At 40.4% G+C, this 72,089-nt stretch overlaps 1 protein-coding gene across 1 annotated transcript; it reads right to left on the bottom strand.

Annotated features, from left to right (window-relative positions):
* Positions 1-12,789: 12,789 nt before the first annotated feature.
* CCNB3 (cyclin B3) lies at positions 12,790-67,665 on the bottom strand. Its single transcript, XM_027091274.1, is given in 13 exon segments — positions 12,790-13,027; positions 13,029-13,095; positions 13,317-13,447; positions 16,857-17,006; positions 17,838-17,993; positions 21,313-21,450; positions 38,931-39,023; positions 40,385-40,480; positions 41,406-44,574; positions 48,603-48,700; positions 53,512-53,598; positions 63,798-63,929; positions 67,538-67,665. Coding segments are annotated over 12 exon segments (4,371 nt in total). The 5' UTR covers positions 63,894-63,929; positions 67,538-67,665; the 3' UTR covers positions 12,790-12,937.
* Between the last annotated feature and the right edge of the window lie 4,424 nt (positions 67,666-72,089).

The raw sequence follows: 72,089 nt of genomic DNA, 5'->3' as shown, positions 1-72,089 counted from the left end.
ATTGTTATATCTTCTTCTTGGATTGATCCCTTGATCATAGGTAATGTCCTTCTTCGTCTCTTATAATAGTCTTTGTTTTAAAGTCTATTTTGTCTGATATGAGAATTGATACTCCAGCTTTCCTTTGATTTCCATTTCAATGGAATATCTTTTTCCGTCACCTCACTTTCAGTCTGTATGTGCCCCTAGGTCTGACGTGGGACTCTCATAGACAACATATATACGGATCTTGTTTTTGTATCCATTCAGCCAATATATGTCTTTTGGTTGGAGCATTTAATCCATTTACATTTAAGGTAATTATCGATATGTATGTTCCTATTCCCATTTTCTTAATTGTTTTGGGTTTATTAATGTAGGTCTTTTCTTTCTCTTGTGTTTCCTGCCTAGAGAAGTTCCTTTAGGATTTGTTGTAAAGCTGGTTTGGTTGTGCTGAATTCTCTTACCTTTTGCTTGTCTGTAAAGGTTTTAATTTCTCCATCAAAGCTGAATGAGATCCTTGCTGGGTAGAGTAATCTTGGCTGTAGGTTTTTCTCTTTCCTCACTTTAAATATGTCTTGCCACTCCCTTCTGGCTTGCAGAGTTTATGCTGAAATATCAGCTGTTAACCTTATGGGGATTCCCTTGTGTGTTATTTGTTGTTTTTCCCTAGCTGCTTTTACTATTTTTACTTTGTATTTAATTTTTGATAGATTGATTAACATGTGTTGTGGCCTGTTTCTGCCTGGATTTATCCTGTATCGGACTCTCTGTGCTTCCTGGACCTGGTAAAATATTTCCTTTCCCATATTAAGGAAGTTTTCAACTATAATCTCTTCAAATATTTTCTCAGTCCCTTTCTTTTTCTCTTCTTCTTCTGGGACCCCTATAATTTGAATGTTGGTGCATTTAATATTTTCCCAGACGTCTCTGAGACTGTCCTCAAATCTTTTCATTCTTTTTTCTTTATTCTGCTCTGCAGTAATTATTTCCACTATTTTATCTTCCAAGTCACTTATCTGTTCTTCTGCCTCAATTATTCTGCTATTGATCCCTTCTAGAGAATTTTTAATTTCATTTATTGTGTTGTTCATCACTGTTCGTTGGCTCTTTATTTCCTCTAGGTCCTTTCTATACGTTTCTTGTATTTTCTCCATTCTATTTCCACGATTTTGGATCATCTTTACTATCACTATTGCGAATTCTTTTTCAGGTAGACTACCTATTTCCTCTTCATTTGTTAGGTCTGGTGGGTTTTTGCCTTGCTCCTTCATCTGCTGTGTGTTTCTCTGTCTTCTCATTTTACTTAATTTACTGTGTTTGGGGTCTCCTTTTTGCAGGCTGCAGGTTCGTAATACCCTTTGTTTTTGGCGTCTGTCACCAGTGGCTAAGGTTAGTTCAGTGGCTTGTTTAGGCTTCCTGGTGGAGACGACTAGTGTCTGTGTTCTGGTGGATGAGGCTGGATCTTGTCTTTCCGCTGGGCAGGTCCATGTCTATTGGTGTGTTTTGGGGTGTCTGTGGCCTTATGATTTTAGGCAGCCTCTCTGCTAATGGATGGGGTGTGTTCCTGTCTTGCTAGTTGTTTGGCATAGGGTGTCCAGCACTGTAGCTTGCTGGTCATTGAGTGGAGCTGGGTCTTGATGTTGAGATGGAGATCTCTGGGAGATTTTTGCCGTTTGATATTATGTGGAGCCGGGAGGTCTCTTGTGGACCAGTGTCCTGAACTTGGCTCTCCCACCTCAGTGGCACAGCCTTTATGACTGGCTTGAGCACCAAGAGCCTGTCCTCCACGTGGCTCAGAATAAAAGGGAGAAAGAAAGGAAAGAAGAAGATAAAATTTTAAAATAAAGTAAAATAAAATAGTTATTAATATAAAAAATAATTATTCGGAAAAAAATTTTTAAGTAAAAAAAATGACAGACAGAACCCTAGGCCAAATGGTAAAAGCAAAGCTATACAGACAAAATCACACAGAGAAGGATACACATACACACTCACAGAAAGAGAAAAAGGGAAAAAGAAATATATATCTTTGTTCCCAAATTCCACCTCCTCAATTTGGGATGATTTGTTGTCTATTCAGGTATTCCACAGATGCAGGATACATCAAGTTGATTGTGGAGATTTAATCTGCTGCTCCTGAGGCTGCTGGGAGAGATTTCCCTTTCTCTTCTTTGTTTGCACAGCTCCCGTGGTTCAGCTTTGGATTTGGACCCGCGCCTGCATGTAGGTCGCCTGAGGGCATGTGTTCTTTGCTCATACTGGACGGGGTTAAAGGAGCAGCTGATTCAGGGGTTCTGGCTCACTCAGTCCAGGGGGAGGGAGGGGTACGGATGTGGGGTGGGCCTGAGGCAGCAGAGGCTGGTGTGATGTTGCACCAGCCTGAGGCATGCTGTGTGTTCTCCCGGGGAAGTTGTCCCTGGATCACAGGACCCTGGCAGTGGCAGGCACCACAGGCTCCAGGAGGGGAGGTGTGGGTAGTGACCTGTGCTTGCCCACAGGCTTCTTGATGGCTGCAGCACCAGTCGTAGAGTCTCATGCCCATCTCTGTGGTCTGCGCTGATAGCCGCGGCTCATGCCCGTCTCTGGAGCTCCTTTAATCGGGGCTCTTAATCCCCTCTCCTCACGCACCAGGAAACAAAGAGGCAAGAAAAAGTCTCTTGTCTCTTCGGCAGCTCCAGACTTTTTCCCGGACTCCCTCCCGGCTAGCTGTGGTGCACTAGCCCCCTGCAGGCTGTGTTCACGCAGCCAACCCCAGTCCTCTCCCTGGGATCTGACCTCTGAAGCCTAAGCCTCAGCTCTCAGCCTCCACCCAACCCGGTGGGTGTGCAGACAAGCCTCTCGGGCTGGTGAGTGCTGGTCGGCACCGATCCTTTGTGCGGGAATCTCTCCGTTTTGCCCTCTGCACCCGTGTTGCTGTGCTCTCCTGCATGGCTCTGAAGCTTCCCCCGTCCGCCACCCACAGTCCCCGCCCACAGAGGGGCTTCCTAATGTGTGGAAACCTTTCCTTCTTCACAGTTCCCTCCCACTGGTACAGGTCCCATTCCTATTCTTTCGTCTGTTTATTTTTTCTTTTGCTCTACCCAGGTACACGGGGATTTTCTTGCCTTTTGCAGGTCTGAGGTCTTCTGCCAGCATTCAGTAGGTGTTCTGTAGTAGTTGTTCCACATGTAGATGTATTTCTGATGTATTTGTGGGGAGGAAGTTGATCTCTGCATCTTACTCTTCCACCATCTTTTTTGTTTTTTTGTTTTTGTTTTGTGGTTTTTTTTGCAGTATATGGGCCTCTCACTGTTGTGGCCTCTCCCATTGTGGAATACAGGCTCCAGATGCACAGGCTCCAGATGCGCAGGCTCAGTGGCCATGGCTCACAGGCCCAGCCTCTCTGCAGCATGTTTTATCTTCCCAGACTGGGGCACAAACCCATGTCCCCTGCATCGGCAGGCGGACTCTCAACCACTGCGCCACCAGGGAAGCCCTCTTCCACCATCTTGAAGCTCCTCCTCATTCATTTTTGAATGCTATCTATTTTTTTCCTTTTGCTCTCAACCTATTATATTTGAAGTGAGTTTCTGTAGGTGACATACAGTTGGGTTGTGTTTTTAATCCATTTTAATTTTTGTCTTTTCATTGGCATTTAGACCATTTAATATAATTATTGATGTGACTGGATTTAGGTTTTCCATTTTACTGTTTATATTCTGTTTGGTTCCTCTGAATTATTATTCCTGTTTCCCTTCTCCTGCCTTCTTTAGAATTATTTAAACTTTTTTAGTAACCAATTTTTTTTTTTTAGTAAACAATTTTAATTTATTTATTGTCACTTTGACATCTCTTTGTCTAATTTTTTTAGTAGTTGCTCTAGGGATTACAAAACACACACTTTTCACAGTCTATTTAGAATCAATATTTTACCACTTTATTTGCAATGTAAAACCCTTTCCAGCATTTTGGGCCCTTTACCCTCTCCACTTTATGCTATCATTTCCTTATGTATTACATCTACATACACTGAAAATCCCATCAGAAAATGCTGTAATTCGCTTTCAATCAAGACTCAGGAGAAGAAAAATAGTCTATTATATTTACACAGATTTTTACCATTTTTGTCTTCTTCCATCATTTGTAATGTTCCACTCTCCCTTCTGGTATCATTTCACTTCTGTATGAAGAAATTCCTTTAGCAATTCTTTTTCAGCAGGTCTGCTTGCTGTGAATTTTCTTAGTTTTCCTTTATCTAAAATTGTGTTTTAAATTTTACCTTCATTCCTGAAGGGTATTTTTTGCTGGATTCTCTGGATTGATAAATCTTTCAATATCTGAAAAATTGTTTGTTGCTTCTTTCTGATCTAGAGTTTCTGATAAGAAATCTACAGTCATTCAAATCAATGTTCCCCTATACATAATGCATCATTTCTCTCTGAATGCTTTCAAGATTTTTTTACCTTTATTTTTCAGTGGTTTTCTTATGATGTATCTATCTATGGGTTTCCTTTGGCTTATGCTGGTAGGGATTTACTCATTTTCTTGAATCTGTAGGTTGGTGTCTTTCACCAAACTTGGGAATTTTTCAAGCCATTATTTCTTCAAAGATTTCTTTTTTTCAGCACTGCTTCTTTCTCCTTTCCTTCTGGATCTCCAGTGGCATGACTGATAGACATTTTATCATTGTCCCATGTGTCCCTAAGGCACTGTTTATTTTTTTTCTAATCTTTTTTCCTCTGTTGTTCACATTATATAATTTCTATTTATCTACCTTCAAGTTTATTGACTCTTTACTGACATCTCACTTCTGCTATTAAGCCCATCCAGTGAGGTTTTTTTAAAATTTCAGTTATTGTATTTTTCAATTCTGAGTTTCCACTTGGTTTCTACTTCTTTATATCTTCTATTTATCTAATTAGACTCTGTATTTTAACATTTGTTCCAAGAGTGTTTGTGCCATTCATTTGAGTTTTTAATAGTAGCTGATTTAAAGTCTTTGTCAGATAAGTGCAACATCTGCATCCTCTTGTTAATATCTGTTGATTGCCTTTTGCCATGCAACTTGAGATGATCATGGTTCTTTGTATGCCTGGTAAACCTGGAGTATATCCTGGACATTTTGATATGACATTATAAAACTCTAAGTCTTGCTTAAATTGTATGGAAAACATTTACGTTTTTGCTTTAGCAGTCAATCTGATTAGGTTCAGGTCACACGTTCCCACCAGCCTTCCATGGGCTGATGGTTCAATGTCAGCTCAGTTTTCAAAGCTTTTGCAGTGTTATTCAGATCTGTCTGGTGTGTGTGTTTGTGTGTGACTAAGTGGTCAGTCTGGAATCTAGATGGATGCCTGTTATCTCAGTTCTTTGGTATGCTCATTCGGATCTGATCAACATAGGCACAGGTTAGTGGTGGGTATCTAGGAGGTCATTAACAAAAAACATTATGGGGTCAGTTTCCTCCCACCTCTCCACAGTCTCCCCAGTGCTACTCAATTCCTGGGACTTCCCTTTCAGTCCTCCAGTTGGAAATTGTTCACTTCTGCAGCTGTGCCACATCTGGAAACAAGCAGTGGGAAAAGAGAGATAAAAAAGCAACAGTGTGTGGCTCAGCTCTCTTGCGGCCAGAGCTCCATCAGAGACTAAGGGTTCCCCTCTCCAAGAGTATTGGTTCCTGAAGGCTCTCACTGCTGCCACTGTTGCTGCCACTGCATGATTGCCTGAGGGTTGGGATGTGAGAGAAGAGAAATAAAGGGAAAAATGGAGGATTTCCCCCCTTCTCTCACTTCTCAAGCAAGAACTAGAGGGCTTCTCCTGGAGTTCTCTGCCTGTAGTATAGTACTCACTTCCAGGTTTCCAAATGCATTAAGTTCAGGTCAGGGAATGGGGTGGGGGGAGTGGGAAACTCACCATTTGTTTGTTGGCTTCTCAAATGCTGGTGTCCTTCTTCAATCTTCCTGCAGCTACTTACTTTTCAGAACTCTCAAACAGCTGTGCCATGAATTCTGTCCAGGTTTTATGATTGTGCTCAGTGACAGATAAAGAGTAGCAAGTACTTAACCATCTTACCCAGAACTGTAATCTAGAATCGAATTTTAAATAAATCACTCTGGTGGTTATATGGAGGGTGAAGAAGAAGGGAACAAGACTGAAGATGGGGAGACCAGTTAGGAAAGTACTCTAGTAATCTAGGCAATAGATGAGATCTCAAACCTGGGCAGTGATAATAGAGATTATGATGAAAATGCCAATTCAAGAAATATTTGGGAGGTAAAATTGATGAGACTTAACAAGGTCACCCTCTTACAAGGCCATAATTGAAATATGTAAGAAAGGAACTGACAGTGATCAAGACTGATGGCTCCATTAAAAAAAATATACTTAGGGATAAATATAACAATAGACATATAAAAGTTACACTCTGATAACTATAGAACATTGTTGAAAAGAAATACTTAAATAAATGGAAAGACATACCATGTTGCAGTATAAGTCCTGACATTTGGATTTTCTCTTTTTTGTAATGCAAATGTCTGACTTAAGCTTTGATTGCCCAGACATCACTTCAAAGAGGCACCCACTTCGAAGATGGCTACCTCAAAAAACACATTGCTAGTCACCCCCACTCCAGTTCCTACTCCTTTGTTTTAGCAATCTTGCTTGATTTTGATAACTGACCATTTGGGTTGCTTGTTTTTTCTATTCTCTAGCTTCAAATTCCCCTCTTCTATTTTCAATTCACCAATAATGAGTGAGCCCCAGAATCCCTAGTTTCCCACCTTCAATAAAAGCAGCCAGCTAGGCTTGCTCACTCATTCTCTGTCTCTCTGTATGTCTCTCTGTCTCCCTCTTCCCCTTTCTGTCTCTGTGTGTGTCTCTCTCTCCCCCAACCCTTGACCTTGCTATGTGGCTCCAGGTGTGCTGTGTATTTTCCAGGACCTGTAAGCAAAAAAACTTGTCTCCTCCAAAGTTTTTCTGATGGTTATTGCTGGGGGGATCTTGCAATCATAAGAACCACAGGGCAAGCCAAGCCACAACATTGGTTTTGAACAGGTTGAGACCAGCACAAAAGACATTTTCATAGATTAGAAGACTTAATATGGTTAAGATGGCAGTTCTCCCCAAACTGACCAATAAATTTGATGCAATCTCTATCAAAATCTCAACTTTCTTTTCAGAAATTGACAGGCTGATGCCAAAATTCATATAAAAATGCAAGGGACCCAGAATAGCCAAAACAATCTTAAGAAAAGAGGAATGAAGAAGAACTCACATTTCCCAATTTCAAAACTTACTAAAAAGCTTACTAAAAAGCCAATAATCAAAATGTTATGGTACTGGCATAAGGATGACATATAGGTAAATGGAAGAGAATTGAGAGTCCAGAAATAAGCTTTCACATTTATAGTCAATTAATCTTCAACAAGGGTGCCAAGATAATTAAGTGGAGAAAGAATAGTTTTTTCAACAAATGGTACTGGGGCAACTGGATATGTTACCAAGGCTGTTGCCCCAGAATCATACCCCTGTCCCTTCCTTGAATGTAAACCAAGTGCTCTTACCTAAGTTTCAGGAGGAAGCTGCAAAGAGAAAAACAAGAACTGGTTAGAACCAGCTAGGCCCAATATGGTGGAAGATTTGACTTACAGTAGGCCTTGAGCCTCACGATATGCTCATTGTAATACATTAGTAGGCTAAATGACACACCCACCAGTGCCTTGACAGTTAACAATTGCCATGACAACAATCAGAAAAGTCCATACAAGGACTAAAAAGGAGTGTTGCCTCAGTTCTGGTCCAAACCACACTTCTATTCTCAGATAAATCATGAATATTCCTCCCTCTCTTTCCAATTCCCTCCATTTTACATCAATCCTCCTATATATATGGTGTCTCCACCCAAATTGGGTTGAGAAGCTGATTTGCAAATGAGGTTCCCACTTCCCCATTCTTTGGCTATTGAATAAAGCTTGTGCTCTTCCAGTCTCAGCATCGGTTTCATTACTGGCAAATCGGATCGGAAAAAGAACCTCCCTGGCCAAGACAACAGGACTTGGCCTGGGCTAGGACCCCGGCGTGGGTCCAGGCGACCAATTCAGTAACATGTCCACATTCAAGAAAATGAAGTTGGACCCCTATATCACATCGTATACAAAAATTAATTCAAAATAGATTTAAGACCTAAATATAAGAGCTAAAACTATAAAATTCAGAGAAGAAATATTGGGGATAAATCTTCATGACTTTAAACTAGGTAATGGTTTCTTAGATAAATTAAACTTCATCAAAATTTAAAACTTTTATGCTTCAAATAACACAATCAAGAATGTGAAAAGACAATCCACAAAATCAGAGAAAATGTTTGCAAATCATATATATGATCCAGATTATATAAAGAATTCTTACCACTCAATAATAAAGAAATAAATAACCCAATTAAGACTGGGCAAATAATGTGAACAGACATCTCTCCAAAGAAGATACATATATGGTGAATAAGCACAAGAAAAAAAATGTCCAACATCATTAGCCATCAGGGAAATGTGAATCAAAACCACAGTAAGATACCACTTTATGCCCATTAGAACTGCCATAACAGATAATAAAGAATGTTGGAGAGGATATGGAGAAACTGGAACCCTCATACACTGCTGGTGGTAATGTAAAGTGGTCCAGCAATTTCCCTCTTCAGTATATACCCAAGAGAAATGAAAACACATGTCTACACAAAAACTTGTACATGAATGTTCAAAGCAGAATTATTCATAATAGTCAAAAAGTGGAAAAAATCCACATTTCCATCAACTGATGACTGGATAAACAAAATGTGGTATACCCATACAATGGAACGTTTTTCAGCAATGAAAGGAAATGAAATACTGACACATGCTACAATGTGGATGAACCCTGAAAACATTATGCTAAGTGGAAGAAGCTAAACACAAAAGGCTACACATTGTAAGATTTAATTTATATGCAATGTCCAGAACAGATAAATCTATAGAGACAGAAAGTAAATCAGCAGCTGTCTAGGGTTGGAGGGTGGGGATGGAGACTGACTGCTACTGGGTATGGGGTTTCTTTTTGGGGTGATGTAAATGTTCCAAAATTAGATCATGGTGATAGATGTACAACTCTGTGAATATATGAAAAACTATAGAATTGTACACTTTAAGTGGGTGAATTGTATGATATATGAATTATATCTCAATAAAACTGTTAAAAATCCATAAGGTTACAAAGAAAACCAGTTATACTGAACTAGAAGAATCAAAATATAAACACAAATTCTTGATAAAGAAATAGATGTGCTTCTTTAGAAAGGCATTAAACAACAAGATCCAGATCTAATAGTTACCTTAACTCTGAAGTAGTGATGAGTGTAAAATAAATTTTGAGACATGTGCAATGATTATAACAAAAATGATTGATGGTTCCACTAGCACCTCTAAAGAACAATGGAGTTGGAGAAAAGGAGAGGAAATAAACCAGTTGTTTCCCCGATGAAGCTCCAGAATTAAAACGCAGGTACAAACAAGACACTTCGTTTTAGTGAGGCTGGAGATTTGCAAGACAGCTTCCAGCCTAGTGCTTTTAGCATGTTTACACTTAGTTGGCTGTGCCAGCTAAATCACTGCCAAGCAGCTTGGACCTCTGTGGCTGTACCCTTTAGTCATCCTGCAAAGCAGTGGGATGGGGCAAGAGGGAACCTAATGATATCTGGTCATCAAGGCAAAGCAAGTTGGGAGGGAGAATGGAAAATTGACACAATGGGTAAGAAAGCACTAAGACTATTTGCAAACAGAGCGACCAACAAGGGTTTAATCTCCAAAACATACAAACAGCTCATGCAGCTCTGTATCAAAAAAACAAACAACCTAATCAAAAAATGGACACAAGATCTAAATAGACATTTCTCCAAAGAAGATATACAGATGGCCAACAAACACATGAAACGATGCTCAATATCAATAATTATCAGAGAAATGCAAATCAAAACTACGAGGTATCACCTCACACTGGTCAGAATGGCCATCATCAAAAAGTATACAAACAATAAATGCCGGAGAGGGTGTGGGAAAAAGGGAATCCTCCTACACTGTTGGTAGGAATGTAAACTGGTACAGCCACTATGGAGAACAGTATGGAGGCTCCTTAAAAAACTACAGATAGAACTACCATATGATCTAGCAATCCCACTCCTGGGCATATATCCAGAGAAAACCATACTTCAAAGAGATACATGCATCCCAATGTTCACTGCAGCACTATTTGCAATAGCCAAGACATGGAAGCAACCTAAATGTCCATCGACAGATGAACGGATAAAGAAGATGTGGTACATATACAATGAGCCATAAAAATGAACGAAATAATGCCATTTGTAGCAACGTGGATGGACCTAGAGATTCTCATACTAAGTGAAATACTGAGCCCACGTGCTACAACTACTGAAGCCCGTGGGCCTAGAGCCCGTGCTCTGCAACAGGAGAAGCCACTACGATGAGAAGCCCACACACTGCATCAAAGAGTAGCTCCCACTCACTCTAACTAGAGGAAGCCTGTGCGCAGCAACAAAGACCCAACACAGCCAAAAAATTAAATAAATAAATAAATAAGAAGAATGGGGCTTCCCTGGGGGCACAGTGGTTGAGAGTCCGCCTGCCAATGCAGGGGACACGGGTTCGTGCCCCAGGCCAGGAAGATCCCACATGCCGCAGAGCGGCAGGGCCTGTGAGCCATGGCCGCTGAGCCTGCGCGTCTGGAGCCTGTGCTCCACAACGGGAGAGGCCACAACAGTGAGAGGCCCGCGTATTGCAAAAAAAAAAAAAAAGGGAATGAAATAATGCCATTTACAGCAACATGGATGGGCCGAGAGATTATCATACTAAGAAAGTCATACAGAGAAAGACAGATACCATATGATACCATTTATATGTGGAATCAAAAAAATAATACAAACAAACTTACTTACAAAACAGAAATAGAGGCATAGATGTAGAAAACAAACTTACAGTTACCAGGGGGGAAAGGGAGGGAAGGATAAAATTGGGAGATCGGGATTGACATATACACACTACTGTATATAAAATAGATAACAAATAAGAACCTGCTGTATAGCACAGGGAACTCTAGTCAATACTCTTTAATGACCTATATGGGAAAAGAATCTAAAAAAGAGTGGGGGGCTTCCCTGGTGGCGCAGTGGTTGAGAGTCCGCCTGCCGATGCAGGGGACATGGGTTCATGCCCCGGTCCAGGAAGATCCCACATGCCGCGGAGCGGCTGGGCCCGTGAGCCATGGCCACTGAGCCTGCGCGTCCGGAGCCTGTGCTCCACAACGGGAGAGGCCACAACAGTGAGAGGCCCACGTACTGCAAAAAAAAAATAAAATAAGAATAAAAATAAAAAAGAGTGGGTATATGTATATGTATAACTGATTCACTTTGCTGTACACCTGAAACTAACACAACATTGTAAATCAACTATACTCCAATTAAAAACTAAAACAGACTCACAGATTTTGAAAACAAACTTATGGTTACCAAAAGGGAAACATGGAGGGGGGAAGGATAAATTAGGAGCTTTGGATTAACATACACACACTACTATATACAAAATAACCAATGAGAATCTACTGTATAGCACAGGGAACTCTACTCAATATTCTGTAATAACCTATATGGGTAAAGAATCTGAAAAAGAACATATACATATATGTATATGTATAACTGAATCACTTTACTGAAACTAACACAACATTGTAAATCAACTATACTCCAATAAAAGTTTTTAAAAAATAAAATTTGAGGAAACAAAAAAATAAAACGTTTTTTAAAAATAGAAAGCACTAAGACATCTAAGGTCATGACATGCTCTCCCTCCTGTGTCCAACCCTTCAGAAAAGGAGATATGACCAGACTAGCATAGGGATTCTTGGGTCAGAATTGGGGAGTCTTCAATGACTGCCCCCCCTACCAGATATCCATCTCCAGGACTAATTTTCAAAATATTTGACAAGTGATAACAATCAGCCACAGAGCAATCACAACAGTTGCCAGCCACAGTACTAGAACAGAGTCCTGGAGGTCTCCTGCTATGACAGACATTACTTGATTCAGTTGCTAGATTGTGGGGAGGTCCCAGAGGTCCTAGAGGCAAGATTGAGGCAGTGGCTCTTCATCAACCAGCACAGAAGATGTTCAAGTCCTCTGTTAACAACTGAAGTACCTGTACCAGTACACATTACCCCAAAGATAGGGGAGAGAGAGAGAGAGAGTAGAACCTCCTTAAAGCTTTATGAATGAAGGATTGAGCAACTGGTTGATGCTTACATTCATGGGACATCTTGCTGATTTCACAGGTGGAAATTTCTCCTCTTTACTGAAAGACCAAAAGAGACTTCAGTGCACCACTCAAAGTTTTTTTCAAATTTAGACTCTAGAAAGACACCTTACTACAAAAGTAGGGGTACATTTCAGTGAAAATCCTTATCCCTACCTTTTCATCATCTAGGAAGAAGCAAGGAAAGCTGGCAACCTGAAATGGGGACCAAAGGGTATTGGCCCACGTTTCCAGCTGCCCCAGATCTGAACACTGAGGCCTGTCGGGTAGTGGGGTCTCTTTGGACTACCCCTCCCACCACAAGTCTACAGACTCATTCATCAGTTCACACCTAGATCAATTCCTCTTCCTGTGAAGAGAAAGTCTCCAAACAGAGAGGGAAATTGGATAAGCTAGACCCTGAGGCACAGCCTTTACTAGGCAGGAAAAAAACAGGGCTATGTGTGGGGCTCCTGAGCAATAAGGGGGGAAGTGAGCCATGTTAACAACAACCATTAATTTTTATTAAATTTCTAATCAAATACAACAATAATTTCTTCTCTTTCATAAAAAAACACAAATATTTACAACATTATCAGTTTGGGAATAGACAAACAGTAAAAATGAAGAAAAGTGATGAAAAGACAAATTCAAGGACAGAATAAATACAGCTTATTTACATGCCTGCCTGGCCCCGGTGGCTGCTGCCAGAGTACCAGACCCTCGGCCTCAGAATTAGCAGCAGTTCAAAATCTCCTCCAGTTTCAACACGTCCAAGGGTGGGATTTTGGTGACTTCAAAGAAGACCCTGCAAAAGGAAGAGGGGTCTGCTCAGTGTAAAATAGCCCAAAGCAAGCAGGCTCCATGGAATAAGTGGGACATAGGTCCTTGGTTCCCTATCTTGCTTTAACTCTGGAGCAGAAAGTAAGGTAAAAAGTACCTGAATCTTTCTTTTCCCTTAAATGAGGTTAGTCTGGGCCTCCCCATGACTGAGCACAAACCCAGCCTCAACTGGAGCTTGGTACTTACTGGTGAGAATACTTGGAATGCACAGTCTTGAGCCTATTGCACAAACGCAAAGTCAGCAGGGTGTTCAGCTGCCTGACCAAGGGGTGAAGATCAGAGGTCTTGTAGCCACTGTAATACTCCAGGGTAGGAGCCTGGAAGAAGCAACATGGACAGTGACTTTTACAACAGGAAGCAGATACTTCCTGTCTCCAATACCCAAATCGAAACTTCCTATCCATAGTACAGGCAGGGAAGAAAGTCAAACAATTCAAAGACTCATAGAGCACAGACACCGACCAATAATTATAGGGTACTACCTAGAAGACTATGTTCCAGCTGCAGGCTAGTGATATGGCTATATCCATATGCACCAGCTGGATATTAGCCCTAGCCATAGGTATTTAAACTGAAATCCACCAAAGAATTTAAGGAACAGGACTGACTTTGTTACTTACTCTCAGGTTAAGAGCCAATGGCCAGGCAAACCTCAGAACAAACTTGAGGTCCCAACTAAATAGCCAGCAGGAACTTAAGGCTGTTCCTCCTCTCTGGCTCAAACAGCTATCATTTCATGCATTCATTTTCTCAGTCAACTTTAAGGATGCCTATCATGTGGCAAAAGGAATATAGCAGAGTGTTTAAGAGCAAAGGCTCTGGAGGCAAACTGCCTGGGTTCAAATTCCAGCTCCATTAACAGCATGGCCTTGAGCCAGTTACTTAACCTCTAGGTGCCTCAGTTTCCAAATCTGCCAAATAGGGACGATTACAGTAATTATATAACAGGCTTAAATGAGTTAATAGACATAAAGCACACGGAACAGAGTCTAGCACATACCCAAACAATGCTAGCTAGGATATTACCAAGCCCCATACAGGATGCTGGGAATACAAAGATGACTAAGAGATGACTAAGGCTCCTGCTCTTGAGGAGTCTGTAGTCTAGTTGGGGAGACAGACATGCACACATAGAATTATAAAATGTGTGGGAAGTGCTACAATGGAAGGGAGCATGGGACAGTGGAGGAACAGAGCTGCAGGACCCATGAATTTTGGCTGGGAAAGTCACAAAAAGCTTTGCAGAGGAGGGCACATCTGCAATAGGTACTGAAAGTCTAGTGGGAGTTCCACAGGTAGAGAAAAGAAAATTCATTATTCTGTGAGGCAGTGGTTTTCTTAAAATGTCTTAAATTATTTTCCCTGAACTCATGTTTTCCCAAATATCTTACCTGGAAGCCCAAATATCTTACCTGGAATTGGGGGTGGGAACTAAGAAGCCCACCAATTTGGATCCCTTTACCTTTTACATGGCCCCTGGGCCCCTGAGATACTTCTGCAGGAATCCCAAGGCTCTACTGAATACTCTTTGGAAACCACTGCCACAGGCAAAGGGCAGTCATTGGCATGCTGAGCAGGGGAGTAACACATGGGATAACACATCATATTGGGTGTGTTAATTAAGATTAACAGCCCTACTGTCACTGCCCCAATTGTTCACATTGTTCAATTGTTCACTGCCCCAATGCTTCACATTGATTATTATAAAAGCCCACTCACTGGTGTTGATACGTTCACATACGCTCTCTCATCTAATATACCTTCCATACTGCTATATACTAGTACTGTTTCCAAAACATACAAACAGGAAGATGTCACTCCCCTGCCTTAAAAACTTGCAATGCCTTAGTGTAAAATGGATCTTTCAGCATGGCATCAAAGGCCTCTCACAATCTGACCACACTCTACCATTCTGGTCTCACCTCTCACCATTCCCTACTCATACGTCCTCTGCTCTATCCATAGGAAATGTCTTATTCTGCCCTGAATACATCACACTGTTTTCTTATTGCCTTCACATCTTTTCAATTGTTGTTCCCTCTGCCTAGAATGTCTCTTCTCAAGGTTCCTACTCATCTCTCAAGACCCAACTCAAAAGTCACCTCCTCTGTGAAGACTTTCTCATCTATAGCAGTATATATAGTGTAGAGGACTATGGATCCAGACTACCTGGGTTCAGATCAGGGCTGACACTTAGCTGATACTCACTGGTACAGCCATGCCAAGTGTTAAAACACTGAAATATTTTTATACTGGTTGGCAAGCAGTTTGCTGCCCTGAGCCTCTCAACTGTCCTCCCTCAGGACCTACCAGCCTTCCCCAGGACCCAAGGGTAAAAGCCTGGGTCAGCATGGGGCCTCCAAGATCATGGCTCCAGGGCTACAGCTACATCCATTCTGATTATAGAGTAGGTATATTCTTTGAACAGACTCCTAGTTCCCAAAATCCTAGCTCTGCCTCTCATTAGCCAAACATGGGAAGTTATTTCTTATCTGTACAATAGGAATAATAGTGCTGATCTCATAGGGTTGTTGTGAAGATTGAGTTAATAGACAAAGTGTTTAGTTCACTGTCTAAGAACTCAATAAATGCTAGCCATTATTATTATGTATTCTTTCTCATCGCCATCCCTGCCATTTACTTAATGCTTTCTCTGTCCCAAGAAATATCAGTGCCTTGTCCAAATTCACACAACTGTTTATAGGGTTTTTCCTCAGCACACAGAGGTTTCTCCATCAGTAGTGGTGCTAGAATTTCTAGGCTGCAGGGTCTTAGGAGTGGTTGGGAAGAGTATGCTCATTTGCAAGCATACTTTTTCTATTGGATTGCATGTTACACGTCAGTAAAAATTCATAGTTTTCTAAAGTTACTTTTATTCACAATTTTTTATAAAATTGAGAAAGTATCAAATATGCATTTTATTTGTATTGGGGAAGGAGGCTGTGGGGGCCTTCCTCCTCAGAGAAGAGCACAATAGTATATCTGAGTCCCCTGTTATACACATGGACAGTTGCTTTCACTACTCTGTTCTCTGGGTCAGTGCTTTCCAAATCCTGTTCCAATGAGCTCCCTTGGGGGGCCAACCTTGCTGAGGGGGCTGCAAGGAGCAGGGGTGGAATGGGATAAGGCAAGAAGTGGGTCCACGCCACCCCCTGCTGCAATCAGAATAATTTCACAGTCTGTTTTGTGATACTGGGCTTTCAGGTAAGCTGTCTTTGGACGAAAGGGTACTGTGATGAAGAAAAGTGAAATAAAATACTTTAAAACCATGGCTCTAGAAACCCTTTAGGCAGCCAGGCCCCTAAGATGTCAAGATGTTAAAGGATTCATAATGGCAGGTATGTAGTAGTTTTGTCACAGAGTTTCCCACAGCCCTAGTTTACACCTTCCTCCTGAGCTGACCCTGTGCTTTTAAATCCCTATCCCTGGGACTTTCCTGGTGGTCCACTGGTTAAGAATCTGCCTTCCAATGCAGGGGACGGGGGTTCGATCCCTGGGCAGGGAACTAAGATCCCACATGCCACGGGGCAACTAAGCCCACGTGCCGCAATTACTGAGCCCACACACTCTGGAGCCCATGTGCCACAACTGAAGAGAAGCCCGTGTGCTGCATGAAGAGCCCACATCCTGTAACTAAGACTCGATGCAGCCAAAAATAAAATAAATAAATAAATATGTTTTTTTAAAATCCCTACTCCTTCTTCCCCACCGCACACAAGTGTTTACCAAGTGTCCGAGCTTCTTCATGTAGAGGGCCAGGAGGAAGGAGCCAGCAGCTAGCTTGGAAGCCCTCTCCTGGACATAGTCGTATTCCTGCAGGGTCATTTCACAGATGAAGCGGGACAAGGTCAGTGTCTTCATGCTGGCATGGACACACTAAAGGCAGGAAGAAGACTGGCTCAGCAATCAATTCAGAACACTGGCACCAAGCAGAAAACCCCCTGCACTCACTCACTCCAGTTATCCCACCTTGGGCCTAAATGGCTCTCTGCCTGAACAATGTACCTCTTTTGCCACCATGACTCACACTAAGGACCCTGCCCCCAAAGCACAGAATCTTTAGGAGGGGGGATTACGAAATTGGCAATGGTATTTGCCATTTTCAGGGTTTTAAACCAAATTATCAAGTGTGATTGTGGTACCCTCCACCTCCCCTTTCTGTACATGCCATCCTTTGAAGAGCCGAAGGCCTCCAACTGTTGACTTTTCACTGGGTTCCAGACTAGGAGGTATTTCATGCTCCAAAAGAACTCCTTCCCTTTTCTTGTTTGAATATGTGTGTGCGTGTGTGTGTGTGGGGGGGGGGCGCGCATGTGTGTATACACACACACACACACACAAATCCTACAACAAGACACACTTGTATAATACAAAGTGACTTCCCCTGTAACCAATATTCAGGTGAAGGAAGAGAACTTTGACAGCATCTCCCCTAAACTTCCCAAGTGTCCCTTCCTGATCAAAGAATCTTCTTCCCCTCCCCTACTCTGCCCTCACCTGAAAACTTTATAGGCATACCATGGAAATATGCAATTTTCTTCCCCCCACACTCCATAAAGATTGCCAATCTAGGAGGGTGGACTGAAGAAGAAATTCCCCTGTCCCCAGTTGTCCCTTTCCCTTTTCCTACCACTCAAGCAGCCACTCTGGGAATGGAGGGGACTAACCCAGCAGTGGTAAAATGAAGATGTACCTGCCCTGTCTTACCTTAGCATATCTGCGCAGAAAATGATAAGCGATGGGAATGTTGATATCAAATTTGAGGGTTTTTAGGATGCTGATTTCCATGGCGAGCATCTCATCTCGCTTATAAATATCATCACAGATGTACAGGAAGTCATCCACACAAGGTGGGCTGGGCTCCTATGGGTGGAGAGGAGAGGCAGTCACAACCAGGCTAAGACAGCCCACTCCTCTCTGCTTGGAGATGAAAGGCAGGGGAGGAGAGGGGTGAAGGATAGGAGGTAATAACATTCCCTGGCATGAACCTTCAGGGTAGCTCTGAGAGCCAGCTTCTGGTTTTTGAGTAGTACATCTGAAAAACAAAATCAGAGAGATAGGAGGAGAGAGGATAGGGCCTCTTGTGGTAGATTCTTATAGCACTGGAAGCGGCATAATATGGCACAGGGACTGGAAGCACTGATCTCTCTTCTAATGAGTGAGAGCCAGAAATGGGAAATCTAAGGCCTACTCTTGGGGAAACAGAGGGAAGGAGACGACAGGAAGGGAGCTAGAGATGGAAAATAAGCCCGCACTTTGTTTTCTTGTCTAAGGAATGAATAAAGATGTTTGAGAGGGGGCACTACTGGGGTAATAGGCAGTGAGAGACAGAGAGAAATAGGCACAGAGGGAACCTAAGCAGAGACTGAAGACCAAGGGATGGGAGATGTGCAAGGGGGCTAGACTGGGAAGGTCCAATCCAAGCCAAGGGTGAGAAGAAAACCCCCCTCCACAATCTGGGGCACCTTTCCATGTCCTCCCCTTTGCAGGTTGAACCTTAGTTTGGGGGAAAGGACTAGGAGGCAGGTAGACCCCTGAATCTTTTCTCTAGCTGCACCTCACTGCCCACCCCAGCCTTCTTCTCACACCTTTATTTTCAGATCACAAACTGGACCAACCCTCTGGGTTTGCAGACAGGGAAATTGAGGCCCAGAGAGAGGAAGTGACTTGCTCAAGGTCACACAGCAACCTAGTGACAAGACCAGGACAAGAAACTCTCCCTTCTACTGCTCTACTCACCAGTGGCTCCTTCCTTTCTTCTCTTCTCATATCATCTCCATACCTCCCCTTGCCAAAGTCTTTCTGTACTTCTCAGTCCTGTGAGGGGAAGACACCCCTGCTCCAAAAAACTTAGTGGAGGTCCTTTGTCCTGATAACCAGAAGAGGGGTGCTCCTTGTTCCAAAATTTGCTAACGAGAGCACCTTGCACACTCCTTCTCCCTCCCGCTCTTGGTTGTCCAGGAACCCCCAGCTGCTTTTTTAACCCCCTTAAGGCTGAGACAGGGAGCACTTGCTTAAGCCACAAGGACATCCCTAGGTAGGTGGAGGAAGGAGGAGAAAGGGAGAGACGTGAAAAGAGAAAGGAAGGGGAGCAAGGGAATGAACCAGGAAGCCAGTGAGCAGGGAAGGAAATGAGCTAGAGAGGGAAGCAGGGAACAAGGGAGAGAGTGAGGGAGGAGGAAGAGAAAGAGGAAGAAAGGGAAGGAGGAGGCTAGGGAGCAAGGGCAATCAGGAGGGAGGGAGGATGGGAAGGAGGGAGAGAACCAAGGAGAAAAGGAGCCAGGGAGGGAAAGAGGGTGGAAGGGAACAAGCATGAGTGGGTGGGAGGGAGTGACCACGGAAGTGAGTGAGAGGGAGCTGAGCAGAGAGGGAGCAGGGAGTGAGGGGGAGCAAGGGAACCAGGGAGCAAGACAGTAGGGAAGGAAGTGAGCCAGAGAGGGAAATGGGGAGAACGAGGGAGGGAGGGAGGGAGGAAGGAAGAAGAGAGAGAAGGAGGAAAAAGGAAGGAGACAGGGAAGGAGGGTGTGAGGAAGTTAAGGTGGGGGGAGTCATGGTGCCAGAGTACCATGAAGCAAGGATGGGAGATACGGAGGGAAGGAGCAAGCAGGGAGGGGAGAGAAGGAACCAGCAGAAAAGGAAGGGTGAGGGAGGAGGGGAGGAGGAAGCAAAGGAGGAGGGAGGGGAGCACACACTAGAGAAGCAACAGGGAGGAGAGGGAAGGAGGAGGAAGAGAGAGAGGGAGTGACAGAGGGAAGAACATTAGCTAGGGAAGGAGAGAAGAGAGTGAACAAAGGAAAGGGACAGGAAGGGAGGGAGGGTGGAAGAGAGGAGGGTGGAGTAGGAGGGAAGGCGCGATGGGGTGGGTAGGTGGGTGGGAAGGCATGGAGGAGTGAGGGATAGAACCAGGGTGGAAGGGAGAGGGTCATGGAAGGAGGGATCAAGTGAGGAGGGGAAGGAGTGAGCGAGAGAAGGATAGAGAAAAGGAGAGTTAGAAAGAGTGGGTGGGTGGGATGGAGGGAGGGGCCCAGCATGGAGTGAGCGAGTGTACAAAACAGGGATTGAGGGATCAAGGAAGGGATTGAAAGAAGGCTGGAGGGAAGAAGGGAGCTACCGAGCAAGGGCAGAAGTGGAACAGGGCAGAAGTGGAGCGAGGGTGGAAGTGGAGCAAGGGCAGAAGTGGAGAGAGAGCAGAATTGAAGAGAGGGTGGAAGTGCAGTGAGGGCCGGAAGTGGAGTGAGGGCCGGAAGTGGTGAGAGAGGGAGGCAAGTAAGGAGCAAAGGAGGGGTGGAGTTAGAGAGGGAGGTACTGATCGAGGTAGGAGCTAGTGAGTAAAGGAGAGAATGAAGAAGGGAAGCAGAAAGCTAGTTAGGGACAGATCTGAGTAGGGAACACAAAGACAAATCCACAGTTCTAAAGGTTTTTGTACTCATAAAAGTTGCTACTTCTCTGTTCCTAAACCCTAAGGTTTTATACTATTAGTCTATCTGAAGGAAAAATGAGAGTAGAACAAGATCATTTAGCATATAAGGAAGAGGAAAGACTCAGATAAAGTAGTTAGATGGATATGGTTATGAAGGAAAGGCCAGCTACTTGCTTTTATACTGCTACTTCAAAAATAACTAATTTACTTGGACTCACTACCATCTACACCAGGCCATTTTCTCTTAAATGTCTCCAGCACCTAGATTTGGAAATGCTTCCTTATATAAGCAATTCAAGACTCCACTAGACAGAGGTGGAGTTGCTGGAAGAAGAAAATGGGGTGGGGACAGAAAATTATGGTCCAGAAGGAAGCTTTAAAAAGAACAATCCATTTAACTAGTAATATGTCCACCTACACACATCTTCAAAGAGGAAAAGGGAGAATTTTGTTGACGCCAGGAAACAAATACACCACCATTTGCACCCAACACCAGTTTCCCTGCTTAGGAAGACAAAAAATCGGTAGGAAAACTTATTTGTGTGCATGTATGTAATTGTATACACACACAAATACACATGTGAATGTACACACATGCGTATATATATATGTATATACATGTATATAATATATACATACACATATGCATGCATATATATACATACATATGTAAATGCACATACATACATACATACATATATATCTGGCTTGGATAGAAACCGATTGATTAGTTTTCTCCAGGTCCTATGGACTCAGGCTCACCTCAAATTTTGCTGCAATCAGAAAAGCAGTGGAACCAAGGAGTTGTAGCTTGTCCCTCTTGCATATTACCTCCATAAGGTAGTGATCTACCAGCTTCACTGCCAAGTACAGGGTCTCATGACTCATCTCAAAGGTCATCTGGAGGAACACACAAACAGGGCAGGAATCCACGTATTGTCCAACTCCAAAGGCACATCCAGATAGATGTAACTACCTGGTCTGTGGTATTGAGGACAGTGGTGCTACCAGGCCTGGCCAGCTGAAACTCTGCTATGAATGCAAGAACTCATTCAGTTAGGGGTCTGGCTATATCTCTAGTGCCTTTGAGGACCCTGGCATTATCTATCCCTACACATTTGGGTAAGTGACCAATCTTACATCAGAGGGAGATGCTCTGCCTTCTCTATGAGCACCTTGAGTGAACACACCCTCTCTCTTTCATCTCCAAAACTTAGATTCTTGCTTTCCCCATTTGCTACTTTGTAGTGTAAACCCTGACGGTTGACTTTTTGTAATGCAAGTGCCTGACTTAAGCTCTGATTGCCAAAGCATCCACTTCAAAGAGGCATTCAGATAATAGGGAGACATCTTCAAGATGGCAGAGGAGTAAGACGTGGAGACCACCTTCCTCCCCACAGATACATCAGAAATACATCTACACATGGAACAACTCCTACAGAACAGCTACTGAACGCTGGCAGAAGACCTCAGACTTCCAAAAAGGCAAGAAACTCCCCACGTACCTGGGTAGGGCAAAAGAAAAAACAGAGACAAAAGGATAGGGACGGGACCTGCACCAGTGGGAGGGAGCTGTGAAGGAGGAAAAGTTTCCACACACTAGGAAGCCCCTTCACTGGCGGAGACGGGGTGTGGGTGGGGGGGGACACTTCAGAGCCACAGAGGAGAGCGCAGCAACAGGGGTGCAGAGGACAAACCAGAGTGATCCCCGCACAGAGGATCGGTGCCGACCAGCACTCACCAGCCTGACATGCTTCTCTACTCACCCACCAGGGTGGGTGGGGACTAGGAGCAGAGGCTCTGGTGGGTCAGATCCCAGGGAGAGGACTGGGGTTGGCTGAGGGAACACAGCCTGAATGGGGTTAGTGCGCCACAGCTAGCAGGGAGGGAGTCCGGGAAAAGGTCTGGAACTGCCTAAGAGGCAAGAGACCATTGTTTCAGGGTGTGCGAGGAGAAGAGATTCAGAACACTGCTTAAAAGAGCTTCAGAGATGGGCACAAACCGCCGGCAACCACCACAGACAACAGAGATGGGCATGAACTGCTAACGCTGCTCCTGAAGCCACCAAAACTCCTGTGTGCAAGCACAGATCACTATCCACAGCTCCCCTCCAAGAAGCCTATGCAGCCCACCACTGCCAGCGTCCTGTGATCCAGGGGAAACTTCCCCAGGAGAACACAAAGCACACCTCAAGCTGTTGCAATGTCACTCGGGCCTCTGCCTCCACAGGCTCACCCCGCCTTCTATACACCTCCCTCCCCACGGCCTGAGGAGGCAGAGCCCGCGAATCAGCCACTCCTATTTTTTTTTTAACATCTTTATTGGCGCACAATTGCTTTACAATGGTGTGTTAGTTTCTGCTTGATAACAAAGTGAATCAGTTATACATATACATATGTTCCCATATGTCTTCCCTCTTGCATCTCCCTCCCTCCCACCCTCCCTATCCCACCCATCCAGGTGGTCACAAAGCACTGAGCTGATCTCCCTGTGCCATGAGGCTGCTTCCCACTAGCTACCTATTTTACGTTTGGTAGTGTATATACGCCCATGCCACTCTCTCACTTTGTCACAGCTTACCCTTGCCCCTCCCCATATCCTCAAGTCCATTCTCTAGTAGGTCTGTGTCTTTATTCCCGTCTTACCCCTAGGTTCTTCATGACCTTTTTCTTTTCTTAAATTCCATATATATGTGTTAGCATACATTATTTGTTTTTCTCTTTCTGACTTACTTCACTCTGTATGACAGACTCTATCTAGGTCCATCCACCTCATTACAAATAGCTCAATTTCGTTTCTTTTTATGGCTGAGTAATATTCCATTGTATATATGTGCCACAACTTCTTTATCCATTCATCTGATGATGGACACTTAGGTTGCTTCCATCTCCTGGCTATTGTAAATAGAGCTGCAATGAACATTTTGCTACATGACTCTTTTTGAATTATAGTTTTCTCAGGGTATATGCCCAGTAGTGGGATTGCTGGGTCGTATGGTAGTTCCCCTTTAACCCCCTCCTGTCGACACCAGAGGGCAACCTACATGCAGAGGCAGGGCCAAATCTGAAGCTGAGCTCCAGGAGCTGTGCAAACAAAGAAGAGAAAAGGAATTTTCTCCTTGCAGCCTCAGAAGCAGCGGATTAAACCTCCACAATCAACTTGATGTACCCTGTATCTCTGGAACACCTGAATAGACAACAAATCACCCAAAATTGAGGCGGTGGACTTTGGGAATGAAGAGGAAATAGGCAGTCTACCTGAAAAATAATTCAGAATAATGATAGCAAAGATGAACAATCTTGGAAATAGAATGTTACAAGAGACAAGGAAGGACACTACATAATGATCAAGGGATCAATGCAAGAAAAAGATATAACAATTATAAATATATATGCACCCAACATAGGAGCACCTCAATACATATGGCAATGGCTAACAGCCATAAAAGGAGAAATCGAGAGTAAAATCGACAATCATAGTAGGGGACTTTAACACCCCACTTTCAACAATGGAAACATCATCCAAAAAGAAAATAAATAAGAAACAAAAGCTTTAAATGATACGTTAAACAAGATGGACTTAATTGATATTTATAGGACATTCCATCCAAAAACAACAGAATACACATTCTTCTCAAGTGCTCATGGAACATTCTACAGGATAGATCATATCTTGGGTCACAAATCAAGCCCTGGTAAATTTAAGAAAATTGAAATTGTATCAACTACCTTTTCCGACCACAATGCTATGAGACTAGATATCAATTACAGGAAAAGATCAGTAAAAAATACAAACACATGGAGGCTAAACAATACACTACTTAATAACCAAGCGATCACTGAAGAAATCAAAGAGGAAATCAAAAAATACCTAAAAACAAATGATAATGAAGACACGACGACACAAAACCTATGGGATGCAGCAAAAGCAGTTCTAAGAGGGAAGTTTATAGCAATACAATCCTACCTTAAGAAACAGGAAACATCTCAAATAAACAACCTAACCTTGCACCTAAAGCAATTAGAGAAAGAAGAACAAAAAAAGCCCAAAGGTAGCAGAAGGAAAGAAATCATGAAGATCAGATCAGAAATAAATGAAAAAGAAATGAAGGAAATGAAAGCAAAGATCAATAAAATTAAAAGCTGGTTCTTTGAGAAGATAAACCAAATGGATAAACCATTCGCCAGACTCATCAAGATAAAAAGGGAGAAGACTCAAATCAATAGAATTAGAAATGAAAAAGGAGAAGTAACAACTGACACTGCAGAAATAAAAAGGATCATGAGAGACTACTACAAGCAAATCTATGCCGAAAAAATGGACAACCTGGAAGAAATGGACAAATTCTTAGAAATGCACAACGTGCCGAGACTGAACCAGTAAGAAATAGGAAATATGCACAGACCAATCACAAGCACTGAAATTGAAACTGTGATTAAAAATCTTCCAACAAACAAAAGCCCAGGACCAGATGGCTTCACAGGCGAATTCTATCAAACATTTAGAGAAGAGCTAACACCTATCCTTCTCAAACACTTCCAAAATATAGCAGAGGCAGGAACACTCCCAAACTCATTCTACAAGGCCACCATCACCCTGATACCAAAACCAGACAAAGATGTCAAAGAGAAAGAAAACTAAAGGCCAATGTCACTGATGAACATGGATGCAAAATTCCTCAACAAAATACTAGCAAACAGAATCCAACAACACATTAAAAGGATTATACACCATGATCAAGTGGGGTTTATTCCAGGAATGCAAGGATTCTTCAATATATGGAAATCAATCAATGTGATAAACCATATTAAAAAATTGAAGGAGAAAAACCATATGATAATCTCAACAGATGCAGAGAAAGCTTTTGACAAAATTCAACACCCATTTATGATAAAAACCCTGAAGAAAGTCGGCATAGAGGGAACTTTCCTCAACGTAATAAAGGCCATATATGACAAACCCACAGACAACATCATCCTCAATGGTGAAAAACTGAAACCATTTCCACTATGATCAGGAACAAGACAAGGTTGCCCACTCTCACCACTCTTATTCAACATAGTTTTGGAAGTTTTAGCCACAGCAATCAGAGAAGAAAAAGAAATAAAAGGAATCCAAATTGGAAAAGAAGAAGTAAAGCTGTCACTGTTTGCAGATGACATGATACTATACATAGAGAATCCTAAAGATGCCACCAGAAAACAACCAGAGCTAATCAAGGAATTTGGTTAAGTAGCACAACACAAAATTAATGCACAGAAATCTCTGGCATTCCTATACACTAATGATAAAATATCTGAAAGTGATATTAAGAAAACACACGTATTTACCACTGCAACAAAAAGAATAAAATATCTAGGAATATACCTACCTAAGGAGATAAAAGACCTGTATGCAGAAAATTATAAGACACTGATGAAGAAATTTAAAGGTGATACAATAGATGGAGAGATATACCATATTCTTGGATTGGAAGAATCAACATTGTGAAAATGCATCTACTACCCAAAGCAATCTACAGATTCAATGCAATCCCTATCAAACTACCACTGGCATTTTTCACAGAACTAGAACAAAAAATTTCACAATTTGTATGGAAACACAAAAGACCCTGAATAGCGAAAGCAAACTTGAGAAAGAAAAATGGAGCTGGAGGAATCAGGCTCCCTGATTTCAGACTATACTACAAAGCTACAGTAATCAAGACAGTATGGTACTGGCACAAAAACAGAAATATAGATGAATGGAACAGGATAGAAAGCCCAGAGATAAACCCACGCACATACAGTCACCTTATCTTTGATAAAGGAGGCAAGAATACACAGCAGAGAAAAGACAGCCTCTTCAATAAGTGGTGCTGGGAAAACTGGACAGGTACATGTAAAACTATGAAATTAGAACACTCCCTAACACCATACACAAAAATAAACTCAAAATGGATTAAAGACCTAAATGTAAGGCCAGACACTATCAAACTCTTAGAGGAAAACATAGGAAGAACACTCTATGAAATAAATCAGAGCAAGATCCTTTTGACCCACCTCCTAGAGAAATGAAAATAAAAACAAAAATAAACAAATGGGACCTAATGAAACTTAAAGGCTTTTGCACAGCAAAGGGAACCATAAACAAGACCAAAAGACAACCCTCAGAATGGGAGAAAATATTTGCCAATGAAGCAACTGACAAAGGATTAATCTCCAAAATTTACAAGCAGCTCATGCAGCTCAATATCAAAAAACAAACAATCCAATCCAAAAATGGGTTGAAGACGTAAACAGAGATTTATCCAAAGAAGATTTACAGATTGCCAACAAACACATGAAAGAATGCTCAACATCATTAATCATTAGAGACATGCAAATCAAAACTACAATTAGATAGCATCTTGTATCGGTCAGAATGGCCATCATCAAAAAATCTAGAAACAGTAAATGCTGGAGAGGGTGTGGAGAAAAGGGAACCCTCTTGCACTGTTGGTGGGAATGTAAACTGATACAGCCACTATGGAGAACAATATGGAGGTTCCTTAAAAAACTAAAAATAGAACAACCATATGACCCAGCTATCCCCCTAATGGGCATATACCCTAAGAAAACAATAATTCAAAAAGTGTCATGGACCAAAATGTTCATTGCAGCTCTATTTACAATACCTAGGACACTGAAGCAACCTAAGTGTCCATCAACAGATGAATGGATAAAGATGTGGCACATATATACAATGGAATATTACTCAGGCATAAAAACGATTGAAACTGAGTTATTTGTAGTGAGGTGGATGGACCTAGAGTCTGTCATACAGAGTGAAGTAAGTCAGAAAGAGAAAAACAAATACTGTATGCTAACACATATATATGGAATCTAAGGGAAAAAGAAAAAACGGTCATGAAGAACCAGGGGCAAGATGGGAATAAAGACACAGAACTATTAAAGAATAGACTTCAGGATATGGAGAGGGGTAAGGGTAAGCTCTGACAAAGTGAGAGAGTGGCATGGACATATATACACTAGCAAATGTAAAATAGATAGCTAGTGGGAAGCAGCCACATAGCACAGGGAGATCAGCTCGGTGCTTTGTGACCACCTAGAGGGGTGGCATAGAGAGGGTGGGATGGAGGGAGATGCAACAGGGAAGAGATATGGAAACATATGTATATGTATAACTGATTCACTTTGTTATAAAGCAGAAACTAAAACACCATTGTAAAGCAATTATACTCCAATAAAGATGTTAAAAAAAGAAAAAAAAGAAAATTACAGACCAATACCACTGATGAATATAGATGCAAAAATGCTCAACAAAATACTAGCAAACAGAATCCGACAACACATTAAAAGGATCATACACCACGATCAAGTGAGATTTATCCCAGGGATGCAAGGATTCTTCAATATATGCAAATCAATCAATGTGATACACCATATTAACAACTGAAGACTAAAATCCATATGATCACCTCAATAGATGCAGAAAAAGCTTTTGACAAAATTCAACACCCATTTATGAGAAAAACTCTCCAGAAAGTGGGCATAGAGGGAACCTACCTCAACATAATAAAGGCCACATATGACAAACCCACAGCAAACATCATTCTCAGTGCTGAAAAACTGAAACCATTTCCCCTAAGATCAGGAACGAGACATGGATGTCCATTCTCACCACTATTATTCAACATAGTTTTGGAAGTCCTAGCCACGGCAACCAGAGAAGAAAAAGAAATAAAAGGAATAGAAACTGGAATAGAAAAAGTAAAACTGTCACTGTTTGCAGATGACACGATATTATACATAGAGAATTCTAAAAATGCCACCAGAAAACTACTAGAACTAATCAATGAATTTGGTAAAGTTGCAGGATACAAAATTAATGCACAGAAATCTCTTGCATTCCTATACACTAATGATGAAAAATCTGAAACAGAAATTATGGAAACACTCCCATTTACCATTGCAACAAAAAGAATAAAATACCTAGGAATAAATCTACCTAAGGATACCAAAGACCTGTATGCAGAAAACTGTAAGACACTGATGAAAGAAATTAAAGATGATATCAACAGATGGAGAGATATATCATGTTCTTGGATTGGAAGAATCAATATTGTGAAAATGACTATACTACCCAAAGCAAACTACAGATTCAATGCAATCCCTATCAAATTACCAATGGCATTTTTTACAGAACTAGAACAAATCATCTTAAAATTTGTATGGAGACACAAAAGGCTATGAATAACCAAAGCAGTCTTGAGGGAAAAAAATGGAGCTGGAGGAATCAGACTCCCTTACTTCAGACTATACTACAAAGCTACAGTAACCAAGACAGTATGGTACTGGCACAAAAACAGAAATATAGATCAACGGAATAAGATAGAATGCCCAGAGATTAACCAATGCACCTATGGTCAATTAATCTATGACAAAGGAGGCAAAGATATACAACACAGAAAAGACAGTTTCTTCAATAAGTGTTGCTGGGGAAACTGGACAGCTACATGTAAAAGAATGAAATTAGAACACTCCCTAACACCATGCACAAAAATAAACTCAAAATGGATTCGAGACCTAAATGTAACACCAGACACTATAAAACTCTTAGAGGAAAACACAGGAAGAACTCTCTATGACATAAATCACAGCAAGGTCTTTTTTGATCCACCTACTAGAGAAATGGAAATAAAAACAAAAATAAACAAATGGGACCTAATGAAACTTAAAAGCTTTTGCACAACAAAGGAAACCATAAAGAAGACAAAAAGACAAACCTCAGAATGGGAGAAAATATTTACAAATGAATCAACGGACAAAGGATTAATCTCCAAAATATATAAACAGCTCATGCACCTCAACATTAAAGAAACAATCAACCCAATCCAAAAGTGGGCAGAAGACCTAAATAGACATTTCTCCAAAGAAGACATACAGATGGTCAAGAAGCACATGAAAAGCTGCTCAACATCACTAATTATTAGAGAAATGCAAATCAAAACTACAATGAGGTATCACCTCAGACCAGTTAGAATGGGCATCATCAGGAAATCTACAAACAATAAATGCTGGAGAGGGTATGGAGAAAAGGGAACCCTCTTGCACTGTTGGTGGGAATGTAAATTGATACAGCCACTATGGAGAACAGTATGCAGGTTCCTTAAAAAACTAAAAATAGAATTACCATATGATCCAGCAATCCTGCTACTGGGTATATACCCAGAGAAAACCATAATTCAAAAAGACACATGCACCCCAATGTTCACTGCAGCACGATTTACAATAGCCAGGTCATGGAAGCAACCTAAATGTCCATCGACAGACGAATGGATAAAGAAGTGGTACATATATACAATGGAATATTACTCAGCCATAAAAAGGAACGAAGTTGAGTTATTTGTTGAGACGTGGATGGATCTAGAGACTGTCATACAGAGTGAAGTAAGTCAGAAAGAGAAAAACAAATATCTTATATTAACACATGAATGTGGAACCTAGAAAAATGGTACAGATGAAGCAGTTTGCAGGGCAGAAGTTGAGACACAGATGTAGAGAACAAACGTATGGACACCAAGGGGGGAAAACCGCAGTGGGGTGGGGATGGTGGAGTGCTGAATTGGGCGATTGCGATTGACATGTATACAATGATGTGTATAAAATTGATGTCTAATAAGAACCTGCAGTATAAAAAAATCAAACAAACTAAAAAAACAACTAATACTAAAATTTCTTTGGCTTATTTGTATGGAAATATGTTAATATAAATGTTTCAGACATTACCTGAAATTTCTAAAAATCTTATATGTTCTGTTATAATGTTATAAGTCATAATTCTAGTTATTACTTTAAAATGTATATCTCAGAAATAACTAAATTACCTTGTCAATTGCATTATTATGAACTTTTATCAAATCTTTAACCATGGTCATTTTTAAGTCTTTTGTCATGTACAGACAGTTCTGGGTGTACTCTGATGCTTTTGCAAAAATGTTCCTATAAAAGGGTTTCATCTTCAAGTAATTCATGGAAAAGACTCTGACAAGTACAGGTTTCTGGTAACTGACTATACTGCTGAACTGAATGAATCAGCATTTTCAGAACTCTAATGGAAAACTGATGAATTCATAAAAGTGCTAACAAAAGATGAAGATAAAAAATTAATTTTATGGGACTGAGTGAACTGATGAGGATGATTATAATTTTTGTGACTTTCTGTTTGAATAAAATAAAAATCCCACAAGGACTCAGAGGCAAAAAATATACAAATCAATTTTCACTGCAAAGTAAAGGAGCTGTTACAGCGGAGGATTACTGGACTGAATGTCAATATTATGACATAGTATGAGTGTGTTTCATGTTTGGTAATTGCAATCATTGTTGCTTTTGTTGTGGTCATCCATTTACAATGCTTGGTGTCAGTTTATTTATCTCTTGTAAAAATAAAACACTGTGTGTGTGAAAAATTTAAAAATTAAAAAATAAAAAAGTAAATTAAATAAAAAGGAAATAAGAAAAGTCTGAAGTCAATAATCTAATCTTCCATCTCAAACTACGAAAAGAAGAGCAACTTAAACCCAAAGCAAGAAAAAGGAAACAATAAAAATTAGCATAGATATCAATAAAACTGAAAACAGAAAAACAGAAAACAAATAAAAGCAAAACCTGGTTCTTTGCAAATATCAATAAAAATGATAAACTCCTAGCAAGACTGATAAACAAAAAGAGAGAACACACACATTACCAAATATCAAGAATGAAAGCATCATCAGGAAATGCTATGAACATAAATACAACAACTTAAATGAAAGGACCAATTCTTTGAAAACCACAAAGTTCCAAATTTCATCTGACATGAATAGATAACTTGAATAATCTCATAACTATTAAAGAAATTATATTCTTAGATAAAATTCTTCAGAGAAAAGAAAAAACTTCAGGCCCAGATAGTTTCACATGTGAATTCTACCAAACATTTAAAGAATGAATAATATAAATTCTGCACATCTCTTCTAGAAAAGAGAAGAGAAGGGAATACTTCCCAAATTATATTTTTAACATCTTTATTGGAGTATAATTGCTTTACAATGTTGTGTTACTTTCTGCTGTATAACAAAGTGAATCAGCTATATGTATAGATATATCCCCATATTCCCTCCCTCTTACATCTCCCTCCAACTCTCCCTATCCCACCCATCTAGGTGGTGACAAAGCACCAAGTTGATCTCCCTCTGGAATGCAGCTGCTTCCCACTAGCTATCTATTTTACATTTGGTAGTGTATATAGGTCAATGCTATTCTCTCACTGCATCCCAGCTTACCCTTCCCACTCCCCGTGTCCTCAAGTCCATTCTCTACGTCTGGGTCTTCATTCCTGTCCTGCCCTTAGGTTCTTCAGAACCTTATTTTTTTTGCTTACATTCCATATATATGTTTTAGCATATAGTATTTGTTTTTCTCTTTATGACTTACTTCACTCTGTAAGACAGACTCTAGGTCCATCAAACTCACTACAAACAACTCAATTTCATTTTTTATGGCCGAGTAATATTCCACTGTATATAAGTGCCACAACTGCTTTATCCATTCATCTGTCAATGGACACTTAGGTTGCTTCCATATCCTGGCTACTGTAAACAGAGCTGCAGTGAACATAGTGGTATATGACTCTTTTTGAATTATGGTTTTCTCGGGGTATATGCCCAGTAGTGGGATTGCTGGGTCATATGGAGTTCTAATTTTAGGTTTCTAAGGAACCTGCATACTGTTCTCCATAGTGGCTGTATCAATTTACATACCCACCAACAGTACAAGAGTGTTCCCTTTTCTCCACACCCTCTCCAGCATTTATTGTTTCTAGATTTTTTGATGATGGCCATTCTCACTGGTGTGAGGAGATACCTCATTGTAGTTTTGATTTGTATTTGTCTAATGATTAGTGATGTTGAGCATCCTTTCGTGTTTGTTCGCAATCTATAAATCTCCTTTGGAGAAATGTCTATTTAGGTCTTCTTCCCATTTTTGGATTGGGTTGTTCGTTGTTTTGATATTGAGCTGCATGAGCTGCTTGTATATTTTGGAGATTAATCCTTTGTCAGTTGCTTCATTTGCAAATATTTTCTCCCATTCTGAGGGTCATCTTTTCATCTTCTTTATGATTTCTTTTCCTGTTCAAAAGCTTTTAAGTTTCATTAGGTCCCATTTGTTTGTTTTTATTTCCATTTCTCTAGGGGGTGGGTCAAAAAGGATCTTGCTGTGATTTATGTCATAGAGTGTTCTGCCTATGTTTTCCATTAAGATTTTTATAGTGTCTGGCCTTACATTTAGGTCTTTAATACCTTTTGAGTTTATTTTTGTATACGGTGTTAGGGAGTGTTCTAATTTCATTCTTTTACATGTAGCTGTCCAGTTTTCCCAGCACCATTTGTTGAAGAGGCTGTCTTTCCACCATTGTATAGTTTGGATCTATCCTGGAGAATGTTCCACGAACACCTGAGAAGAAAGAGTATTCTGTTGTTTTTGGATGGAATGTCCTATAAACATCAATTAAGTCCATCTTCTTTAATGTATCATTTAAAGCTTGTGTTTCCTTATTTATTTTCATTTTGGATGATCTGTCCATTGGTGAAACTGGGGCGTTAAAGTCCCCTACTATCATTGTGTTACTGTCAATTTCCCCTTTTATGGCTGTTAGCATTTGCCTTATGTACTGAGGTGTTCCTATTTTGGGTGCATAAATATTTACAATTGTTATATCTTCTTCTTGGATTGATCCTTTGATCATTATGTAGTGTCCTTCTTTGTCTCTTGTAATAGTCTTTGTTTTAAAGTCTATTTTGTCTGATATGAGAATTGCTACTCTAGCTTTCTTTTGATTTCCATTTGCATGGAATATCTTTTTCTATCCCCTCTCTTACAGTCTGTATCTATCCCTAGGTCTGAAGTGGGTCTCTTGTAGACAGCATATATATATGGGTTTTGTTTTTGTATGCATTCAGCCAGTCTATGTCTTTTGGTTGGAGCATTTAATCCATTTACCTTTAAGGTAGTTATCAATATGTATGTTCCTATTACCATTTTCTTAATTGTTTCAGGTTTGTTATTGTAGGTCTTTTCCTTCTCTTGTGTTTCCTGCCTAGAGAAGTTCCTTTAATGTTTGTTGTAAAGCTGGTTTGGTGGTGCTGAATTCTCTTAGCTTTTTCTTGTCCGTAAAGGTTTTAATTTCTCTGTCGAATCTGAATGAAATCCTTGCTGGGTAATCTTTTTTGTAGGTTTTTCCCTTTCATCACTTTAAATATGTCCCGCCACTCCCTTCTGGCTTGCAGAGTTTCTGCTGAAAGATCAGCTGTTAACCTTATGGGGATTCCCTTGTATATTATTTTTTGCTTTTCCCTTGCTGCTTTTAATATTTTTATTTTGTATTTAATTTTTGATAATTTTATTAATATGTGTCTTGGCATGTCTCTGCTTGGATTTATCCTGTATGGTACTCTCTGCACTTCCTAGATGTGACTGACTATTTCTTTTCCCATGTTAGGGAAGTTTTCAACTATAATCTCTTCAAATATTTTCTCAGTCCCTTTCTTTTTTCTCTTCTTCTTCTGGGACCCCTATAATTCAAATGTTGGTATGTTTAATATTGTCCCAGAGATCTCTGAGACTGTCCTCAATTCTTTTCATTCTGTTTTCTTTATTCTGCTCTGCTGTAGTTATTTCCTCTATTTTATCTTCCAGGTCACTTATCCGTTCTTCTGCCTCAGTTATTCTGCTATTGATTCCTTCTAGAGATTTTTAATTTCATTTATTTTGTTGTTCTTCATTGTTTGCTCTTTAGTTCTTCCAGAAAGAACTAAAGAACCAGAAAAATACAGTACACAAATATTTTTAAAAAGAACACTACAGACCAACATATATCATAAACATAGATGCAAAAATCCTCAACAAAATATTAGCATATAAGATTTGCAATACATAAGAATAATACTCCAGAACCAAGTGGAGTTTATCCCAGGAATATGAGCCTGCTTCAATATTTAAAAATCAATATAATCCACCACATCAATAGGCTAAAGCCAAAAACAAAATCAATAGATGCAGGAAAAAAGCGTTTGACAAATTTAACATTGTCATGATAAATATGTATCAGCAAACTAAGAATGGAAAGTAAATTTCTCAACCTGATCAAAGGTAGCAGCAAAAACTCTACAGTTAAGATCATACTAATGGTGAAAGATTAACTGCTTTATTTCGAAGATCAGGGACAAGACAAGGTTGTCCACTCTTACTGATTCTATCAACATCATAATTAAGTCCTGCACAGTGCAATAAAACACAAAAATGAAGTTAAATGTATACAGACTGGAAAGGGATCAAACTGTCTCCATTTGCAAATGACATAATTGTCTATGTAGATAACTTCAAGAAATCTACCAAAAAAAGAACTCCTAAGATTTAATAAGTGAGTTTTAGCAAGATCATAGAAAACAAGGTCAACACACAAATATCAATATTTCATATTGGCACTGTACAAATGGAAACCAAAAAATTTTTTAAATACCATTTACAATAGCTACAAAAAAGAAAATATTTGGGTATAAATCTAACAAAACATGTACAGGATCTGTATGGTTTTTTAAAAAAAATCAAAGAAAATCTAAATACATGAGAGACATACTACATTCATGGTTCATGGGTTGGAAGATTTAACATAGAAAAAAATGTTGATTCTATGCAAATTCATCTATAAATGTGTATTGGGGGTCCCCAAGACCACCTCCAGGTACAATGATTCCTAGGATGACTCACAGGACTCAGCACATAGTCACACTCATGGCTATGATTTATTATAGCAAAAGATGCAAAGCAAAGAGAAAAGGAGCATGGGCAAAAATTGGTGAAAACCAGAAGCAAGCTTCCAAGAATCCTATTCCCGCAGAGTCTCTCAGGATGCAGTTAATTCCTCCAGCAATAAGACGGAACAATACGTGTCAAGTGTTGTGTAACAGGGAAGCTCATTAATGACTCAGTGCCTAACATTTTACTGGGAGCTGGTCACATAAACACTCTACCTAACATGGACCAAAGTTCCAGACTCGCAGAAGGAAAGCAGGTGTTCAGAATAAACCATAGTGTTTGCACAAAGAGTTTAGGCACAGTTATCATTAGGGGAGAATTTTACAGCAGTGTAGGGAACTGCTTACCAATCAAGTTCCCAGATGCCAGCCAAAGGGCAACCTTGCAAACAGGCCTTTCTAAGGCTAGCAGCATCATGCCTGTTATGTTAACTCTTTTCTGCACAAGATGTAATTCAATTCCAATCAAACCCTCAGCGGGATTTTTTAGTAGATATAGACAAACTGATTCTAAAATTTGTCTAGAAAGGCTAAGACACTAGAATAGCTAAAACAATTTTGAAAAAAAAGACAGAATAGGGTTGGAAGAATCATGTTACCTCGTTTTAAGACTTACTGTAATACTATAGAAATAAAGGCTGCAATACTGGCAAAGGGATAGACACAGATCAATGAAACAGAATATTTAAAAAAAGTATAGAAATAGACCCACACAAATAAGGCAAACAGATTTTTGGCAAAGGTGCAAAAGCAATTTACTGGAGAAAGTATATTTTTCCACAAATGGTATTAGAACAATTAGACATCCATATGCAAAACAATGAAACTTGATTTCAAAACCTGCATACCTTATATAAAAATTAACTCAAAATGAATTATAGATTTAATGTTAAAGCTATAAAATTTTTAGATAAAATATGGGAGAAAATATTCATGACCTAGGTTTAAGCAGAGTTCTTAGATATGACACAAAAATTGCAATCCATACAGAAAACATCGAAAAACTGGACTATCAAAATCAGAAATTTTTGCTCTGTGAAAGACACAGATAAAAGAATCAAAAGACTACAGACTGGTAGGATATGTTTGTAAATCACACATCCAACAAAGGATTTGCATCCAGAACATGTAAAGAACTCTCATAACTTGACACAAAGAAAATAAACTACCCAATTTAAAACTGGGCAAAAGACACAGACACTTCATTAAAAAGGATATACAGATGACAAGTATGATGTTCAACATCATTAGCAAATGCAAATTAGAACTACGGTGAGATTCCTCTACACATCTATATGGCTAAAGTTTAAAAAAAAATACCCAGTGCTGACCAGGAATTCAGAGCAGCTAGAACTCTCATACACTGCAGGTGAGAGTGCAAGATGATACAGTCACTCTGTAGCACTTTCTCATTAAGTTAAACATACATTTATCATATGACACAGCAATCCCATTCCTGGGTATTGATGTTAGGAATGAAAACTTATATTCACATAAAACCCTGTAAATTAATGTTTATAGATGTTCTTTTCACAGTCTCAGAAACTGGAAACAACCCAAATGGCCTTCAATGGGTGAAGGGTTAAACTAACCTTGGTACATCCATACCATGGAATACTACTCAGCAATAAAAAGGAATGAACTATTGATACACACAACTTGGACAGACCTCAAGGGAATTATGGTGAGTGATAAAAGTCAATCCCAAAATGTTACAAAGGTCAAAAAGAGAAAAACAAATACCGTATGCTAACACATATATATGGAATCTTAAAAAAAAAATTGGTTCTGAACAACCTAGGGCCAGGACAGGAATAAAGATGCAGACATAGGGCTTCCCTGGTGGTGCAGTGGTTGAGAGTCCGCCTGCTGATGCAGGGGACGCAGGTTCGTGCCCCGGTCAGGGAAGATCCCACGTGCCGTGGAGCGGCTGGGCCCATGAGCCATGGCCACTGAGCCTGCGTGTCCGGAGCCTGTGCTCCGCAACGGGAAGGGCCACAACGGTGAGAGGCCTATGTACCGAAAAAAAAAAAAAAAAAAAGATGCAGACGTAGAGAATGGACTTAAGGACACGGGGAGGGGGAAGGGTAAGCTGAGACGAAGTGAGAGAGTGGCACTGACATATATACACTACCAAATGTAAAACAGATAACTAGTGGGAAGCAGCTGCATCGCACAGGGAGATTAGCTCAATGCTTTGTGACCACCTAGAGGGGTGGGATAGGGAGGGTGGGAGGGAGATGCAAGAGGGAGGGGATATGGGGATATATGTATACATATAGCTGATTCACTCTGTTATACAGCAGCAACTAACACAACAATGTAAAGCAATTATACTCCAATAAAGATGTTAAAAAAAAAGCGGGGGATAATAAACACACACAAATGTTAACACTGTTTGTACGTTGTGGGATCATAAGTAATTATAATTTCTTACTTTGCTATAATAATTATGAATTTTGTGCAATAAAAATAACAAAACTTTTTTATTAAAAGATTCAGTTCATCATTCCAGCTGCTAGAGATATTTTATCTGTTATCCATTTATTTCCTACCCCTACTCCCAGTTTCATGCCATCTGTGAATTTGATGAGATGATCTTCTCTGTTCTCATCTACATCACTTATAAAAATATTGATCAGAACAAAGTCCACTGGCAGTCTACTAGAAATCTCTTTCTTGCTTGGTAATGATCAGCAATCTTTGTGATCAATTTTACTTATTTAAGATTTACTCAAATTCTACTCTTATCTAATTTACTATTTTGCATCATTTCCATAAGATGACATTTTCATGCTTTGCTGATGTTCAAATATACCATGTCTACCACATTTCCCTGGTCTGTCACTCCAAAGTGAGCCTGAACCATTACTCTGGTACTTAAAGGATATTAAACTATATTACATTTTCTTCCCAATTATATAGTAAGCCTCTGCTGGGCATATACTATGCTTTATATTTCCTTGCAAACTCCACAGCAATCCTTTCAATTCCATTCATTCAACAAATATTTATTGACACCTACTACGTCCAGGTACTATTCTGGACTACCTTTGTTAGTATAAAGTGATAATTAAGTATTCATAACAATATTCCCTCAACATCCAACCCTCAACAAACAGCCATCTGCCCTGTTTGGGGCTACAATGTCCTTCCTATTACCCATCCCATCCAAAGCTTGAGAGACTTTGTCACTAACCCCTATCCAAATCACAAGAAATACTTTTACAGGATTTTGAGAATGATTAAACTGACATACCATCATTGCCTTTTCTAGAAATCTCTCTCCTTCCACTGGGTTCTCCGAGTGTCTTATTAATAACATTCTTATAGTACTTAGTATATTCTACTTTGTATTGTTCTTATCTGCCTGCTTGTCTTATCTTGTCCCCTAGGTCATAAGCTCCCTGAGGGCAGGAATCATGGCTTATTCAGCTCTGTAGACCCAGTAAATTTTTACTACGTTTGGGACCTGGCAATGCTGAATGAATAATTGATAAAGAGAATATTAGCCCCTTAAGGCAGCAGTTGTCAGGCTTACCTGCACCTCCACCAACCAGTCCACGAGAATGGCCCTCATGTCACTGTTGATATCATTCTGCCTGGTCATGTATTTTTTAAGTATGAACTTTTCCTGGCATCAAGAAGAAAGAAGTGTTAACAAATAAACTCTTCCTGTAGTTCAAAAATTGTAACTTGGGAAAAAATATTTGCAACTAATATCTCAGAAAAAAATTGTAACCTAAGTAATTTCCTCAGGGTTCTAAATCATTATTTTCAGCTGGTATCAGATAGGGGCAGATAAAAGTATCCTTTTCCAGACAAGTTTCAGTTATCCTTAGGAAATGGACACACATGATATTTAAGTGTCAGGGTGGATAGCGAGGAGTCCAGGAGAATATGGAATATGGGCAGGAATACACCTATGACTATAGATGAATACCAAAGAGATTCTGCCCCTTCTTTGCAATTCAGTCTAAAGCACAATACCAGGCTGTGTAGAGGAGTCCTTCTCAAACTTTAACATGCATATGTGAAAGATACTTGAGGATCTTTAAAATTCACATTCTAATTTAGAAGGTTTGGGGTGAGGCTAGGTTTCTGCATATCTTTTTTTTAATTTAATTTTATTTATTTTTTTATATAGCACGTTCTTATGTTATTGATTTTAGTTAGTGTATATATGTCAATATATATGTCAATCCCAATCTCCCATAAGATCCCCAGTGAAACCAATACTGCTGAGCTAAGGCCTGCACTTTTAGTATAGTAATCTCTTGCTTCCTCCAAGGTATACTAGAAAAAGTACAGGCACTGGAGTCAGTTAATCTATTGCTGTGTCTCTAGAGAGAAGATGAGATATTCATCTTTCCTCTTATGCATGGCTTGCTAAAATTCTAGTTAGTAGATAACCTTGGTCCCATCTGTTCCACTGAGAGACAGAAGAAAATCTGGAATTGATGAATATTAGTGGTAAAAGAGACTGGCAGATTTCAAAGGAGAAAGAAAATTTCACCAGGTTGGAGAGCTGGAATAAAAGGTCTGGTTTTACATATGATGCCAGAAACTTGCACAGAGAAAGGAAAAGATCTCTAAGAGCAGTCACTCAGAAAGAGCCCGCTTGACAATTTTTGTGTCTGAGATTAGCTCCTCAACAATTAGAGGTGTAGGCTTATGGTCTCCAAGGTAATTAGACTTTAGTTCATATCCCAGATCTACCACATACTATTTGTGTTGACTGAGCAGTTTCCTCCAACTATAAAAAGGAGATAATAATACCTACCATCATAAAGTTATTGGGAAAATTAAACAAGATAATGTTTATAAATCCCTTAGCACAATGTTTAACTCATAGTATGCTACCAGTAGATGTCAGTTGCTGCTAATATTTTTTCATCATCATTATTACCTCCCCTTTAAACTTGCATTTGAAGGATGTGTGATGAGAAAATGAGAACTGGAAATCATTGCCCCTCACCCTCACCACCTACACACCTCTCTCTCCTTCATGTAACTGAAGATATCCTTAGCATATATTGAGTTGAAAAATGGATCACTGTGGTCCTTGTCAATATCCTCCAGTGGGGTCATCTGCTTGGAAATCACCAGAAAGACATATTAAGAGAAAGATTCCAAGGAAAGCTTAGCACACATACATAAAAAATGACTCCTTTCTTCCCACTGTCATCTCCTCCTAAGGTTCCTCAAGCCTTATATGTCCTGGGCCATAACAGAGCACCCCTTGGCCCTGTAATCCTCATACTGTTGAGTAACCAAGAAATGCTTAGTCCTCCTGTACATACCTGCTCTGCCCTAAGAAACAGACACTATTTTTACAGGTAAACTCAAGATTCTCCAAGAAAGACATTCTTGTCTTACTCTTTCAAATTATGTCACCTGTCTTCTTAGGTCCCTTGTTATGTCTCAGTGCTTTGATCTGGCCCAGTTCATCTTCTTGTTAGCCTTTTCCTCCCTTCTACACATTTAACCAGGTTGTTCTGCCTACAAGAGGGGTCTTTCTTCTTCTGCTTGCCAAATTTCATCCCTTAGTCCTTCCAATTTACAACTTAAAAACCATCTTCCTTGGAAGATGCCTCTGTGAACTTAATCCATCTTTAGCTAAGGTCCAATGTAATGCAGACTGCAATTACTAAGAAAGGCAATTTCCTGAAAGAAATTGTCTAGCCACTACTGAAAAGCATATATATACATACATATATATATATTATATATATATGTATATAATACACACACACACACACACACACACATACACACACACACACACACATACACACACACAGTATTCCAGACCCTTGGGGGGTATTCCTGGAATAAATACTTTCTAATTGCTCAGGTACATCACTACGCCAATCACAAAGTCAAGAGATTCCACAAGGCCAACTTGATTTAATACCAATTGCTTAGAAAGGCAAAAAAAATCTCTTTGCTAGCAGCCACCTCCAGGACAACAAAGAACACTTCATCTAATTTAAGAAGAAAGAAAGCAGAATACCTCCTTCTCTGATCTCTTGTCCTGAGATGAGAAAGGTTCATTGGAACTGGATTCACAAGTACTGGACTGGCTTGTGGTACTGAACTTGCCCACACTGGACATGGTGACAGTGCTGGACAAGCCTGTTCTAGAGTCAGGGGCAGTGGTAGACACATGTGGGCTGGTTTCAACTTGGAGGATGATGAAATCTTTGATAAAGGTGTCTTCTTTGTGAGTGAGATTCTTTTGCAAGGCCAATGGCTCCTTGGAAGACAAGTCTTTCTCACTGCTGGGCTTCTCCTGCAAGGCCAAGTGCTCCTTCAGGATAGGCTCCTCCTCAATTGTGGGATTCTCCTGCAAGGCCAAGGGCTCCTCGAAGAGGGTCTCTTTCTCACTCGTGGGCTTCTCCTGCAAGGCCAAGGACTCCCTCAAGATGATTTCCTTCTCAATGCTGGGATTCTCCTGCAAGGCCAGGGGCTCCTTCAGGATAGTCTCCTCCTCAATTGTGAGATTCTCCTGCAAGGTCAAGGACTCCCTCAGGATGGTCTCCTTTTCAATGCTGGGCTTCTCCTGCAAGGCCTGTGGCTGCTTAATTAGGGACTCCTCTTCAATGGTGATGTTTTCTTGCAAGGCCAACTGCTTTTTCAAGAGGAACACCTCCCCCTGAGCAGTGGGCTTCTTCTTTAAAGATAATTGCCCCTCTATGCTCACTGCCACCTCAGTGGAGAGCTCTTCCTTCAGAACCAACGGTTTCTTGAAAAGGAATTCCTCTTCAGTGGTGCTTTTGTCCTGCAAAGCCAACAGTGCCTTCAAGGAGTCCTCTTTGTTATCAGTCTTCTTCTGCAAGGCAAAAGACTTCCTGAAGAGGGACTCATCTTTGTTGGTAGGTTTAACATGCAGTGAAAATGGCTCCTGAAAGGGGAATTCCTCCTCAGTGGTAGACCTCTCCTCCAAGGTCAATGGCTCCTTAATATATGATTCTTCTTCAGTGGTGATATTCTCCTGCAAGGCCAATGGTTTCTTTGAGAGGGACACCTCTTGCAGAGTGGTGTGCCTCTCTTTCAGTACAGATGGATCCTGGAAGAGGAACTCTTCAGTTGTAGACTTTTTTTTAAAGGGCAACAGCTCCTTAAAGAGTGACTCCTCTTCAGAGGTAGTCTTCTCTATGACCAGTGGCTTCTTTAAGAGGAACGTCTTCCCCTGAGTGATTTGCCTCTTTTTTAAAGATACCGGTGTCTTGGTTAGAATTGTCTCATCAGTTGAAGACTTCTTCCTAAATGACATTGGCTCCATAAAGGAGGAGTCCTCACCTTCACCAATCATATTCTGCAAGTCCAACTGTTCTTGGAAGATAGGCATCATCATTTGAGTGGTACACTTTTTCTTCTTTAAAGATAATGACTCCTTGGTAGAGATTGCCACATCTGTGGTATGTTTCTTCCTAAATGACACTGGATCCATAAGAAATTCATCTTTACTGTCTATATTCTCCTGCAATGCCCATAGCTTCTTTAAGAGGACCACATCCCCCTGAATGGTGTGCTTCTCTTGCAGTGCAGATGGTTTCTTCAAGAGGGACTCCTCCTCAGTGGTAGGCTTTTTTTTAAAGGATAATGGCTCCTTAATGAGTGACTTCTCTTCAGAAATGGTCTGCAATACTAGTGGCTTGGTCAAACAGGACATCTTACCCTGACTGGTACACTTCTTCTTTAAAGACAACAGCTTATTAGAGGAGTTTGCCTCCTCAATGGTACGCTTCTTGTTAAAAGCCAAAGGCTCCCTTAAAAGGGACTCCTCCGCAGTTGGAGTCTTCTGCAAGACCAACGGCTTCTCCAAGATGGACAACTCCTCCCGAGTGGTGTGCCTCTCCTGCAATGCTGATGGCTCTTGGAAAAGGGACTCCTTAGTGGTAGGCTTCTTCTTAAGGGGTAACGGCTTCTTAATGAGTGACTTCTCTTCAGAGGTGGTCTTCTGTAATACTAGTGGCTTCTTCAAGCGGTACCTCTTCCCCCGAGTAGTATGCTTCTTCTTTAAAGGTAATGGCTTCTTGGAAAGGGTTGCCTCCTTAGTAGTATGCTTCTTCCTTGAGGAAATTGGCTCCATAAGAAATTCATCTTCGCCATCCTTTTTCTCCTGCAATGCCTCTGGCTTCTTCAAAAGGGTAACCTCCCCATCAGTGGTGTGCTTCTCTTGCAACACAGATAGCTCCTGGAAGAGGGACTCCTCCTTAGTGGTAGGCTTCTTTTTAAAGGACAATGACTCCTTAATAAGTGCCTTCTCTCCAGAGATGGTCTTCTGCAATACTAATGGCTTCTTCAAGTGGGCTATCTTCCCCTGAGTAGTGCACTTCTTCTTTAAAGATAATGGCCTTGTGGTGAAGGTTGTCTCCACTGTGGTAGGTTGTTTCTTAAAAGCCAATGGTTCCTTAAAGACAGAATCCTCTTCAGTGTTGATCTTCTCCTGAAAGGCCAATGATTTCTTCAAGATGGACACCTCTTGTTCAGTGGTGTGCTTCTTTGGCAATGCAGGTGGCTCCTGGAAAAGGCACTCCTTCTCAGTGGTAGGCTTTCTCTTAAAAGACAACAGCTCCTTAGCGAGTGACTTCTCTTCAGAGGTGATCTTCTGCAATACTAGTGGCTTCTTCATACAGGACATCTTCCCCTGAGTGGTACACTTTTTCTTTAAAGATAACAGCTTCTTGGTGGGGGTTGCCTCCTCAGTTTTAGGCTTCTTCCTAAAGTTTATGGGCTCCATAAAGAAAGAATCCTCTTCAACACTGATGTCCTGCAATGCCAACTCCTCCCTCGTGCAGGACTGCTTCCCCTGATGTGTGCACATATTCTTTAAAGATAATGTACTCTTGTTGATGGCTGCCTTCTCAGTTTTATGCTTCTCCCCAAAAGTCACTGGCTCTACAACATCACTGTCAGTCTCATCCTGCAAGGATAGTGGCTTCTCTAAGAGGGACACCTCCCTCTGATTTGTGCTCTTCTTTAATGACCCCTTGATGAGGATTGTATCCTCAGTAGTGGGTTCCTCTTTTAAAATGAATGGCTTTTTGAAAAGAGATGCCTCCTCAGTAGTGGGTGTCTTGGAGCTGGTAGATATCTCCAGAATGAATGGTTTATCTATAATATTTGGCACCATGGTGGTTGAGACTACTACTGGTGAGAGTTCCAGCTTATTATACCTGTAAAGGAAACAATGTCTGGGTAAGAAGAATGTAGTTCCTAGAATCCTCACCTACCATCTCGTTTTGTCACTCTACTTACTAAATGTATGGAAGTGGAAAGGGCTTCAACCCCAAGAGACAGACTAGAGGGTAAAAATCAATGGGTACCATAGTAAATCAACTAAGTAGCACACAGTATAGTTTCTATGACCTAGGTCCCCATACTTTTCCAAAAAATTTCCCCTGAAATCCATGTTATTTATGCTTTCTCATATATGATTTATTAACTTTATTTATATACAAAGGCTTTTATTATAATACTTACCACATTGTATGAGTGACTGGCTTATATATGTCTCCCTCACTAGCTGCATTTATCTGTCTTTGTCTATCAGCACCAGGCATCTGATAAAATTCAGGTTGAAATTAATATTGTTTAAAGGCTTATGAGAGAGGATTATAAGAGAGAGGCTTATAAAAGGCTTATAAGAGAAAGTTGGGCTGGTACTTATTGTTCATGGTATCTAACCATATTCCTTTCACTCTAGGCTATTCACAAGATGCTTTCCTAGTGGAGATAATAAAAAAGACCAAAATAAACATTTGTTCACATGTGTCAGATGCAAAGCTTTGTTTTGAATAGGACTGCATATCCAATCAGAGTGACTAACCTGGTGTGACCAAATCTCTGGATGACTAGAAATCAGAATAAGAAAAGGGAGAGAATTAAAGGTAAATATGATCAGTCTGAACAAGAGTAAGTACCTTCAAAAGACTAGATATTATATGATTCCTTTTATATGAAACATCCAGAGGAGACATATCCATAGGGGTATATCCATAACAGAAAATAGGTTGGTGGTTGCCTGAAGCAATTAGGCAAGAAAATAAAATAAAAGGGATCTAGATTGGAAAGGAAGAAGTAAAACTACTTATATTAGCAGATGACATAGTCTTATACATAGAAAATCCTAAGGAACCCACACACAAATACTATTAGAACTAATATACAAGTTCAGCAAAGTTCTATGATTCAAGATCAATATACAGAAATCACATGTATTTCTATATCCTTGCAATGAACAACATGAAAATGAAATTATGAAAACAATTCCATTTACAATAGAATCAAGAAGAATAAAATGCTTAGAAATAAATTTAATAAAAGAGGTGAGAAATTTATACTCTGAAAAGTACAAAAAAATGTTAAAAGAAATTAAAGATCTAAATAAATGAAAAGACATCCCATGTTCCTGGACTTAGTATTAAGATGGTAATACTCCCCAAATTGATTTACAGGTTCAAGGCAACTTCTATAAGAATCCCAGCTGGCTTATTAGTAGAAATTGACAAGCTGATTCTAAAACTTATATGGAATTGCAGGGAACCCAGAAGAGCCAAAACAATCTTGAAAAAGAGGAACAACGTTGGAGGGATCACACTTCCCAATTTCAAAACACACTACAGAACAACAATAATCAAGATACCATAGTACTGGCATAATGAAAGACACGTAGGTCAATGGAATAAAATTGAGAGTTCAGAAATAAACACATGTACAGTCAGCTGATTTTCAACAAGGGTGCCAAGACAATTAAGTGGAGAAAGATTAGTCTTTTCAATAAATGGTGCCGAGGCAATTGGATATCTATCAATACATGCAAAACAATGAAGTTAAACCCCTAACATACACCAACAATAAAAATTAACTCAAAATGAATCAACAATCTAAGTTAAGAGCTAAAAATTTTAAACTCTAAAAAGAAAAAAATCTTAAAAGTAAATGTTCATAACCTTGGATTTGGCAATGGTTTCTTAGATTATGATACCAAAAGCATAAGCAACAAAAGAATAAATTGGATTTCATTACAATTAAAAACATTTATGCCTCAAGGAACACCAAGAAGAAAATGAAAAGACCTACAGAATGGAGGAAAAGTACTTGCTAATCATATATCTGATCAGGGACTTGTATCTAAACTATATAAAGAATTCTTACAACTCAATAATGAAATGATCAATAACCAAATATTTTAAATCAGCAAAGGATCTGAATAGACATTCCTCCAAAGAAGATATGCAAGTGGCCAATAAGCACATGAAAGATTCCCAAATCATTAGTCATCAGAGAACTGCAAATCTAAACCACAATGAGATACCATCCCACACTCACTAGAAAGGCCATTTAAAAAACAAACAAACAAAAAACCCAGAAAATGGCAAGGATGTGGAAAATTCAAAACCCTCATCCACTGCTGGTAGGAATGTAAGATAGTGCAACCACTATGGAATACAGTTTGGCAGTTCCCCAATGAGTTCAACATAGAATTACCATATGACCCAGCAATTTCTAGTTACATATGCAAAAGAATTAAAAACAGGTGTTCAAACAAAAATTTGTACACAGGTGTTCACAGCAGCACTATTCACAATAACCAAAAGGTGTAAACAATTCAAACGTTCATCAACATTCATACAATGGAATATTATTTGGCAATAAAAGAGGATGAAGTACTAATACCTGCTACAACATGGATGAACCCTCAAACTTCATGCTGAGTGAAAGAAGCCAGATACAAAAGACGACACATTGTACAATTCCATTTCTGGGAAACGTCCAGTATGGATAAATCTATAGAGACAGAAAGTAGACTAGTGGTTGCCTACAGATGGGGAGGACTGAGAGGTGGTAGCTAAAGGTAGAGTTCCTTTTGGGGTTGATGAAAACATCCTAAAATTCACTGTGGTGATGGCTGCATAACTCTGTGAATATACTAAAAACCATTGAATTGTACATTTTAAGAGGGTGAATTGTGTATGTGAATTATATCTTAATAAAGCTGTTACCAAAAAAAAAACCCACTTAGAATAATGTGTGATTACAGTGAACTCTCAATAGATGTTAGCTATTAACTCTAGCACTATTATTAGGGTCCATTTCACTGAACTCTGAATGAGGACAAGAATGTTTATGGCATTTTGTGAGGATTTCCCTGCTAAAGTCAGAATGGTGAAAGAAATTCAAAAGAAAATAACACAGGGAATTAAGGTCAAAATACACATGCAAATCCCAGGAATTTCATTTCAGCAAGAAACTGAGTGGGCTAAATGCTAATCTTCTGGTATGATTTCTTTCTGCTGGGTAATTAGCAAAGTGTCCTGTGGACCTGGCATGTTAATTTTTAGGAGTTCCCCAAACTTTTCCCCTTACCATTTGGAACCCATGCTTAGCTGGGTTATAGCTATCTAGCTGATCTATTCTATTCTTCCAGAAAGAAGTAATTCCCACTGGAATGAGGAGAGGATATAAAAAGGTCTCACTCCACTTTCTAACTCTTCTTCTAATAGAAGATTTCCTAGGAGTAAATCCTTTTCCCGATCCTAGATGAGAATACTCCTATCTACTTGCAGAACCTGTGATCAGTTCCCTATAACAGCGGACAACACACATTTCTGGCCTAAGGAGATAGTAATTTCTCTACAGTAAAAAGGAACAAGCCTCCCCCTAAGGTTTCTAATGGGATAAGCAGACTGGCAAGCTATCAGCCAGCTGCTGAGAATCCCCTGAAAAGTTAAGTTGCATCCACACTCTCAACCACAGAGTAGCTCAGTCAAGGACTGAAGTACTAAAATAGAGAAAGATGAGCACAAGAACTTTTGGCAAATTCCTCAATGACAACAGCTCTTTCAATATGCACACACCATGTGGGTGGGTGACAGAGGGAAAGAGGGGGAGGGGGAGGGGGAGGGGAGGGGGAGGGAGAGAGGGAGAGAGGGAGAGAGGGAGTGAGGGAGTGAGGGAGTGAGGGAGTGAGGGAGTGAGGGAGAGGGGCAAAGAGAAAGAGAGAGAAAGATTGGGGGTGGTGGTGAGATGAGGCCTATAATTCTTCAGCAATTTAGTCCATCTAAGCACCCGGAGTTAATGTAATACTCACCACTGTAGCTCACTAAAAATGTTCTCAATGGGGACAAAAGGCAGTCAAAAGGATGTCACACCCTCTCCTTTACCATATAAAACAATGCCATCTGACTACCCTCGTACTCACCCACGAGCACGTGTGTTCCTGTTTATCTTCTTGGAAACATCTTTAACAAACTCATTACTGCCTTCTTTCTTGGGCTTGGCAGGTTGACTTTGAGAAGCCTGCAAGAAAAAAATAAAGGTGGGGAGGCTGGTCTGGAGGAGGAAGCAAGGAAATGGAGAGAGAGAGAGAGAGAGAGAGAACCTCAAATTAACCAATAGGTGGTTCTCACAGGAAGGTCCTGACACACATCCACACCCTGGACACCTTGTTTGGGTGTTCCCAGGAACATTGATCAAAACATCTTACAACCAGTATGGTACTGGTGCCAACTAGTCATGATGGAAGCTAGCAGTACAGTAGTCCTGGTGCATATTAGCTAAATAGCAGCCCTAAGTGATTTCAAGATACATATGATGTAGTTCTGATCTCCAATGTCAGGCATATGGCTGGTAAATTCTCAAAAAGATGTTTTGTAAACATCACATTCCATTTTGACCCCATAAGATGTTCAGAGGGGGGAAAAGGTAATATAACTGGCTTTGCTGCCTGAGTATACCAAGATCAACTAGCTTTTCAGGATAGACCTCTAATACAACACTACCTGTGATACATCTATCCCATCTCACTGAGGGGATATTTATTTAACATGGGGCTCTGTAAAGCTCCACCAGAAACTCTAATCATGACTAATTCTATTAAACAGTAGAAGAGATCATGGGACTGTGAATAATGTCAGTAAAAATAATCTTAAAGGTTATGCCTTTAAAATGAAACAAATGGAATCTAATTATATTCCAAATAAATACCATAACCACACTGAAGGACAAAAGAAAGAAAACAGAAGGAAATACAAGATAATAAACAACTAATCCAAGTAAACACAGACTATACACCCTCACCATATACATCCTCAGTCAGGATGTGTTTGTGGGATGGTGGAGAATATTGCAAATAAATCTGGAACTCTTTTTAGTAGGTGTGTTTATTATGGTGGTGTGGAAGAAGTAATTCTGAAACTCTTTTAGATGTATTATAGTATTGAGTAAATGTGTTGATGATCTTGTGAACCATGGTTCTCATTGTAGAGAAGGAACATATAAACACGGATTGAGGAATACAAGAAAGAACCCTGTACGTTTTGGAATGGGAGTTGTGTGGACTCATGATTTCTTAAATAGGTATATGTGTATATACATCTGAGTATACAGGAGTGTGTGTATTTGTATATATAGATATATGTGTATATATATATATGTTTAAGTACAGATGTGTGTGTATCTATATGTATATATACATGCAGACATTTCCTAACTCTGTCTGCGGAAAGGGCAGAAAAAGCAGACACCCCAGTAGCACACCTAGCACTGAGATCTTGGTCTCTAATACCATTCCCCATTAAAAGGAACAGGAATTCTTCACAGAAATGGTTGACTCCATGCCAATAAAATAGGTACAAGAACATCCTGGAACATCCTGTTATGCTGGAAAGAAAATGTTCAAAAAAATGATGATAGTATGTCACAAAGACACAGTAGTCAGATTAAGGGGGGCCCTAGTGACCAAATTTGGGACAATTTGAGCACCAAAATAATAAAATACAATACTGAACAACAAACCACTGAAAAAACAGGAATTCATAAGTCTATACCAATAATAAATAAACAGGGAAGAAGGGAGGCCTCTGCTTGTAGACTGGTAAATGGGGAGCAAGTGCTAGAGTTGGAAAAATCATCAAAAAGATTGTTAGGCAAAAATCATCAATGAATGCTAAATCTAGGGGACATTTTGATGAAGAGTGGCTATTTGGAGGCTCTTAAGGGTGTGTCCCACAGATTATTAGTTGCAAGAGGAAAAAAAAATAAACAGTAATTATATAGTGGAGAAACCAGACAACATCTTGACTGGGTGATCAAAATTAACCTCACCAATGAGGGACAGATGGATGTCATGTGCCTCCAGATGTGATACTCTAAGGACAGAACATCACCTATACAGTACTCCAGCCAAGCATATATAACATCAATCTAATCACATGGAAACATCAGACGAACACAAAATGAGGAATGTTCTATTTTTAAAAGGGGGGTTGGGTGGGACTGTATTCTTCAAAAATATCATAAAAAACAAAGAAAGGCTATGGAAGTGTTCCAGATTAAAAGAAGCTAGAGACATGACACGTAAATGACCCTAGACTGGATCCATTACTGGAGGGGAAAAAGTGCTTATAACATTGACTTTACAAAGTCAATGGAAAAAAATTGGAATATGGACAATAGATTACATAAAAACACTATATCAATGTAAATGTATAAAGTTGTTGACTGCACTGTGTTTATATAAGACTATTTCTCTGAGGAGAAATAGTATATAGAGACTCTTTCTCTATATACACTGAAATACCCTAAGTACTTCATGGTAAAGGACCATGATGTATATAAGCAGATAGGATAAAATGTTAGTAATATGTGAATCTAGGTAAACAGCATATGTGTGTTCTTTGTACTGTTTTTTATTTTTGCAACTTTTTATAAATTTGAAATTATTTCCAAATGAAGTATAAAAAAATTATGCCTTTGTATCATCGTATCATAATAAGCAACTACAATCCAACAGGGAATTCTTTCTTAGGCCCTCAAGTTGTTGTCCACTTCTGCTCTTCAAAGAGCTTGACACAGTTTGCATTTTAATTTCACCTAAAGTTTTACAAACTCCTTATGTGTCAGGCTGAGATCCAGCTTTGGAAAAGATGTGCGTTCTTGGCAGGAGAGAGGTGGAGACCCTAATCCCCAGGGTGAAACTTTCAACTTGCCATATGTGAAGGTTCAAAGCACTAATATTTTCAGATCTAAGCTCAAGGGGACCTTTACCAGTATCTCCCCATAATTCTTTCACCAAAAAATAGGAAAATAGAGATGACAATCCTACTGGCAAAAAATAATTTAGGAAATAGACTTTATCTCCTCATCCACTGGCTTTGGACCAGCTCTAACAAATCAAAAGTCCTTCCCATGCTGAAAGGATAAAGGAGAGGGAAAAAAAGAACACTCACAGCAGACTAACTAATTAAAACAGATCAGCTCTTTTGGCAAGCCAGGACCTCACTGTGGTGAATGTTGAGGAGAAGACAGATATGGGGACATGAAAACGAAGTAATACTGACAGGAAGAAGCAAATCATCATAAAGGGAAACCCCAAAATTCAGAGAGAAAAGAGTCCTCAATCCTCAAAGAAATGAGCTCAGACGTCTGCAGAAATGCCCAACCCTGGAATGGCTTAGGTACACTGTAATGATAGAACTTTGTCTGGAAAGCACCAAAGATCATTCAAGGTGACCAGGACTTGAACACAAAAGGGAAATGGGCTTTCTGAGCTTCTGAAAAGCTAGAGGCAGAGATACTGCTCAGGGATGACTTGCATCCCCAACCCTGGACAAGTATGTGGCCTAACAGATGTTGAATTCAGTTGGAGAATCAGGAGGGTCCTAGCATGTGTTTCCTATTAATTTATTTGTGTTTGTTCTTTATGAATGATGACATAAACTTCACAACAAAAAGAGGACTGAGACATGCCAGGAAAGTTTTTCATATGCGGTTAGACTTTGCTTTGCACAGTGTCACTGGACTCCCATCAGGGACTCTGGAGGCCAAGGGAAGCTACATTAAGATGAGCTGCATCTGCTTCTGATTTCTGTGGCTACCTTATTTCAACCAAGTTTCTAGAGCCATGGTTAAATAAGTCAGAAAATGAATCTAACCTTACAGGTCTGTGTGGGAGGTAGCTCTTTCAAGCAATCTAGAGTAAATCTGATTATGCAGGAAGCTGTAACACAATCATACATGTTGTAATCTGCATGGGGAAAAGACTGTTTTAGCACAAAGGTGGTCACATAGCATCTAAAGAGCAGAGATACAAAGGGGAGAACTTTGCCAATGCTTATCCAATCCTGCCCAAGGGGGTAAAATATTATCTAGCAGATGTAAGAATTCTGGTAGCCACAGAAGGACACTATTATAGAGGGCAGGATAGGGTCCACTAGGGTTCTCTGTATCCTAGATGAAACAGACTTCAAAAGCAACATTGGGCAAGTCTTTATCTGTGAAGTGGAGATAATTATAGTATCTGCCTCAAAGGATTTTATGAGGATTAAGTGAGTGGATACAGGGAAAAATGCTTAGAATAGTGCTTGACACGTGGTAAACACTCAGGAGACATCAGTTATTATTATTTTCTAAGACAAAAGATTACCTCTGACTCAATTCTATATTCAGTTAGTAACTTTCTAACTAGTAAATTTTTTTTGCTGGCGCCTTAATAACATCAGAAGGGAGGTAACTTGGAAGTGAACTCAGGAATTCTAGTCAAAATTGAGTTTCTAGATCTCCATAGTTGAAAACCAGATCATGGAACTGTGGTCATCAATGGTTCTGTACATCAGACGACATTTTTGATTGTCACTATGACTTGGATGCTGCTGGAACTTAATGCTAGGGACCAGGAATGCTGGCTGAAGTCAGTCATATACAATAGAAAAACTTTGCTGTTCAAAATGTCCATAGTGCTTGAACTGATAAACACTGCCCTAGACTACAATGAATCTACCAAAGTACTTACCTCCAAGGCCTATGCAACCAGCTGAGCCACCTCTGGACTTTATCTAAATGCAAGATCCCAAAGTTCTCATATTTCTCTACAATTTCATACCTGATAATCACTCATACTGCTTCCAGAGAGCTCCATCAATTAATCCAGATGGTATGTGGCAGCAGAAGAGCCACTGCAGTTTCTGAAATTGGGTCATTGATTCCAAATAAAATTGGCTCTCAACATTCTAGAGAGGGTCAGAGTTTGGTAAACTGGAAAGGTCCCTCAAGGAAGAGGCTGTGTAAACCTTATGCAACACCATGGCAGAGAACTGGACTGGCATACTCACGTTGGTGAGATCTTCAAAAGCTGACCTCTTTTTGAGTGGTCCCTGAGGTGAAGATGGAGATATCTTTGCTTGGTAATTCTCCTCTCTCTAAAAAAGTAAAAGAGGTAAATGCGTATATCCAATTGTGAACAGTCTTTTCAGGGACGTCAGGTCATCTTTGGGGCTCAGGGGGGGGATGGCTGAATCTCCAAGCAACTGTAGACGCCTATAATAAACCCCAATAAACTACAACAAAAGGAAATTTTGGAACCCACTGCTTAGACAGTCACTGAAGGAGGTAATCATTGATGATAGGGACAAGGCTGGGAGGAGAAAAGATAACTGTCAGTGTAACTCTCAGAATGAGTAAACTAGCTTGGTGAAGCTAATTTTCTCTCTTACTCCTCTCATATTCATGGCTATACTAGCCAAGATTAACCATCACCACCCCCACCACCCTGCAACTCCCAGTCATTCCTTTAATATGGACATTCCCAGTTAAATTAGTTCAATAATTTAACAAAATTTAAGTGTCTCTTATGTTAAGTAGTTGATTTAAGACATTCTCAATAAGGACAATAACACACATACCTAGATACTGATCCAGGATCAGCTCTTTATTAGCTATTGACCTCGCACAAGTCACTTAGTTTCTGAGACTCAATTGCCTCATCAGTAAAACTGGAATAATAACCTACCACATTTGAGGACAAAATAAGAGAAAACATGTTTTTTAAAAGTCTATATAAAGTATAAATGGGCAGAAATAGTATTTTAAAAGTATATAGTCCAGGCTGATGGGTGGGGCTGGGTTTCCTCCCTGTTAGTTGTTTGGCCTGAGGCACCTCAACACTAGAGCCTACCTGGCTCTTTGGTGGGGCTAATGGCAGACTCTCGGAGGGCTCACACCAAGGAGTACTTCTCAGAAATTCTGCCAGTGTCCTTGTCCCCACGGTGAGCCACAGCCATCCTCCGCTTCTGCAGGAGACCATCCAACACTAGCAGCTCCACATGTATGAAACTTGGAAGCTGTCACTCCACCCTAATAACAACTAGAAAATCAACAACTCTTACTGGATCTGTAAGAGAAGGTGGTGGACACAAGGCAAATTGCTGCCTCCAAGATTGAAGAGACAGTTTTTTGGAATCGGGAAGATGGGGGAAGAGTAAGACGCAGAGATCACCTAACTCCGCACAGATACAACAGAAATATATCTACACGTGGAACAACTCCTACAGAACACCTACTGAACGCTGGCAGAAGACCTCAGACTTACAAAAAGGCAAGAAAATCTCCACGTAGCTGGGTAGGGCAAAAGAATAAAGAATAAACAGAGACAAAAGGATAGGGACGGGACCTGCACCAGTGGGAGGGAGCTGTGAAGGAGGAAAGGTTTCCACACACTAAGAAGCCCCTTCGAGGGCGGAGGCTGCGGGTGGCGGAGGGGGAAGCTTCGGGACCGTGGAGGAGAGCACAGTAACAGGGCTGCAGAGGGCAAAGCGGAGAGATTCCCACACAGAGGATCGGTGCCGACTGCAACTCACCAGCCCGAGAGGCTGATCTGCTCACCCGCCGGGGTGGGCGGGGGCTGAGAGCTGAGGCTCGGGCTTCGGTCGGATCCCAGGGAGAGGACTGGGGTTGGCGGCGTGAACACAGCCGGCCGGGGGTTAGTGCACTACGGCTAGCCGGGAGGGAGTCCGGGGAAAAGTCTGGACCTGCCGAAGAGGCAAGAGACTTTTTGTTCCCTCTTTGTTTCCTGGTGCGAGAGGAGAGGGGATTAAGAGTGCTGCTTAAAGGAGCTCCAGAGACGGGTGCAAGCCGCAGCTAACAGTGCGGACCCCAAAGACGGGCAAGAGACGCTAAGGCTGCTGCTGCCGCCACCAAGAACCCTGTGTGTGAGCACAGGTCACTATCCACACCTCCCTTTGGGGGAGACTGTGCAGCCCGCCACTGCCAGGGTCCCGGGATCCAGGGACAATTTCCGAGGGAGAACGCATGGCGCGCCTCAGTCTGGTGCAACGTCCCGCTGGCTTCTGCTGCCATAGGTTCGCCCCACATCTGCACCCCTCCCTCCCCCCGGCCTGAGTGAGACAGAGTCCCCGAAGCAGCTGCTCCTTTAACCCCGTCCTGTCTGAGCGAAGAACAGATGCCCTGCGGGACCTACACGCAGAGGCAGGGCCAAATCCAAAGCTGAGCCCCGGAAGCTGTGGTAACAAAGAAGAGAAAGGGAAATCTCTCCCAGCAGCCTCAGAAGCAGCGGATTAATGCTCCACAATCAACTTGATGTACCCTGCATCTGTGGAATACACGAATAGACAACGAATCATCCCAAACTGAGGAGGTGGACTTTGAGAGCAAGATTTATTATTTTTCCCCTTTTCCTCTTTTTCTGAGTGGGTATGTGTATGCTTCTGTGTGAGATTTTGTCTGTATAGCTTTGCTTTCACCATTTGTCCTAGGGTTCTATCCGTCCGTTTTATTGTTTGTTTTGTTTTTCTTTTAAAAAAATTATTCTTAATAATTATTTTTTATTTTAATAACTTTATTTTATTTTATCTTACTTTATTTTATTTTATCCTCTTTCATCTTTCTTTTCTTTCTTCCTTCCTCCCTCTCTCTCTTTCTTTCTTTCTACTTTTTCTCCCTTTTATTCTGAGCCATGTGGATGAAAGGCTCTTGGTGCTGCAGCCAGGAGTCAGTGCTGTGCCTCTGAGGTGGGAGAGCCAACGTCAGGACACTGGTTCACAAGAGACCTCCCAGCTCCACATAATATCAAATGGTGAAAATCTCCCAGAGATCTCCATCTCAACACAAGCACCCAACTTCACTCAACGACCATCAAGCTACAGTGCTGGACATCCTATGCCAAACAACTAGCAAGACAGTAACACAACTCCACCCATTAGCAGAGAGGTTGCCTAAAATCATAATAAGTCCACAGACACCCCAAAACACACCAACAGACATGGACCTGCCCACCAGAAAGACAAGATCCAGCCTCATCCACGAGAACACAGGCACTAGTCCCCTCCACCAGGAAGCCTACACAACCCACTGAACCAACTTTAGCCACTGGGGACACACACCAAAAACAATGCGAACTATGAACCTGCAGCCTGCAGAAAGGAGACCCCAAACACAGCAAGATAAGCAAAATGAGAAGACAGAAAATCACACAGCACATTAAGGAGCAAGGAAAAAACCCACCAGACCTAACAAATGAAGAGGAAATTGGCAGTCTACCTGAAAAAGAATTCAGAATAATGATAGTAAACATGATCCAAAATCTTGGAAACAGAATAGACAAAATGCAAGAAACATTTAACAAGGACCTAGAAGAACTAAAGATGAAATAAGCAACAATGAACAACACAATAAATGAAATTAACAATACTCTAGATGGGATCAATAGCAGAATAACTGAGGCAGAAGAACAGATAAGTGACCTGGAAGATAAAATAGTGGAAATAACTACTGCACAGCAGAATAAAGAAAAGAGAATGAAAAGAATCGAGGACAGTCTCAGAGACTTCTGGGACAACATTAAACGCACCAACATTCGAATTATAGGGGTTCCAGAAGAAGAAGAGAAAAAGAAAGGGACTGAGAAAATATTTGAAGAGATTATAGTTGAAAACTTCCCTAATATGGGAAAGGAAATACTTAATCAACTCCAGGAAGCACAGAGAGTCCCATACAGGATAAATCCGAGGTGAAATATGCCAAGACACATATTAATCAAACTGTCAAAAATTAAATACAAAGAAAACATATTAAAAGCAGCAAGGGAAAAACAACAAATAACACACAACGGAATCCCCATAAGGTTAACAGCTGATCTTTCAGCAGAAACTCTGCAGGCCAGAAGGGAGTGGCAGGACATACTTAAAGTGATGAAGGAGAAAAACCAACAACCAAGATTACTCTAAACATCAAGGATCTCATTCAGATTTGATGGAGATATTAAAACCTTTACAGACAAGCAAAAGCTGAGAGAGTTCAGCACCACCAAACCAGCTTTACAATGAATGCTAAAGGAACTTCTCTAGGCAAGGAACACAAGAGAAGGAAAAGCCCTACAATAACAAACCCAAAACAATTAAGAAAATGGGAATAGGAACATACATATCGATAATTACCTTAAATTAAATGGATTAAATGCTCCCACCAAAAGAAACAGACTGGCTGAATGGATACAAAAACAAGAACCATATATATGCTGTCTACAAGAGACCCACTTCAGGACTAGAGACACATGCAGACTGAAAGTGAGAGGATGGAAAAAGATATTCCATGCAAATGGAAACAAAAAGAAAGCTGGAGTAGCAATTCTCATATAAGACAAAAGAGACTTTAAAATAAAGACTATTACAAGAGACAGAGAAGGACACTACATAATGATCAAGGGATCGATCCAAGAAGAAGATATAACAATTGTAAATATTTATGCACCCAACATAGGAGCACCTCAATACATACGGCAAATACTAACAGCCATAAAAGGGAAATCGAAAGTAACACAGTCATAGTAGGGGACTTCAACACCCCACTTTCACCAATGGACATATCAACCAAAATGAAAATAAATAAGGAAACACAAGCTTTAAATGATACATGGAACAAGATAGACTTAATTGATATTTATAGGACATTCCATCCAAAAACAACAGAATACACATTTTTCTCAAGTGCTCATGGAACATTCTCCAGGATAGATCATATCTTGGGTCACAAATCAAGCCTTGGTAAATTTAAGAAAATTGAAATTGTATCAAGTATCTTTTCCGACCACAATGCTATGAGACTAGATATCAATTACAGGAAAAGATCTGTAAGAAATACAAACACATGGAGGCTAAACAATACACTACTTAATAACGAAGTGATCACTGAAGAAATCAAAGAGGAAATAAAAAAATACCTAGAAACAAATGACAATGGAGACACGACAACCCAAAACCTATGGGATGCAGCAAAAGCAGTTCTAAGAGGGAAGTTTATAACAATAAATTCCTACCTTAAGAAACAGGAAACATCTCAAATAAACAACCTATCCTTGCACCTAAAGCAATTAGAGAAAGAAGAACAAAAAAACCCCAAAGTTAGCAGAAGGAAAGAAATCATAAAGATCAGACCAGAAATAAATGAAAAAGAAATGAAGGAAATGATAGCAAAGATCAATAAAACTGAAAGGTGCTTCTTTGACAAGATATACAAAATTGATAAACCAGTAGTCAGACTCATCAAGAAGAAAAGGAAGAAGACTCAAATCAATAGAATTAGAAATGAAAAAGGAGAAGTAACAACTGACATTGCAGAAATACAAAAGATCATGAGCGATTACTACAAGCAACTTTATGGCAATAAAATGGACAACCTGGAAGAAATGGACAAATTCTTAGAAAAGCACAACCTGCCAAGACTGAATCAGGAAGAAATAGAAAATATGAACAGACCAATCACAAGCACTGAAATTGAAACTGTGATTAAAAATCTTCCAGCAAACAAAAGCCCAGGACCAGATGGCTTCACAGGAGAATTCTATCAAATATTTAGAGAAGAGCTAACACCTATCCTCAAACTCTTCCAAAATATAGCGGAGGCAGGAACACTCCCAAACTCATTCTACGAGGCCACCATCACCCTGACACCAAAACCAGACAAGGATGTCACAAAGAAAGAAAACTACAGGTCAATATCACTGATAAACATAGATGCAAAAATCCTCAACAAAATACTAGCAAACAGAATCCAACAACACATTAAAAGGATCATACACCATGATCAAGTGGGGTTTATTCCAGGAATGCAAGGATTCTTCAATATATGCAAATCAATAAACGTGATACACCATATTAACAAATTGAAGGAGAAAAACCATATGATCTCCATAGAGGCAGAGAAAGCTTTCGACAAAATTCAACACCCATTTATGATAAAAATCCTCCAGTAAGTAGGCATAGAGGGAACTTTCTTCAACATAATAAAGGCCATATATGACTAACCTACAGCCAACACCGTCCTCATTGGTGAAAAACTGAAAGCATTTCCACTAAGATCAGGAACAAGAAAAGGTTGCCCACTCTCACCACTCTTATTCAACATAGTTTTGGAAGTTTTAGCCACAGGAATCAGAGAAGAGAAGAAAATAAAAGGAATCCAAATCAGAAAAGAAGAAGTAAAGCTGTCTCTGTTTGCAGGTGACATGATACTATGCATGTCACCTGAGAATCCTAAAGATGCTACCAGAAAAGTACTAGAGCTAATCACTGAATTTGGTAAAGTAGCAGGATACAAGATTAATGCACAGAAATCTCTGACATTCCTATACACTAATGATGAAAACTCTGAAAGTGAAATCAAGAAAACACACGCATTTACCACTGCAACAAAAAGAATAAAATATCTAGGAAAAAACCTACTTAAGGAGACAAAAGACCTGTATGCAGAAAAGTATAAGACACTGATGAAAGAAACTAAAGATGTTACAAGTAGATGGAGAGATATACCATGTTCTTGGATTGGAAAAATCAACATTGTGAAAATGCCTCTACTACCCAAAGCAATCTACTGATTCAGTGCAATCCCTATCAAACTACCAATGGCATTTTTCACAGAACTAGAACAAAAAATTTCACAACTTGTATGGAAACACAAAAGACCCCGAATAGCCAAAGCAATCTTGAGAACGAAAAACAGAGCTGGAGGAATCAGGCTCCCTGACTTTAGACTATACTACAAAGCTACAGTAATCAAGACAGTATGGTACTGGCACAAAAACAGAAATATAGAGCGATGGCACAGGATAGGAAGCCCAGAGCTAAACCCACGCACATATGGTCACCTTATCTTTGATAAAGGAGGCAGGAATGTACAGTGGAGAAAGAACAGCCTTTTCAATAAGTGGTGCTGGGAAAACTGGACAGGTACATGTAAAAGTATGAGATTAGATCACTCCCTAACACCATACACAAAAATAAGCTCAAAATGGATTAAAGACCTAAGTGTAAGGCCAGTAACTCTCAAACTCTTAAAGGAAAACATAGGCAGAACACTATGACATAAATCACAGCAAGATCCTTTTTGACCCACCTCCCAGAGAAATAGAAATTAAAAAAAAAATAAACAAATGGGACCTAATGAAACTTCAAAGCTTTTGCACAGCAAAGGAAACCATAAACAAGACCAAAAGACAACCCTCAGAATGGGAGAAAATATTTGCAAATGAAGCAACTAACAAAGGATTAATCTCCAAAATTTAGAAGCAGCTCATTCAGCTCAACAACAAACAACCCAATCCAAAAATGGGCAGAAGACCTAATAGACATTTCTCCAAAGAAGTTATACAGACTGCCAACAAACACATGAAAGAATGCTCAACATCATTAATCATTAGAGAAATGCAAATCAAAACTACAATGAGATATTATCTCACACCAGTCAGAATGGCCATCATCAAAAAATCTAGAAACAATATATGCTGGAGAGGGTGTGGAGAATAGGGAACACTCTTGCACTGCTGGTGGGAATGTGAATTGGTACAGCCACTATGGAGAACAGTATGGAGGTTCCTTAAAAAACTAAAAAGAGAACTACCATATGACCCAACAATCCCACTACTGGGCATATACCCTGAGAAAACCATAATTCAAAAAGAGTCGTGTACCACAACGTTCATTGCAACTCTATTTACAATAGCCAAGAGATGGAAACAACCTAGGTGTCCATCATCAGATGAATGGATAAAGAAGATGTGGCACATATATCCAATGGAATATTACTCAGCCATAAAAAGAAACGAAATTGAGCTGTTTGTAATGAGGTGGATGGACCTAGAGTCTGTCATACAAAGTAAAGTAAGTCAGAAAGAGAAAGACAAATACCGTATGCTAACACATATATATGGAATTTAAGGGAACAAAATGTCATGAAGAACGTAGGGGTAAGACAGGAATAAAAACACAGACCTACTAGAGAATGGACTTGAGGATATGGGGAGGAGGAAGGGTAAGCTGTGACAAAGTGAGAGAGTGGCATGGACATATATACACTACCAAACGTAAAATAGATAGCTAGTGGGAAGCAGCCGCATAGCACAGGGAGATCAGCTCAGTGCTTTGTGACCACCTAGATGGGTGGGATAGGGAGGGTGGGAGGGAGGGAGACGCAAGAGGGAAGAGATATGGGAACATATGTATATGTATAACTGATTCACTTTGTTATAAAGCAGAAACTAACACACCATTGTAAGGCAATTATACTCCAATAAAGATGTAAAAAAAAAAGTATATAGTCCAATATGTTTTTAAACCTCATAGGGGAAATTTTGTATTTTAAGAAAGGAGTTTGGTAATTCATATTAATCTCTTTTAGTGTATACAAGGGAGAGATGGGGGAAAGGAGGAAGGGTGAGTATTTTGGATCAAAGGGAGCTTCCTTTCTAGGTAGTGTTTATCTACACATACCTTACCCCACTCCCAAATGAGCAAGACTATCTCTGTGGGGTTAGAGGGCTGTAGGGCTTTTCTGTTCCCTAACAGTTTTTATTTGGTGAAAGTCTCCTAAGTATCAGATTTCCTTTATGAATTGAGAATCCTGCCCTACCTATGTCAGAGAGTTGTTATAATATGAAGCAGAACATTGAGGTCAGACCATTTATTTTCCCTGTTCTCTATTTACATCATGGACAGTTAGCACCTGACACAGTAAGTGATTACAAATTTAGAGAACTGGATTCATATTACAATAGAACAATCTAGCACAGTGGAGCAATCCTGAAAGAGCTGAGAATTACTTCTGTTTTTTAATTGATTAAGCTAAGAAATAAGTAAACTATTAGTCTCTTATCTAGTTCATGATAAATAATCCTAGTGGAAATAATTAGCAAAAAATAAATTACTATTTTCTCTCAAATTGGCTAAGAAATTAACTGTTGGTCTGTTATCCAATTCCTACTTAGTATTACTGGTAGAAATAACCAGCCCCAAATAAAATCAATGGGTGAAACTGAACTCAATAAAATTTATATTTGCAAGATGTGCCCTGAGAGAGTTGGATTTAGAAAAATAACTGCCACAGAAGAAAACTTACAGTGGCAGGACTCTAATTGGAAAATTTGATATGGACAAAAATCTGATCAATGTATCAAATCTTTCTTGCCAAATTTACATAGGAAAAACACATTTGGCCCCTCCAAGAAAATCATTTCAGTGAGACAAAAATGAAAATGATTAGAAAGTGTTTATCTGTGCTGAGAGAAAACCAATCAAGGAAAATAAATTGGCCTAATGATGTTTGCTCCAGGAAATACTCTTTTTTTTTTTTGGCGGTACGCGGGCCTCTCATTTGTTGTGGCCTCTCCCGCTGTGGAGCACAGGCTCCAGACGCGCAGGCTCAGCAGCCATGGCTCACAGGCCCAGCCACTGCGCGGCATGTGGGATCTTCCCGAACCGGGGCACGAATCCGTGTCCCCTGCATCAGCAGGCAGACTCTCAACCACTGCGCCAGCAGGGAAGCCCCAGGAAATACTCTCTTAATGACAATTCATCAGGTTAGTAAAATTCTGATTAAAATATGAATGATGAGGAACATAGAACATCACAGGGTCGGAATGACAAACTATCCACAAGGTCAAAACAGCAGGCTTGGGCTTCCCCGGTGGCGCAGTGGTTGAGAGTCCGCCTGCCGATGCAGGGGACACGGGTTCGTGCCCTGGTCCGGGAGGATCCCACATGCTGCGGAGCGGCTGGGCCTGTGAGCCATGGCCGCTGGGCCTGCGCGTCCGGAGCCTGTGCTCCGCAACGGGAGAGGCCACAGAAGTGAGAGGCATGCGTGCCACAGCAGTGAGAGGCACGTGTACTGCAAAAAAAAAAAAAAAAAAAAAAAACTCAAAATGGGCCCATTCTTCAAATTTAATAGCTGTAAAAAGCATTATAATACATTTGTTGACCTAGTCTTCATACTCTCCCCAGGATGTACCAAGCAGCCACCTGGCAAGGTGCTTTGAGCATCTCAGAGAGAGTAAGAGTATAGATGTGATCACTAATGAGAACTGAGTATTGTTTGCTTTTGAAGGTTATGGAGGACGGCCTTCATCTTAGCCATGTATTTACAGGAAAGAAGAGTTGACACTTTCCCCCTAAGTCCTAATTTGATGGTCTTCTCCAACTACAAGGTCTGCCACCCTTTCCCACTTTCTCAGATTAAACCACACATATTTCAAAAGATGTAGGGATGAGCATAGGGACTGAACCAACACAGGAAGAGCTTATATGAAACACTGTTGGGAGGGACAGCTTGCTCTAACCTTTTCAGATGGGCCATGATCGCTGGGCACAATTTTGCTGGACTGAGATTTCTTAGTCTCACGTCTGGAGCGTTGGGGTGGTAGTGGCAGTGGCATTTCTTATGGATTCAGCAGCATCTATCCAAGGCAGGACTGCAATCAGAAAAGGACTCTTTAAAACACCATTCACCAGAAATATCAGAATTCTCTGGAGATCCTTGAGAAAACCCAGTCTCTCTGTAGCATCCCTAGGAGAAAACATACTTTGATTTAAGCAGATCTGGGCTCAAATCTTGGTTCTACCACACTTAACCATGGGCAAGTGACTTAAACTCCCTAGGCTTCAGTTATCTCATCTGTAAAATGGAGATAAGTATACGTACCTCTGCAGGGCACTGTTCAAATTAAATGAGATACTCTATGTAAAAAGCTCAGTACAGTGCCTGCCACCCTCTGTGGGCACTGGGACTGTGGCCTAGCCCCTAGTTTAGCCTAGGAACACTGGGGACAAATTAACAGTTTTGCATTGAAAATAATCAAGAACATGACAGATCATATAGTATGGAGGCTCGCTGGTAGGGTTAATGTTCTTTAAAAGGCATGGGGTCCTGGCCACAGCAATTATAATGATGCTACAGAGAAGGCAAAAGAATACACTGCACGCGCGCACACACACACACACACACACACACACATATGCACAATAGGCCAGAGGGTATTCAAAGGCTGCATTCAATCAAGAAACTGTAATCCAGTTCCAGACACCCAGTAAGAAAAAAATAAAATAAAAAGATAACAGCAGAAGGAACTAACTTGTTGAAAATCACTTGACATAAAAATTTAACAGTCATTACAGACCTTGGGAGAGTCCTACCTTCATCCTATCTCAGTGTGGGATCCCATTCTACATTCCTTAAATTTCTTTTAGTTTGTGAGTTCCCAATAGTTATGATATACTTATGTATCTTACAAGCAAATACATAATTAGGAGGAATCAGTTCTTGGATATCCAAGAGACCCTTCCCACTCAAATACAACTGCCCTTCCAACTCCACCGATATTCAGTGTCCAAACTCAACTGCATTTGACAAAGAACAGGCTTCCATAAGAGAGACCCTAAAGGCAATGCACCAGATACTTCAGGCAATGGAGATACAAACACAAATAAATCATGTATCTTACCCTAGAAGTATTCACAGGCACAGCTCTAACAGTAACATAAAAATATGACAAATGATTTAAAAACGGTAGATAAAAAGTACTTTAGAAACACAATGGCAAGACAGTAATCTTGTGGGAGATTCCATCTGGACTTAAACGACAAAAAGGTTCCCAAGTAGACAGGGGAGCTTTCCAGGCAAAGAAAGCCTGAGCCTAGGCAGAGGGTTGAACATGCAGAGCACAGCAAGTTTGGTAACATCCTGGAGTGTGGAGTATAAAGAATGTGTTGGGGAGGAGTTAGAAAGAGGCTGCAAGCTAGGCTGGGGCCACGCTGGTAAGACTGCAGAGAAGACTGCAGTTTGAGGGGAAGGTTTAAGAAAGAAGAAAGGCTAACTTGGGCTTTGCTTTGGATGGAGAATATTAAACATTTTGTTGGCAAGGAAAAGTTAGTACAAGTATGTGCCTTCACATTTACTATGTCAGTTAATCCTCCCAACAAAACTGTGAGGGTAAGCAGGGCAAGTACAATTCTTTCCATTTTATAGTCCCAGATGAGTTAAGTGACTTACTACACAGGACAAATTATTAAGCAGCATAGAACATTCAGCTCTTTCCAGGGCTCTTTTCTAAAATACCATGAAGTCTCTCTGATCGTATGCAAAAAAGATTCCAAAATAGCCTACAGTCCAAAGTGAAAGGCCATAGTGTGGTAGTATGAGGAGTAATGAGGAGTTAGAATGAATAGACTTTTTTTTAAGAAGCAATTGGGCTCCTAAATCAGCCAACTTAGCATCTTAGAGCCTCAGTTTCCTCATTCGCAAAAGAGCTATACCACCTCTTACTTGCAGAGGTATTGTGTGGCTCAAATGTAAATTTGTAAGTGCAAAGCTTAACCTGGTACTCAGAATAAATGGTGCATCTTATTCTCCTTCTTTTCCTCCAAATCCAAACCTATTTTCCATCTCATCCCTCAAAACTCAGCCAAGCAGCAATAAAGCTAAATTGAGTGAACCCACCCTTAACTGCACTGTATGAAAACCACTCACTCCACTATTATTATTCACACCTCATACAATTTTCTATGGATGACCAAAGACTCATGTTCTGAAATCTTTATCTTTCAAACGGAAAGAAAACATCAAACTGGAGTCAACAGGCCAGAAAACTTTCAGCTGATGACATCACAGGCTGACTAAACCTCAGAGAAAATAAGGTTTTTCAGATGATGGTTATGTATCACCTTCATTATCCTGAACAATAATCACTTGCTTTGGGGGACACAGACACTGACTTAAGTAACTAATTTCCCTGCCACTAGGTGGGGGGAGGGGATTGACATCACCAAAAACATGCTTTCATAAAAGGACACTCTGTAGAACACTCTCAACTTGTACCACCTACAGAACCCTTAGCCTTATTTGGACAAAAAAATTAAAATCCTTTCTGCTTTCCAGACTTTCCATCTCCCCTACATACACACTGATGAGTGTTGAAGACTCCATTGGGCATCCCAGGGCTGGTGCTGAAACCCACACAGGGGCAAGTTGGCCTTTTTAGAAGCCCAATTGCTCAGAGTCCAAAACTGTAGATCAAGACAATCTCAGGAAACAGTAGCGACTTCTTTTTATATATAAAGGCAGGTTACAGACAGCAAGACACTGGGGAGAGAAAGCAGCATGGTGTCAATGAAAGCAGCACTGAGCTGAGAAGGATGCCTAGGGTCTAGTTCTAATCCTGCCCTAGCTGGCTGAGTGACACTGGACAGGTCCCTTTTCCCTCTCCAGGCCTCCTTCCCCCACCTAATAAAATGAGATAGTGGGACCAGAGTCTCTTCGACATTTAAACCATGGTCAATGGACCAGCAATATTAGCATCACCTGGGAGCTTGTCAGCAATTTAAAATCTCAGTCCCCGAGGTAGGCCTCACCAAATCAGGAAGTGCAAGTTAATAACCCCAGGTGATCTGTATGCACTTTAAAGTTTAAGAAGCACTGTTCTAGGATCCCTTCAACTTCTGACATTCTAAGATTCCAAGAGGACCATAGCAGAGAGCAGTGGAAAGCCAGAGTTGGAGGGGTTGGAGGTGGTGATAGAAGAGAGCCAGTGGAGACAACAAGGGAGGAAGGACACATGTTTCCATCTTCCTTCATATCCTGCAACCTGTAGTTCAAAAGGCATCCCTCAAGTAGCATTCTCTAGCTTAAATACGTCTTGTGGATGAAATTGATCCTGCACAGTTTCGCTTGTGAAAAGACGTTATGTAAATGTACTCGCATTCAGGCATGTGTACTGGTAGCTCCATTTAAAAGCTGGGACCCAGTTTTGGTTTTTTGTTGTTTTTGTTTGGTTTTTTAGGTTTGTTGGTTTTCTTTGCTTTGCCATCTCACCCACTAATACACACTCCCTGCCCAACCTCGTACAGGGCTCTCTCCGCAGACTGCTGACTGACAGGAAAAAGCAAAGGTTTCGTGTCAGGGATCCCATGCATCCCGGCAAAAGAAGACAGTGAGTTACAAGTGACTGGAGTGAGGCTCAAGGACCCACCCGCGTGCGACACAACCGAACATTCAAGCGGGCAGTACAAGTTCAAAGGCGCCTACCTCATATCGAGATTGAGGGCAGAAGAGGAAAGACCACGGGCGCAGTCCTAGCCCAGGAGAGGCCCGGGAAATGACCGGAGCTCCGCGTCCCAGCAACTGGCGTTCGTCTCAACTTTCCCCGTGCTCTCTCCAATCAGCCCAGTAGCGAATTTTGAAAATTACAGCCCAGGAAGCAGAGCAGCGGTGATTGGCCAGCAAGGGCAAATCAGCGTGCAGTTGAGACTTGAGCTCGCCTAGCAAGGAGGGGCGGGGCTGGGTATTTTTAAACTGAACTCTGCAGCTAATTGACTTCACAACGGGGCGTGGTTTCCTGTACCCCTGATTGGACTGGGCTGGGCTGACAAGCGGGAGTGCTGCGTCTCTTTAAAGACTCGTTTTCATTTAAATAATCCTGCTGGAGGATGGCGAGAGCCGCTGCATTATGTAGTGAAGTTCAGAGCAATTAAAACATTAATATTAATAAGCTTTTGGGAATTCCCTGGCGGTCCAGTGGTTAGGACTCGCCGCTTTCACTGCCGTGGCCCAGGTTCAATCCCTGGTCAGGGAAATAAGACCCGCAAGCCGGCGCAGTGCGGCCAAAACGTGCCTTTGTGAGGGAAGCAGAGCAGAAATTATTGCCCTTATTTTATGGATAGCCCCCAAAGTGCAGAGAGCTAATAGTAGCTAACATTAATTGAGTGCTAGCTCTGTGCTAATTGCTATAATTTTTTTAATTGTTTTCAACACTGTCCAAAAAGGTAGGTACTTTTATTATTGCCGTTTTACAAACAACAAAACTCTAGCTTGCTAACTGCCTAATGTCACAATGCTACATTGTGGCAAAGCAGGTAATACAACCGATATGCTCATTCATTTCATTCCTACATTAATTAATTCATTCCATTCCTACATTAATTCATTCATTCAACAAATAATTATTGAGCACCTGCTTTGTTCCAGGAGCTAAAAATATATATATATGAGTAACTGACAAAAGACTTGAAGAGTGTATAACCCTGCCCTGTCTTCTGAGGAGGGAAAGAGAGAATGGAGATGCCAGGAATAAAATCTAGGAATTCCTGCATATACAACAGATACTCTACCACTAAACTGCATCTTTACACTTATTATTAGTCCATTCTCCTTTTAGTATCTCATAGCTTCTACATTAAATGGAAAATAGTCACATGATCCCAGGCCCTCTTCTCTTTTTAATATCCCTAGGTTATCACATCCAGATCCATGACTTTAAGTAGCATCTAAAAGCTAGCCCTGAACTCCAGACTCATAAATCCAACTGGCTACTCCACATCTCCACTTGGATGTCTAATAGACACCTCAGACTTAACGTATTCACAACCTTCACCAAACCTGATCCTTCCTCCAATGTCCGCCATTTCAGAAACTGGTACCACATCAAGCCTGTTAATCAAGCCAGAAACCTGGGTATCATCCTTGATTCAAACTCTTTTCCACTACCTTACCCTACCAAATCCAATCCTTCAGCGAGTGCTGTTGATTCTAAGTCAAAAATATATTTTATATCCATCCACTTCCCTCCATCTCCACTACAACCATAGTCTCTCGATTGGACCACAGTCAGAAGCTTCCAAGCTGCTCTCCCCCTTTCCAATCTGGCTCTTCTCTAATGCAAGTACAATACAATATGATCAGTCTTTTTTTTAAAAAAAAAAGAGGTATCATGTCCCTCTCCTGCTTTTGTGGTTTCCCACAGAACTTAAAATAAAATCCAGACTCCTTACCCTGGCCTACAAGTCCCACCTATCTCACAAACCTTGTCTCATACCACTCTTTCTCATTTACTCCATTCCAGCCATAATGATCTTCTTCCCAAACTTTGAATATACAGAAAATCCCTCTTCTCGGGAACTTTGCACATGACGTTCCCACTGTCAGAAACATTCTTCCCTCTCTTCTTTAAATTACTTTATTTTTCTCATGCTTTAAGTCTCACCTTAAATATCCACTCTTCAGAGAGGCCTTCCTTGACCGTGTTATCTAGAGTAGGATTCTTCTCCCAATCCCTAATATTTTACCTCAGCGCCTTGCATTTCTTTTTTCTTTTAATTTTTATTGGAGTATAGTTGCTTTACAATGTTGTGTTACTTTCTTGCTGTACAGCAAAGTGAATCAGTCATATGTATACATATATCCACTCTTTTTTAGATTTCCTTCCCATTTAGGTCCTTACGTTTCTTTTAGAGTAATTATTGCTATTTGTAATTTTTTAACCTACTTCCTCACTCAAGAATGGAAGGTCCACAACTGCAAGGACTGCACCTATTGTGCTCTTATCTCCAGTGATTAGTATTAAGAAGAGTTCACATTTATCAATTGCTTACAGTATGTTTGACACTGTTCTGACACTCACAACAATACAATGAGTTGTTAATGTCCCCGTTTTGCAGAAGAGGAACTTGAAGTACAGAGAAGTTTAGTAACTTGCCCAAGATCACACAGCTAGTAAGCTATTGGATTGGGATTCAAACCCAAGCAGTCTGATTCCAGAGACCAAACACATAAGCACTACCCCATACCTGCCTCCTTGACAGATGGCTGAAAAATATTAATATTTGTTAACCAAGTAAAGGAGTATCTTCCTTTAAGGGTCATCGCTGTGGACAAGTGTCCCACTGGGATGCACTATAAAGGAAATATAGTATTAACACAAGTCACAAGTCTTCTTTAGTCAAAAGAGGAAAAGGTCCATCCACCAAAACAATAGCAACACAAAAACCACAAAACAAGCAATTTTATTTTTCCTGTTTCTTTCCACTTCTTCACAAAAACAAAAAAGTTATTGAGTAAAAATTATAATTTTCCAAAAATTAAATTTTTTTTTCTCGCAACTTTCAAACCTCCAGTGGACTTAACCTTTCCTTTGGGTAGCACTCAGAGGGAACACTAAGAAAAGAGGAGACAGCCCTTTGACTCTACCATTTTCCAATATTTCCCTCCACCCAGGCATACAACCCTTTCATGAACTCTCCTTTCCCCTCCCCACTACATCCCTGTATTAAAACCTGATAGGAAAGATCTGCTCTTACCTACCTCACTTTTACATGAAAATATATTTCACATGGATCCAAGATTTAATTGTGAAAATGAAACAATGGAAATACTAGACAAAATATTTTAAAAATTTTTATAATCTTGCAGAAAGAAAAATATTTCTAAACAGGACAAAAATCTAGAGATAGCAACAGGCTCAACAAATTTTAGTAGCTAAAAATTTTTAATTTTTGTTTGGCAAAACAAGTAAACAAAAACAAAAACAGGGTTAAAAAACTTAACAACAAACTGGCCAAAAACATTGTCAACATGAATGACAAAGGAATAATTTCCAAAATGTACAAAGAGAATTGCATGATCAGCAAGAAAAAGATGAAAAATTTGACAAGAAAATGAACAATTAGAGAAGAAATACAAATGGTCAATAAACATAAAATATGCTCAATTTCACTAAAAAGAAATGTAGATTAAAACAACAATGCATTGTTTTGTTTAGGACATTGGCAAAGGTTTAATAGATTAATAATACTTTCTGTTGGTAAAGGGGTACGTAAACAGGCATTTTTATTCATTGCCAGCAGAAATAAAAACTTCCACTAACTTTGGGAGGGTTATTTGAAAATATCTAGTGATTTTTGTTTTCTTTTTTTGGCTGCATTGGGTCTTCATTGCTGCATGCGGGCTTTCTCTAGTTGCGTGAGCAGGGACTACTCTTCATTGCAGTGCGCAGGCTTCTAATTGCAGTGGCTTCTCTTGTTGTGGAGCAGGGTCTCTAGGCGTGCGGGCTCTAGAGTGCAGGCTCAGTAGTTGTGGCCCACGGGCTTAGTTGTTCCGTGGCATGTGGGATCTTCCCGGACCAGGGCTCAAACCCGTGTCCCCTCCATTGGCAGGCAGATTCTTAACCACTGCACCACCAGGGAAGCCCTCTAATGAATTTTTAAAGCTTGAACCCTTTTACCCAGAGATTCTGCTTCTGGTAATCTTTCCTACAAAAATACTTAGGCAAGTTTTCCAAATTTGAGAGAGACATAAACCTACAGATTCAAGAAGCTAAGTGAACCCCAAACAGGGTAAACTCAAAGAAATTCAAACAAAGACACATCATAATCAAACTTCTGAAACCTAAAGAAAAAACAAAACAAAAACCTTGAAAGCAGCAAGAGAGAAATGACACCTTTCTAACAGAGCAAAATTTTGTTGAATGACAATAGATTTCTTATCAGAAACCATGCAGGCCAGAAGAAGGTGACAATATTTTCCCAGTACTGAAAAAAAAGAGCTGTCAGCTCAGAATTCTATATCCAAGTAAAATATCCTTCAGGAGTGAAGGGGAAATCAAGTCATTCTTGGATGCCCCCCTTAAAAGAATAGAAAGTTTACAAAGTAGGAAAAATAGTAATAGAAGGAATCTTGTAACATCAGGGAGAAAGAACAGTGAAAAGAGTAAAAATACAGGTAGATACAACAGACTCCTGCTGATGCTGCTTTCTCAATTATGTCTGACAGTTATAGCAAAATGTATAACTGTCTGATATGGTTC

This window comes from Aethalodelphis obliquidens, unplaced genomic scaffold, assembly GCF_003676395.1.
Source record: "Aethalodelphis obliquidens isolate GAN/ISIS:26980383/991018 unplaced genomic scaffold, ASM367639v1 scaffold71, whole genome shotgun sequence".
NCBI classification, from domain to species: domain Eukaryota; kingdom Metazoa; phylum Chordata; class Mammalia; order Artiodactyla; family Delphinidae; genus Aethalodelphis; species Aethalodelphis obliquidens.
The sequence above is the reverse complement of the archived record's forward strand: the minus strand, read 5'-3'. Positions and strand labels throughout refer to the sequence as shown.